Source organism: Theropithecus gelada, chromosome 19 (assembly GCF_003255815.1).
Source record: "Theropithecus gelada isolate Dixy chromosome 19, Tgel_1.0, whole genome shotgun sequence".
In the NCBI taxonomy this organism is placed as follows: domain Eukaryota; kingdom Metazoa; phylum Chordata; class Mammalia; order Primates; family Cercopithecidae; genus Theropithecus; species Theropithecus gelada.
Window position 1 is genome coordinate 22,847,811 of NC_037687.1, and position 62,942 is coordinate 22,910,752.

General features: G+C 52.4%; 2 protein-coding genes and 1 long non-coding RNA gene across 12 annotated transcripts; 1 reads left to right on the forward strand and 2 right to left on the reverse strand.

Annotated features, from left to right (window-relative positions):
• Positions 1-839: 839 nt before the first annotated feature.
• On the reverse strand, positions 840-12,856 carry GPR4 (G protein-coupled receptor 4). Of its 2 annotated transcripts, none has more exons than XM_025366810.1 (2): positions 12,743-12,856; positions 840-2,888 (listed from the first exon to the last, which is right to left on the reverse strand). In XM_025366810.1, exon 2 carries the CDS (start codon positions 2,058-2,060, stop codon positions 972-974), a length of 1,089 nt encoding a protein of 362 aa, XP_025222595.1. In that variant the 5' UTR covers positions 2,061-2,888; positions 12,743-12,856; the 3' UTR covers positions 840-971. The 2 variants fall into 2 exon arrangements, with proteins under 2 accessions (XP_025222595.1, XP_025222596.1); XM_025366811.1 differs by lacking the exon at positions 12,743-12,856 and adding an exon at positions 10,301-10,397.
• Positions 12,857-20,003: 7,147 nt separating this feature from the next.
• On the reverse strand, positions 20,004-58,460 carry EML2 (echinoderm microtubule associated protein like 2). 9 transcript variants are annotated; one of them, XM_025368232.1, is made up of 22 exons: positions 58,106-58,460; positions 54,986-55,204; positions 54,777-54,900; positions 54,500-54,604; positions 51,406-51,434; positions 51,074-51,203; positions 46,885-47,034; positions 45,013-45,082; positions 44,804-44,914; positions 41,830-41,925; positions 40,142-40,276; positions 38,287-38,386; positions 32,814-32,968; positions 32,538-32,663; positions 30,401-30,532; positions 28,962-29,029; positions 28,111-28,199; positions 27,807-27,904; positions 27,164-27,251; positions 25,670-25,765; positions 24,604-24,734; positions 20,004-20,386 (listed from the first exon to the last, which is right to left on the reverse strand). In XM_025368232.1, exons 1-22 carry the CDS (start codon positions 58,275-58,277, stop codon positions 20,261-20,263), a joined length of 2,550 nt encoding a protein of 849 aa, XP_025224017.1. In that variant the 5' UTR covers positions 58,278-58,460; the 3' UTR covers positions 20,004-20,260. The 9 variants fall into 9 exon arrangements, 8 of the variants coding, with proteins under 8 accessions (XP_025224017.1, XP_025224016.1, XP_025224018.1 ...); XM_025368231.1 differs by having other exon boundaries at positions 54,500-54,607; XM_025368233.1 differs by lacking the exon at positions 58,106-58,460 and adding an exon at positions 56,412-56,566 and having other exon boundaries at positions 54,500-54,607.
• On the forward strand, positions 54,744-55,682 carry LOC112613067. The gene is made up of 2 exons (XR_003116912.1): positions 54,744-54,924; positions 55,077-55,682. It is a non-coding gene; the product is annotated as an uncharacterized LOC112613067 (long non-coding RNA).
• Positions 58,461-62,942: the final 4,482 nt, after the last annotated feature.

Sequence of the window (62,942 nt, forward strand, 5' to 3'; positions counted from 1 at the left end):
GGCAGGAGAATGGTGTGAACCTGGGAGGCAGTGCTTGCAGTAAGCTGAGATCGCACCACTGCACTCCAGCCTGGGCGACAGAGCGAGACTCCGTCTCAAAAAATAAAATAAAATAAATACCCTTTCCTCTTGTCCCAAACCTTCTTCCCAAACCTTCCTGCATCACTCCTCCAGGCAGTCTGCCCTGATTGCCCTTCACTTGAGTTCTGACATTCTCCCTCTTCATCCCCAGTCCTGACTTGGAGATCGCTGTTTATCCAGAAACTTAGAATTGCTGTCTTACGTTCTCTCCCCTGTATGACCAGGGGCTTTACAAACATAATGACTCTATATCCTCTGTATTTCTCCTTCCACTTTCTCCCTGAGTCACAGACTTTAATCCACTTGTTGGAAAAAAAAAATCTAACTTTCTCTATTTGTCTTTATTTTCTGGAAACCAAATGTTTGACTTAATTTATCTGGCCAGACATGGTGGCTCACATCTCTAATCCAAGCACTTTGGGAGGCAGAGGCAGGAGGATCTCTTGAGCCCAGGAGTTCAAGATCAGCCTGGGAAACATAGTGAGACTCTGTCTCTACAAAAGGTACAAAAATTAGCCAGGCATGGTGGCGCACATTTGTGGTCCCAGCTACTCGGGAGGCTGATGTGGATCTCTGGAGCCCAGGAGGTGGAAGCTGCAGTGAGCCACGATTGCACTACTGCACTCCAGCCTGGGTGACACAGCGAGACCCTGTCTCTAAAAATAATATTTACTCATCTCCTCCTCCAGGAGGCCTTCCACAACTGCCAAACTGTGATGGCATCTGGGAGCACAAAAGTTGACCAGCGACACACCAACCTCACTCTTCCTAAGTTCTTGTATTCTTATATTAACATAGCCCTTTTTCCATACAATTTGCATACACCAGACCAGGAGAGAAGGGACTGTGGGATGAGACGGGAAAACTGGGGATTCTGTGCCACACGGGGTTCACTGTGCTGGTGGCAGCATCTTCAGCTGCACCTGGTCCCCCTGGGAGGGCGGAGTGGCCGCCCAGCCGCCAGTCATGGCCTTGACTGTGCTGTTCCTCTTGGAGGTGAGTGGGGTCTCCAGGGTGAGTGAGGCGTTGGCCATCTCCTGGGGCTTGTCGCTGGCCAGAAAGCGGAGCAGGTTGTGCAGAGCCTTGGCCACGTCGCTGCGGGCACCCTCGTTGACCAGGCAGTAGAGGATGGGGTCCGCCACACAGTTGAGGCTGGTGAAAGCCAGTGAGCTGTGGTATGCAGAAAAGACGCGCTCCTCGAAGCCGCAGTCCCAGGGACGGCCCAGGTAGATGGCGCTGCGGGACAGCAAGAGCACGTGATAGGGCGCAAAGCAGACCAGCACGATGGCGATGAGGCTGAGGGCCAGCCGCTTGATCTTGGCCTTCTCCTGGCGCTCGGTGGACACGCTGCCTCGTACGGCACGCAGGATGCCCCGGTACGACAGCAGCATGAGCGCCCACGGGAAGAGGAAACCCACGAAGACCCGATAGAGGTTCATCCAGGCCACCCAGCCTTCCATGGGGAACTTCTCAAAGCAGAAGGTGTGATTGTAGCGGTCTCGGAAGAGCTCGTCATGGAACAGGGGCGCCGAGTTGGCGCCCAGCTCGGTGGCCCAGACCACGGAGCTCACGGCCACGGCGGTCTTGACGCGGCGCAGGCGGGCGAAGCGGAGTGGGTGGGCCACGGCCAGGTAACGGTCCACCGAGATGCAGCACAGGAAGGCGATGCTGATGTAGATGTTGGTGTAGAAGATGAACCCGAAGAGCTTGCAGGACCCGGGGCCGTGGATCCAGTTGTCATGGTGCAGGAAGTAGTCCACCCACAGCGGCAGGGTGCAGATGTACAGCAGGTCGGCGATGCTGAGGTTCATCAGGTAGACGCCCAGCTCGTTGCGCTGTTGCACCTGGCGGTAGGCCGCCCACAGAGCCAGGCAGTTGGTGGGCAGCCCCACGCCGATGACGAAGATGTAGAGGGATGGCGGAAAGAGGTGGTCCACAAGTGAGTCCACGTGGCAGCCCTCCCACGTGTGGTTGCCCATGGTGGGCACTTCGGCTTCTGGGACGCTTCCCCTGGCCCACGGGGGCTGTGGGGCCACGGGGAGCGGGAGGCCATGGGGCCCCCTGAGCCCCTTCCTTGGAGGCTCAGGGGAACATGGTGGGATGTAGTCTACAGGGAAGAGTTGAGGTCGGGTAGGCTGGGCTGGGCTGGGAAGGGCAGAGCTTGAGAGGGAAAAGTTGGAGGAGGGATGGAGTTATGACAGGAAGTCTGGAGGATGATGAGATTAATAAAGAGGTTTGTCAAGGAGGTTATGTATAGAGTTAATCAGGGTGTCAATGAGGGAGTATAGGGGTGATACAAAAATTGGTCTCGGGGAGTGTTTATGGAGGGGACGAAAGCATCACTGGGCAACCGTGAGAAGGAGATGTTTGCAGGGCAGTTAGGAAGTATGTGTAGCCATACTGAAGTAATAATGGCTGGGGGATGTTCTAGAAGATACAGGAAATACATGAGACAGTGTTGAGATAGGACACAGGGCAGTTAGGGAGTGTCGGAAAGTCCAGGCAATGCGGATGGGAGTGCTGGCATTTCCTAGGACCCCAGAAAGAAACAGAGATAAGGTCACTAGTAAGGAGAACGTTCTAGAAAAGGAGGTGTCTGGCACAGGTTGGACAAAGACAAAAGGCTCAGTCTGGGGACTGCAGGAAGGAGTCTTAGGAAACAGGAAGCAGGTGAGTAAGGTCTAGATCAGAGATGAGTTTGGGGACAGAAGGGAAATTTGAATGGGGGCAGGGGAGGGACTCCAGATTGGTCCTGGTGGGGGCTGAGAGACTGGGATGAAGTCAGTTCACCGCTGACTTTGCAGTGCCTGTTGGGAGAGAGGACAACAGTGAGGGAGTCACGGACACTCTGACCTTCTTCTCCCCACACTCCTCACCATAATTGCTGTGGACTGCAGAGAGTGGACACCCCAACAATGCCTACTTGAGCCCCACCCTAAGCAACCACTCTCTGAGAACACAGATTTGAGGTTTCAGGCATATTTTTCCCCTGATAGATGTTAGAATAAAGACTCAACTCAGGCCAGGCACAGTGGCTCACGCCTGTAATCTCAACACTTTGAGAGGCTGAGGTGGGAGGATCGCTTGAGCCTAGGAGTTCAAGACCAGCCTGGGCAACGCAGTGAGACCCAGTCTCTACAAAAAGGAAAAATAAAAATATTAGCCAGGTGTAGTGGTGCATACCTGTAGTCCCAGCTATTGAGGACGCTGAGGTAGGAGGATCACTTGATCCCAGGGGATTCAGGCTACGTGAGCTATAATTGCACCACTGCACTCCAGCTTGGGCAACAGAATGAGACCCTTTCTCAAAAAAAAAACAAAAAACAAACAAACAAAAGGCTGGGTGCAGTGGCTCACACCTGTAATCCCAGCACTTTGGGAGTCCGAGGCGGGTGGATCATGAGGTCAGGAGTTCAAGACCAGCCAGGCCAACATGGTGAAACCCTGTCTCCACTAAAAATACAAAAGTTAGCCACGTGTGGTTGTGTGTGCCTGTAATCCCAGCTACTGAGGAGGCTGAGGCAGAAGAACTGCTTGAAACCAAAAGGCGGAGGTTGCAGTGAGCCGAGATCACGCCACTGTACTCCAGCCTGGGCAAAAGAGTGAAACTCTGTCAAACAAAGAAAAGAAAAAAAGAAAAAGAAAAAAGACAGAGAAAAAAGGGAAAAAAGTCCCAACTCAGATTTTAGCACTTTCTTGCAGAAGCCCTGTAAAACTGGCACAGGTATCACATCATGCTTCAGGAAATGCCAGACTAGTCTAACTCTATCATGTCACAGACAGAGAGAAGGGGCCCAGAGAGGCTGAGTCACCTCCCTAAGGATGCACAGCATGGAAGCAATAGGACCAGGGCTGGGGCCAGCCTCCCTCTCCTTACCCAGGAATCCCATTCTTGTCAACAAGGATAATAACAGCAAACGTCAATCGAGCCCTACTACATAGCAGATCCCATTCCAGGCATTTTTACACATATTATTTCTTTGTATTTATTTATTTTTTGAGACAGGGTCTTGCTCTTTCATCCAGACTAGAATGCAATAGCATGATCACAGCCCACGGCAGCCTCGACCTCCTGGGCTCCTAGTGATCCTCCTGCCTCAGCCTCCCAAGTAGCTGGGAACACAGGCATGCACCACCATAGTATAGATGGAGGTCTTCCTGTGTTGCCCAGGCAGGCCTCGAACTCCTGAGCTCAAGAGATCCTCCCCTGTAATCCCAGCACTTTGGGAGGCCGAGGCGGGTGGATCATGAGGTCAAGAGATCGAAACCATCCTGGCCAAAATAGTGAAACCCTGTCTCTACTAAAAATACAAAAATTAGCTAAACGTGGTGACACGCACCTGTAGTCCCAGCTACTCGGTAGGCTGAGGCAGAAGAATCGCTTGAACCTGGGAGGTGGAGGTTGCAGTGAGCCGAGATCACACCATTGCACTCCAGCCTGGGTGATAGAGTCAGACTCCGTCTCAAAAAAAAAAAAAAAAAAAAAGAAAAGAGAGATCCTCCCACCTTGGCCTCCCAAAGTGCTAGGATTACAGCAGTGAGCCACCATGCCTGGCCGATTTATGGATATTATTTCACTGAAATTTTCAAGACTCCTATGAGAAAAGTAGTTGTTCTTCCTCTTTGACAAACTGAGGCACAGAGCTGTTCCGAGACCTGTCCAAGGTCCTGATGTCTAGAGTGCGGCCATCGCCGCTCTCAGTCCTCGTCTCCAGCCTGTGCTTCATTTTCCACCCCAGAATAACTGGACTAGCCAGATACAGTGGCTTATGCCTGTAATCCCAGCACTTTGGGAAGCCAAGGCAGGAGGATCGTCTGAGGTCAGGAGTCCGAGACCAGCCTGGCCAACGTGGTGAAACCCTGTCTCTACTAAAAATACAAAAATTAGCTGGGCATGGTGGCACGTGCCTGTAATCCCAGCTACTCGGGATGCTGAGGCAAGAGGATTGCTTGAGCCCAGGAGGTAGAGGTTGCAGTGAGCTGAGATAGCACCACTGCACTCCAGCCTGGGAGACAAGAGACTCCGTCTCAAAAAAAAAAAAAAAAAAAAAAAAAGGCCGGGCGCGGTGGCTCAAGCCTGTAATCCCAGCACTTTGGGAGGCCGAGACGGGCGGATCACGAGGTCAGGCGATTGAGACCATCCTGGCTAACACGATGAAACCCCGTCTCTACTAAAAGATACAAAAAACTAGCCGGGCGTGGTGGCGGGCGCCTGTAGTCCCAGCTACTCCGGAGGCTGAGGCAGGAGAATGGCGTGAACCCGGGAGGCGGAGCTTGCAGTGAGCCGAGATTGGGCCACTGTACTCCAGCCTGGGCGACAGAGCGAGACTCCATCTCAAAAAAAAAAAAAAAAAAAGAAGGACTGGCACGGTGGCTCACGCCTGTAATCCCAGCCCTTTGGGAGGCCAAGGCAGGTGGATCACCTGAGGTCGGGAGTTCAGGACCAGCCTGAGCAACATGGAAACATGGAGAAGCCCTGTCTCTACTAAAAATACAAAATTAGCCCGGTGTGGTGGCGCATGCCTGTAATCCCAGCTACTTGGGAGGCTGAGGTGGGAGAATTGCTTGAACCCCGGAGGCAGAGGTTGCAGTGTGCTGAGGTGGCGCCATTGCACTGCAGCCTGGGCAACAAGAGCGAACTCCATCTCACAAAAAAAAAAAAAAAAAAAAGAATAACTGGACAGAAAAGGGTCCTGGGCTGCCAGTGGGGACTGGGAACCAAAGCTGCAGAGGAGTAAGGGAAAGGGGAGAGTCAGGAGTTGCTGGGAACAGTCAAGGTCAGGGTCAAGGTCAGGGAGCATGGGGAAGCCCTGGGGTTAGCACCAGCAGTCTCCTCCCTCGGGGACCACTCCCTTCACTGTCTCTGCCCTTCCCCCACCCAACTTTCCTGAGTGAGAACCTTGAGCCTGCCACCCATTTTGTTCTGGGAAGATCTGCACACACAGGGTAAAGGATATTCATGGACCAAGCCCGTGTCATCAACCCCAGAGAGAAGCGGAGCCAAGTCCAGAGTCACAGGCAGCCTCAGGAGCCATTCCATCTAGGAGTCTTTTGGTTTAGTTATTTTGGATGTGAAGCCGGTTTTTTTTTTTTTCCCAACAAGATCTTAACCAGAAACCAATCTAAAACAGTGAAAAGGGTGAGCTGCTAGCTGCTCTGGTGAAACGAGGTGGGGGTGGAGTGGCCACCTCTGAAGAATCCCCAGGATGCATTTTTAAAACATTTTTTTTTTTTTTTTGAGATGGAGTCTCGCTCAGTCACCCAGGCTGGAGTGCAGTGGTGCGATCTCGGCTCACTGAAAGCTCCGCCTCCCGGGTTCACGCCATTCTCCTGCCTCAGCCTCCTGAGTAGCTGGGACTACAGGCGCCCGCCACCACGCTCGGCTAATTTTTTGTATTTTTAGTAGAGACGGGATTTCACCTTGTTAGCCAGGATAGTCTCGATCTCCTGACCTCGTGATCCGCCCGCCTCGGCCTCCCAAAGTGCTGGGATTACAGGCGTGAGCCACCGCGCCCGGCCTTAAAACATTTTTAAAATGGAGTTTAAGGTGAAGTCTATTGACAGATGAGGAAACCGAGCCCCAGAGAGGGGAAGGAAGGAGGTCCATGGGAGCCTCCCAGATGCCAGAGCATCTTTCCATGGGAAAGTCCTCTCGGCTCCATCTCCCCAGTGCTTCCTGAATCTGTGTGCGTCTCTCTCAAACACCTGCCACTGTCCACTCTGCGTCAGTGTCAGCATCATCGCTCGCTGGGATCATTGCAGTAGCATTACCATTGCTTTTCTGGGCTGCTACTCTGACTTCCTTCAAATCACTTCCCATATGGCAGCCAGAAAGATCTTTTCTTTTTTTTTTTTTTTGAGACGAAGTTTCGCTCTTGTCACCCGGGCTGGAGTGCAATGGCCTGATCTTGGCTCACCGCAACCTCTGCCTCCCGGGTTCAAGTGATTCTCCTGCCCCTTCCTCCAGACTAGCTGGGATTACAGGCATGAGCCACCATGCTGAGCTAATTTTGTATTTTTAGTACAGACAGGGTTTCTCCATGTTGGTCAGGCTGGTCTCCAACTCCCAACTCAGGTAATCCGCCCGTGTTGGCCTCCCAAAGTGCTGGGATTACAGGCGTGAGCCACCGCACCCAGCCAAGATCTTTCTAACATGAAAATCAGTTCTTTTTTTTTTTTTTTTGAGACAGGGTCTCACTCTGTCATACAGTGTTGCAATCTTCACTCATTGCAGTCTTGACCTCATGGGCTCAAGCGGTCCTCCCACCTCAGGCTCCTAAGTAGCTGGGACTACAGGTGTGTGCCACCACACCTGGCTAATTTTTCTATTTTTTGTAGAGATGGGGTTTCCCCATGTTGCCCAAGCCAGTCTACAACTCCTGGGCTCAAATGATCTTCCTGCCTTGGCCTTCCGAAGTGCTGGGATTACAGGCATGAGCACCTGGCCTAGTTCTTGTTACTTCCCTGCTTGAAACCCTCCAGTGGCTTCTAAATGGACTTGCGGTAAAATCTAGCCTCCTCATCTGGAGTCACAAGGCTCTGTCTGACCTGCTGGGGCAGCCTAGCCAATCTCACCCACCTCTCCTTCCTGCCTCACCAGGCTCAAGGCCACTGACCTTCTTTCCAGCCTCAAACCTTTGCACATTTACCATACTCTCCATCTGGAATGCTTTTTTTTTGGAGACAGAGTCTTCCTCTGTTGCCCAGGCTGGAGTGCAGTGGCACAATCTCGGCTCACTGCAACCTCTGCCACCTGGGTTCAAGTGATTCTCCTGCCTTGGCCTCCCGAGTAGCTGGGATTACAGGTGTGCACCATCATGCCCAGCTAATTTTTGTATTTTTAGTAGAGATGGAGTTTTACCATGTTAGCCAGGCTGGTCTCGAACTCCTGGCCTCGAGTGATCCACCCACCTTGGCCTCTCAAAGTGCTGGGATTATAGATGTGAGCCACTCCTCTTCCTTCAGATAGTCTGAGTAGCTCCGTTCCCTCCTTCACTTCCTCAGGAGTCCCTCTCCACTCAGTCCCCGAATCTCCCCTGCCCCAGGACCCTCTCCTCACATCACCTTGTGTCTTGTTTGTGTCTGACTGTCTAGAATATGTATTCCAGGAGGGCAGAGACTCTGTGTGTCTTGTTGACTGTTGCATCCCTAGCACCCAGGACAGGCCCAGCATACAGTAGGTGCTCAATAAATTACCAAGGTCATGGTCAGGGAGCACGGAGCCATTTGCCAATGGCAGAAACCATTCCAGAAGCTTTGTAGAGGCCAGAGGCATAGAGTAAAAACATATTCTCTGCCCACGAGGCTGCCCCACCCCACCCCAGGCTCAAACAAGGGCATGGGGAGGAGGGGGAAGGGAGGGAGAGGAGTCGGTTCCCAGGGGAAGAGGTGGACAGGGGAGAGCTGGAAAGGGCAGGATCTATCCGCTTCTTAATTGACTTTGAAAGGTCAGGGCTGAGTCCTGCTCAGTAAGTCCTGCCCCCTGTGGGGTCCTCAGCGGCCGAGCTGCCTCCCTCGCCTCAGACTCCTGGGCAGAAGCTTGTGGGTCCTGTGGAGATGGAATGGGTGGGGGCGTACTCTGGGCTGGAACAGTGCGATCCAGTCCCTCCCTTTCATTAGACACCTCCCACCCAGGCCAAGTCACTCAAAATATCTCCCTCCCCTCTCCTCTGCCCTCTCTCTCCCCATCTCTCTGCCCCTAGTCTCTCCCTTCCTCCTGTGACATTTAAAGAATTACGTCTCCAGGAGCCTCAGTTTCCCCTTCTGTAAAAGGGGGCACAGCCTTTATACTCATCACATCACAGACTGGAACGTCCTTGCAAGAATGCGATATCAGCTCCAAAACGTGCAGGATTTGAACAACTATTATTATTCCACCGGGACTCGGGGGCTGAGACAAGAAATGAACCAGTTCTTCACGGCAGGAGGCACCCACCAAGGGCTAGAAGTCTCCTTTGCCCCACTTTCTGTGACCCTCAGCGCTCTGCTGACCCGGGCAGGAAACATTTCCGGCAGCCAGAGGAGGAAATACACTTCCCATTGCTAATTTCCTCGAGGGGGAACCGGTCTATTCTCACCACTCCTTCCTCCCACCCCTCCTCCCCAACCTGCTGGCATCTTGGGGATGGTGGACATGGGGGGAGGGGTGCCCAGACAGCCCTCTCTTCTTCCCCACGTGAGATGTGCCCAACGTGGAAACCCCAAAAGTCAGCATGGAACGTCAGACTCTTAGAATGCCACAGTGCAGCCGACGTATATGTGACAGCTGTGGGTGCAAGGCTATTTTTGACCCCTTCCTGGTACAGATGGGGAAATCGAGGCCCACAGTAGCAAGGCAGTTGTCTAACTCACTTGATGTGTCAAGACTGGGCAAACCTCCTGTCGCTCTTAACTAAACAGCTTCCCTTCCCCTGAGGTTTTTCTCTTCACTCTCTGAACTTCTGTAATTTTTCTCAAGTCTTTCTGAGCATCTCTGGCCCCTCTGAGAACCTACTGGAAGGTATGACCTTCTCCCCACAAAGAAAGCAAGCGACCTTCCATCACCTGCTCCCCATAACCCCGTTCCCCTTCCAGGACCCTCTCTGGTTCTAAGTTCTGCCCCTTACTTAGGCTCTGTTGAGGGGGTGAACCCCCAAATCTCACAGTCCACAAGAAGCTCCCCTTGTCTGTCCCACAGGCCCCCACTCCTTGGGTCCCTGCTGGCCCCTTCCAGAGGGTTGGGGGGAAGAGAAATATATCCAAGATTGGAGCGATAGTGGGATGGGAAAGACTAGGAAGACCCAGCCCCCCACCCTACTTTAGCAGCCTCGGCTGCTGCATCCTGCCAGCCACCCCAAAACCCAGCAAAGCTGAAAAACTTGGAGGATTTCGAGGACAAGAGGGTGAAGTGCTACAGCCCCCCGCATCCCCCAGCACCCCTCAGCTCACTCACCGGCCTTGTCCCCGATGCCACCAGGCTATCTCACCTCCCCCTTTTCCTCCTCTGTGGGCTCCTGCTCCCCCGCCTTCCCCCAGCAGCCCCAGGGGACCGGCCAGCTCCGGTCTGCTCATTAGGGACGAAATGTGATCACCGGTCCTCGCTCCCCACCTGGTGCCCTGGCGGCCGGCGGAAACCAGGGGGCAATCGGGCCACCCTAACCGCCCCACTGCACCTCAGTATCCCCGTTTCAACCTAGGGGGTCTCTGTGTCCCCCACGCCCACACTGCCCATTAGGGATACCAGTCCTTAGACTGCCTCTCTGACGTTCTAGGTCCCTACGGTTCTGCAATCTTCAGGTTCTATCCTTAGTTCACTTCGCAGTTGAATGTTCTATTATAACATTCTAGAGCATTACTCTTCTTTCATTCTATTTATTACATCGTGGCTTTGTAAGTACCTACCCTAAGTTTCCAATATTCTAGGAGTGTCACATTCCAAGATTCGAAAGTTCTATTGTTAGAACATGCTATGATTTTTTTAAGCATTCTATGACTTTCATAATCTATTATTAAACCGTCAGTGATTTTTATCTTTCCCCAGCAAACAGGAATACGTATTTCCCTTTTCTCTTTTACAGAAATGGGAACGTACACTAAATACGGTGAGCCCCACTTCCTTTTCTTTCCCCCCTTCTCTCGCCTGCTTTTGAACATTCCAGCAGCCTGATTTCTAAGATTGTGCAGAATTCTAAGAAACTATGGATTCACAGAGGGAAGAGAGGGGCATGTTAGTCACCACCTCCACCTGGCTCCTAAATTCTCACCACCTGGGGGTGACATGAGATATCCAGGCCGCCTCTCTACCCTTTCCCTAGTGGGCCTAGCCTCAGCCCTCCCCGCTCACACCAGCTGAGTTATTATTTGTCTAGACACAAACCAAATTATAGGCCCTGTCCCCGAGGGAACGGTGGGCTCCAGGCGGAGGGTCAGGAGACTGAAGCTGGAGTTAATCCCGGTTCCCCTCCACCTCCCTCCTTCTCTTCCCGAAACTCCACCCCTTCCACCCAAACCAACTCTTGCCCCTCTCCCTCCCCACCACCATGGTTTTGGAAATATTTTCTCTCCTCTGCTTCTAAAACCCTCTCTTCTGGATTCCAGCCATTTCTACTCACCCTGGCATCTCTCCCTCCTCATTGAGAAGACCTCTTTCCCCAAATTAATCTGGCTTAGTGGTAGAAGAAGAAGCCAGCTCTCTGGATTTGGGCTTCGGTTGAAAACTGGGGTCCCAACCCTCCAGCCTGGCACTGACTCACTGTGGGGACTTCTGCTCTTGGGCCTCAGTTTCTCCATCTATAAAATGGGGGTGGGGGGAGTTGGCCTAGGTGGCTCTGCAAACCCTTTCCAACTCTCAGCTGCCATCACTGAAATGTGCCAAGATTTCAACACTCCTCTTTTTGGATTGAAGGACTCCAGTATCCCCAGGACCTTTCATTGGAAGGATCTGGAATTTCCAGGCCTCCCCTCTGATCCTTCTTCCATCTGGGCCCTTCCATTAAAAGATATTCACGTTCAAGGTTCTTGATCATATGATTCCCAGGGTTCCAGGGACCCCCATGGGTCTCTTATCCTCTTCAGCTGGGATTCCCCCAGAAAAGAAAACCTCCTCATCCTCACCCCAAACCTGAAGTCAAGTTCATCTACAGAGACAGATCTGGGGGCGGGTGCCCCCTTGGTGGGTTCAGGAGGAGGGGTGCTGATGATGGGCTCTGGAGGGGGCACTGGGGGGTGTGGCCCCATCTTCTCCACTTCTGCCCCAAACAAATTCCCCAATGCACATCCAGCCCGAGTGCGCACACCCACATCCCACAACCGATGCCTCCCAGACATTCTGGGGCTGTTCCTCAGCCTAGTTTGGGAGGAGGGGTTGTCCAGTTCCCCGGGGGGAGAGTGAGGCGGAAGCAGGAAAGAGTTAACGGTGACCCAGCCAAATCCTGGAAGAGAGGAAGTAGGCGAGGAAGTTCACCCCCCAGCCAGGAATTCCTGAAATTGGCGGGCGGGGTGGGTGCGACTTCTGGGGCAGTGGGGTGGCTCTGGGAAGAGGGCGCTGGGGTCAGGGTGTCACTTAGAGTCCTCCTGCCCCAGGTCACAAGCCTCCTGCCCTCTACTCCCAAGCAGCTTCCCAGCCCAGAGAAAAGTTCCGGGATGCGGAGGCTTTGGAAGGAGAGAAGACAGAGCAGAAGGTGCCAAAACAGGGTTATAAGAGACGGAGAGACAGAGACAGGGCAATAGAGAGAGACGGAGAGACATGAAAGGAGAGAGCAAAGAGATACACAGAGACAGGGAGAGATGGAGATAGAGGCAGAGACATCCACAGAGGTCCCACAACAGATGGGGGAGAGGCAGAGGCAGGGACAGAGGAAGGTGGGACCCAGAGACAGAGAGACAGAGACAGACGGAGACAGACGGAGACCGGAGAGGCAGAGATCAAGAAACTGACAGAGACATCCAGAGACACAGAAAGAAAGACAGGTCCAGAGGCAGAGGGACCACAGACACAGATACATCAGGCGGGAGTTGGAGACAGACGCAGAGCCAGGGAGAGCAACAGAGGGGGCGGGCACCGAGACGGCGCGGGAGACTGAGGCAGCCCCAGAAGGGGCGGGGAGGAGCGGTCCCGCCAAGAGCAGGGCGACCTAGTGAGACCTCGCAGCATCGCGGGGGCCGGGGAGGGCCCGGCACTCACCTGCGCGCGGCGACTGGACGGGGCGGGCGGCGGCACCTCTCTCGGCTGCCTCCGGGTCTCCGGTCTGAACGACGGCGCGAGGACCCAGCGGATGCCCCCGCAGGGCAGAACAGCGGCTACTCCTCCCGGCCCCCGGGCCTGAGCCGTCAGCTGAGGCCCCGCCCCGGCCAGGCCCGCCCCCATTAACCCCACCACTGCCGCTGCCCCTTAACCCCTTTCAGACTTCACCCCATTCAACACCTCCAGCCCCCGGTGAGGCTCATCTGCTGCTGGAACACCCCCTAGTCCTTCCAAGTCCCCAGCTGGAAGGTCCCCTCTCTCGAACCACACACCCCTAACTTTATCAGGCCCTCAGCTATGGGAAGAGGAGGCCACCCCCGCTACTGACCTTCCCTGAGTTGAGCCATTTCCTCCCGTAGAGACCCCAGGCCTCAGTCATTCATCTTCTGGCCCTTAACCTTCTGCATCTTCCGCCGGTAGGAGGGGGAGAACAAAGGGTTCTGTTAGGTCCCCAACTCCAAAGTCAGGGCCACCCCTAGAAGGAGCTCTGGGGTTGCACTTCCAGCCTGCCTCTTGGTCAGACCTTAGGCTAGTGACATCTCCGTGCCCCAGTTTCCTCTTTGAAACAAGGTGGTCACTCATGGTGCCTGCTTGCTTCCTTCCTTCTTTGCTTTGCTTTTTTCTTTCTTTTCTTTCTTTTGAGAGGGAGTCATGCTCTGTTGCCCAGACTGGAGTGCAGTGGCACAATCTTGTCTCACTGCAATCTCCACCTCCCAGGTTCAAGCAGTTCTCCTGCCTTGGCCTCCCAAGTAGCTGGGATTACGGGTGTGCACCACCATGCCCGGCTAATTTTTGTTTTTTGTTTTTTGTTTTTTTTTTGAGACGGAGTCTCGCTGTGCTCCCAGGCTGGAGTGCAGTGGCGTGATCTCGGCTCACTGCAAGCTCCGCCTCCCGGGTTCACGCCATTCTCCCGCCTCAGCCTCCCAAGTAGCTGAGACTACAGGCGCCCGCCACCACGCCCGGCTAGTTTTTTGTATTTTTAGTAGAGACGGGGTTTCACCATGTTAGCCAGGATAGTCTCGATCTCCTGACCTCGTGATCCACCCGCCTCGGCCTCCCAAAGTGCTGGGATTACAGGCTTGAGCCACCGCGCCCGGCCTAATTTTTGTATTTTTAATAGAGATGGGGTTTCACCATGTTGGCCAGGCTGGTCTCGAACTCCTAAGCTCAAGCTATCTGCCCACCTCAGCCTCCAAAAAGTGTTGGGATTACAGGTGTGAGCCACCGTGCCCGACGTCTTTTTTTCTTTTGCCCAGTCTGGAATGCAATGGCACTATCATGGTTCCCTGCAGCCTCAACCTTCCAGGCTCAAGTGATCCTCCCACCTCAGCCTCCTGAGTTGCTGGGACCACAGGCATGCGCCACCACAGCTGGCCAATTTTTAAACAATTTTTTTCTACAGACAGGGGTCTCACTATGTCTAGGCTGGTCTCAAACTCCTGGACTCAAGCCATCCTCCTGCTTTGGCCTCCCAAAGTGCTGGGATTATAAGACTGAGCCACCGAGCCCGGTCATCATGGTCCTTTTCTCTTGGGGGTTTTGTTTCATTGTGTCAATGCTATCAAGTCTGTAAAATACGCCAACCAAACCTCAACACTCCCCATCTTTCTCTGCCTCACTTTCCCCCTACCCTTTGGGGAAGGTGACATTCTCCGTTTCCCTTATTTTTTTCTAGTTGTCTGCCTTCCTACTAGGAGTGTCATTTTTGTGTCTGGCTTGTTTACTGTTGCATGTCTGTTGCCTACAAGACAGCTGGGCAGGTGATAGGTGTGAAATACATTGTTTTCGGGCTGGGCACGGTGGCTCACGCCTGTAATCCCAGCACTTTGGGAGGCCAAGGCAGGCAAATCACGAGGTCAGGAGATCGAGACCATCCTGGCTAACACAGTGAAACCCCGTCTCTACTAAAAATACAAAAAAATTATCTGGGTGTGGTGGCGGGCGCCTGTAGTCCCAGCTACTCCGGAGGCCGAGGCAGGAGAATGGCAAGAACCCGGGAGGTGGAGCTTGCAGTGAGCTGAAATCGCGCCACTGCACTCCAGCCTGGGCAACAGAGCAAGACTCCATCTCAAAGAAAAAAAAGAAAAAAATACACTGTTTTCAGGGAGTGAACAAATGAATGATAAGTGCTCCTAAAACATTAGCTTATTTTTATTTTTGACTTTACATCTTTCATAAACTAATCATGAGAATTCATTATTGGTTAAGGGACCTCAGATAGACGTGGCATACAACACTAAAAAATGATAGCTGTCGGCCGGGCACGGTGGCTCAAGCCTGTAATCCCACCACTTTGGGAGGCCGAGACGGGCGGATCACGAGGTCAGGAGATCGAGACCATCCTGGCTAACATGGTGAAACCCCGTCTCTACTAAAAAATACAAAAAACTAGCCGGGCGAGGTGGTGGGTGCCTGTAGTCCCAGCTACTCAGGAGGCTGAGGCAGGAGAATGGCGTAAACCCGGGAGGCGGAGCTTGTAGTGAGCTGAGATCTGGCCACTGCATCCCAGCCTAGGTGACAGAGCCAGACTCCGTCTCAACAACAACAACAACAACAAAATGATAGCTGTCAGGTTTGATTTTTTTTTTTTTTTTTTTTTTTTTTTGAGACAGAGTCTTGCTGTGCCCAGGCTGGAGTGCAAGGACATGATCTCAGCTCACTGCAACCTCCTCCTCCCGGGTACAGGTGATTCTCCTGTCTCAGCCTCTTGTAGCTGGGAATATCAGCATGAACCACCACACCCAGCTTTTTTTTTTTTTTTTTTAGTAGAGACAGGGTTTCACCATGTTGACCAGGCTGGTCTCGAACTCCTGACCTCAGGTGATCTGCCCACCTCGGCCTCCCAAAGTGCTGGAATTACAGGCATGAGCCATGGTGCCCAGCTTGTTTTTTGCTTTTTTGAGACAGAGTCTTGCTCTGTCCCCCAGGCTGGAGTGCCATTGTACCATCACAGCTCACTGCAACCTCCACCTCCCAGGTTCAAGTGATTATCCTGCCTCAGCCTCCCGAGTAGCTGAGACTACAGGTGCGTACCACCACACTTGGCTAATTTTTGTGTTTTTAGTAGAGACAGGTTTTCACCATGTTGGCCAGGTTGGTCTCGAACTCCTGACCTCAAGTGATCAGCATGCCTTGGCCTCCCAAAGTGCTGGGATTACAGGCGTGAGCCATCGTGCCTGGCTCTTTTTTGTTTATTTTTAAATTAAAATTAAAATGTAGGCCAGGTATGGTGGTTCATGCCTGTAATCCCATCACTTTAGGAGGCCAAGGCAGGGGGATCATTTGAAGCCAGGAGTTTGAGATCAACCTGGGCAACATAGCAAGACTCTGTCTCTACAGAAAAAAAATTTATTTTAACTAGCCAGCTGGGTGGTGGTGCGTGCCTGTGGTCCCAGCTACTGCGAAGGCCAAGGTGGGAGGATCACCTGAGCCCAGGAGGCAGAGATTGCAGTAAGCCAAGATCACACCACTGCACTACAGCCTGGGAAACAGAGAGGGAAAAAGGGGCAGTCAAGCTCTGTGGCTCATGCTTGTAATCCCAGCACTTTGGGAGGCGAGGTGGGAGGATCACTTGATCCCAGGAGTTTGAGACCAGCCTGGACAACAAAGTGAGACCCCCATCTCTACAAAAAAAAAAAAAAAATTAAAAATTAACCGTGATTAAAAAATAAATGTAATTAAAAATTACATTTAATTAACAATTAGTCTCAAAAAATTTAATTAAAATGTTCAGATCTTAAGGGAACAGTATAAGGAATCCTGAAAATTGAATATACCATGTAATTAAACACCCAAATCAAGACTCAGGATATTGGCCAGGTGCGGTGGCTCACATCTGTAATCCCAGCACTTTGGGAGGCTGAGGTGGGCAGATCACTTGAGTTGAGGAGTTCAAACCAGACTGGCCAACATGGCAAAACCCCATCTCTAGTAGAAATACAAAAATTAGTTGGGTGTGGTGGCGGATGCCGGTAATCCCAGGTACTTGGGAGGCTGAGGCAGGAGAATTGCTTGAACCCAGGAGGTGGAGGTTGCAGTGAGCTGAGATCGTGCCATTGCACTCTAGCCTGAGTGACAGAGCAAGACTCCATCTCAATAAATAAATAAATAGTCTGGGTGCAGTGGATCATGCCTGTAATCCCAACACTTTGGGAGGCCAAGGCAGGTGGATCACCTGAGGTCAGGAGTTCGAGACTAGTCTGACCAACATGAAGAAACCCCATCTCTACTAAAAATACAAAATTAGCCCAGCATGGTGGCACATGCCTGTAATCCCAGCTACTCGGCAGGCTGAGACAGGAGAATCACTTGAACCTGGGAGGTGGAGGTTGCAGTGAGCCAAGATCGTGCCATTGCACTTCAGCCTGGGCAACAGAGTGAGAATGACTCAAAAAAATAATAATAATAAAAAGATAAATTCTGAATGCTCATTGGTGGGCTTAGGGTCCCCTTCTCTCTCTGGCTTACCCTAAATTTATGCTGAGACTTGATCAGGGTCCTGGAGGGAAGCAAGTGGCCAGTCCCGAGTTTAACTGGGAGCGTTTATGGGCAGTTTATGGAGGGATGGGCAGAGTGGAGAAAGCCACAAAGGATGGGGCGGCACCAGGGGACCAGCCGAAGTGGGCACGAAGCCATCGCCAGCCTAGGGCAGAAGGGACAGGGAGGGAGTCTATTACCGTCTCCAGGGACTGCTCGAGTTCCCAGAGGAGCTGCGGCTCAGAGGAGGGGAACCACAGCCGCTGTGAGTGCAGGATGCAGGGAGGGGCCCAGGAAGCAAATATCCTGACCTCTCTCCACCGACCCTGCGGATAGAGTTTGCACACTCTCCCAGGGCCCCGAGCTAGGGAAGGAAGGCTGAGAGTGACCCTGGGGTGGAGGAGGGTCACGTGGAGAATCACCAGCACTTTTCCAGCAGAACTTTCTTGGTGCATTTTTCCATGTAGGTCCAAGTCTGGCCACCAGGGGTCGAAAGAGCAACCGGATTCCCAATAAAAGGGCCGCTTTCGCAGCGCTGGGTCACTTTCCCAGAACCTGGGCAATGAAAGGTAGGTAGTGAAGGGATGAAAGGTAGGGAGTGAAGGAAGGAGGAGAAGAGGCTTTGACCCAAGAGCAGCAGAAAACTGTCTTCTAGACCTAAGGGTGATAGGATAAGGCTAGTGCAAACTCCATCCACGGGGTCGGTGGAGAGAGGTCAGGGTACATTCACTTCCTGGGCCCCTTACTGCTTCCCTTAGTCCCACAGTGGCCGTGGCCCCCTCCTCTGAACCACAGCTCCTCTGGGAACTCTGCCTGTCCCTGGAGATGGGTAACAAATTCCCTCCCTGTCCCTTCTGCCCTAAGGGCTGTGATGGCTTGGGTCTCACTGGGGCTGGTATCCTATCTCCAGCATAGGTCTGGTCACTGCTGGCTGAATGGGAGTTCCGCAGTGGACAAGTTCAGAAAGGGAGGGTTCAAATGGCTGGTGCATAGACAATGTGACTGTAGAGGGTGCTGGCTTTTAAAAAAGTGAAGGATCAGCCTGGGTATGGTGGCTCATACCTGTATTCCCAGCACTCTGGGAGGCTAAGGCAGGCAGATCACCTGAGGTCAGTTCGAGACCGACCTGGCCAACATGGTGAAAACTCTTTATTAAAAAATACAGGCTGGGCACGGTGGCTTGCGCTTGTAATCCCAGCATTTTGGGAGACCGAGGTGGGCAGATCACGAGGTCAGGAGATTGAGACCATCTTGACTAACACAGTGAAACCTCGTCTAAAAATACAAAAAGAAAAATTAGCTGGGCATGGTGGCAGGCGCCTGTAGTCTCAACTACTTGGGAGGTTGAGGCAGGAGAATGGCATGAACCCAGGAAGCGGACCTTGCAGAGAGCCGAGATCGCGCCACTGCACTCCAGCCTGGGTGACAGAGTGAGACTCCGTCTAAAAAAAAAAAAAAAAAGAAAAAAATACAAAAATTTGCCAGGTGTTGTGGCAAGCACCTGTGTTCCCAGCTACTCAGGAGGCTGAGGCAGGAGAATCGCTTGAACCTGAGAGGCAGAGGTTGCAGTGAACCGAGATCATGGCACTGCACCCCAGCCTGGGAGACGAGCAAGACACCATCTAAAAAAAAAAAAGTTTTATTTTATGTTATTTTAATTTTCTTGAGACAGAGTCTCAGTTACTCACTCTGTTACCCAGACTGGAGTGCAGTGGCGCGATCTCGGCTCACGGCAACCTCTGCCTCCCAGGTTCAAGCAATTCTCCTGCCTCAGCCTCCGAGTAGCTGGGACTACAAGTGCCCGCCACCACACCTGGATAATTGTTTTGTATTTTTTAATAGAGATAGGGTTTCACCATGTTGGCCAGGCTGGTCTGGAACTCCTAAATTCAGGTGATCCACCTGCCTCAGCTTCCCAGAGTGCTGAGATTACAGGTGTGGACCACCGCACCGGGCCAGAAAGTTTTATTTTAATCCAAGTTAGAGCAAGATGGTTTCTATTGCTTGCTTCCAATGAAGACCTAAATAACAACGGTCCCTCATCACAAGCACTGTAACACACTGATATGGTTTGGCGGGGTCCCCACCCAAATCTCATCTTGAATTCCCAGGTGTTGTGGGAGGGAACTGGTGGGAGGTAATTAAATCTTGGGGCAGGTCTTTCACATGCTGTTCTTGTGATAGTGAATGAGTCTCACAAGATCTGATGGTTTTAAAAAGTGGCATTTTGGCCGGGCACAGTGGCTTATGCCTGTAATCCCAGCACTCTGGGAGGCCGAGGTGGGCGGATCATGAAGTCAAGAGACCGAGACCATCCTGGCTAACATGGTGAAACCCCGTCTCTACTAAAAATACAAAAAATTAGCTGGGCATGGTGGTGGGCACCTATAGTCCCAGCCACTCAGGAGGCTGAGGCAGGAGAATGGCGTGAACCCGGGAGGCGGAGCTTGCAGTGAGCCGAGATGGCACTACTGCACTCCAGCCTGGGTGACAGAGCGAAACTCCGTCTCAAAAAAAAAAAAAAAAAAAAAAGAGTGGCATTTCTCTGCACAAAGTCTCTTCTCTTCTCTGCCGTCATGTGAGATGTGCCTTTCATCGTCCAGTCTCAGGTATGTCTTTATCAGCAGCATGAAAACGGGCTAATACACTAATACACACACACATCCATACACATACACAACTGTGTAGGTACACACCATACAAATACACAGACCCGGACACACCATAGTGCACGTGTCTTTATTTCTGGATGATATAAAAGAAAAAACTTAAAAAACACCCCAAACCAAACACCAGTGGATCCCCAAAGCAATGTGATTCCCTCATCCCACCCAGATAAATAGAGACTTCTGTCAGTCTACCCTCCCGCCCCATAAACCCCTCTGCTATAGACATACTCTGGGTATATATTACTCTACTCGGCAATAGACATCTCCCGAAAATAGAATTCCTGCCCTGACACCTGACTCTTCCCTGGCCTCATCAGACCACCCGCCACTGTAGCACACTGGTGTCCTTGCCCCCCGTGGTCAGGGCCATGCTGTCATCCCACAAGAAGGCCACATTTGTCACGTGGCTGCTGTGTCCACCGTACTTGTGGCTGAGGGCCTGTTATAAGGAAAGAAGTAAGTGAAGAAAGGTCAGTGGGGACAATGCCACTCCATCATGGTCCTCTTGTCTTGACCCAGTTCTTCTCTGCTCTTCCTCTATTTTTTTTTTTTTTTTAATCACTTAGGTTAGAGTGAAGTCACTGAGGCGTGAGCACAGCTTCAATGTAGCCTCGACCTCCTGGGCTCAAGGGATCCTCCCACCTCAGTCTCCCGAGTAGCTGGGATCACAGACAAGCGCCACCACACCTGGCTAATTTTTTTTACTTTCATAGCGATGGGGTGTCCCAATGTTGCCAGGGCTAATAAACTCTTGAAGAACCAACGGAGGCCAGGTGCGGTGGCTCACGCCTGTAATCCCAGCACTTTGGGAGGCCAAGGCAGGCGGATCACAAGGTCAGGAGATCAAGACCATCCTGGCCAACGTGATGAAACCCCGTCTCCACTAAAAATATAAAAATTAGCTGGGCGTGGTGGAGCATGCCTGTAATCTGAGCTACTTTGGAGGCTGAGGCAGGAGAATCGCTTGAACCAGGGAGTCGGAGGTTGCAGCGAGCTGAGATTGTGACACTGCACTCTAGCCTGGCGACAGAGTGAGACTCCATCTCAAAAAAAAAAAAAAAAAAAAAAAGAACCAACAGAACAGCTGCGTGTGGTGGCTCACGCCTGTAATTCCAGCACTTTGGGAGGCCGAGGTGGAGGTGGATTACTTGAGGTCAGGAGTTCGAGACCAGCCTGGCCAATGTGGTGAAACCCCGTCTCTACTAAAAATACAAAAAATTAGCTGGGTGTGGTGGCACATGCCTGTAGCCCCAGCTATTTGGGAGGCTGAGGCATGAGAATCACTTGAACCCAGGCGGCGGAGGTCGCAGTGAGCCGAGAGCATGCCACTGCACTTCAGCCTGGGCGACAGAGGGAGACTGTCAAAAAAACAAAAACAAACCAACAAAAAACCCAGCAGGGCAACTGAATTGGTTTATTCGACAAGTTAATGGCATAAATAGAAGAAACAGCATGCACATGGGGAAGGCTGTTCTACATGCTGAGATTTGAGACATACGCAAATGCAGTTTGGACCCTGATTCAAACAAACCAACCGTAGAAGGCCAGTCTGGGGCACATCAGGGAAATGTGAATATGTACTGGCTATGAGATCATATTTAGGAATTGATGTTTTGTTTTTGCCTCCCTAGGGATGAGGCATATAAGAAATTAATGTTGCCGGGCGCGGTGGCTCACGCCTGTAATCCCAGCACTTTGGGAGGCCGAGACAGGCGGATCGCCTGAGGTTGGGAGTTCAAGACCAGCCTGACCAACATGGAGAAACCCTGTCTCTATTTAAAAAATACAAAATTAGCCAGGCATGGTGGCGCAAGCCTGTAATCCCGGCTACTTGGCAGGCTGAGGCAGGAGAATCGCTTGAACCCAGGAGGCGGAGGTTGCAGCAAGCTGAGATCGCGCCATTGCACTCCAGCCTGGGCAACAAGAGCAAAATTCTGTCTCAAAAAAAAAAAGAAGAAGAAGAAATTAATGTTAATGAGTAGGAGTGGTCAGAGGCTTGTGGATATGTAAGAATTCTTCTTTTTATTATTATTATTATTTTGAGACAGAATCTCACTCTTTTGCCCAGGTTGGAGTGTAGTGGTGCAATCTCAGCTCACTGCAACCTCCGCCTCCCAAGTTCAAGTGATTTCTCATGCCTCAGCCTCCTGTGTAGCTGGGATCACAGGCGCCCACTACCACCCACGACTCCTTTTTTTGCATTTTTAGTAGAGACGGGGTTTCACCATGTTGACCAGGCTAGTCTTGAACTCTTGACCTCAGGTGATCCGCCTGCCTCGGCCTCCCAAAGTGCTGGGATTACAGGCGTGAGCCACCATGCCCGGCCAGAATTATCCTTGTTTTTTTAAACATGAATGCTCAATTTAGAGGGCTAAAAGATAACCTATGTGTTTTTGTGTGTGTGGTGTTTTTTTTTTTTTTTTTTAAGACAGAGCCTTGCTGTCACTCAGGCTGGAGTAAAGTGGCATGATCTTGGCTCACTACAGCCTCTGCCTCCCGGGTCCAGGCAATTCTCCTGCCTCACCCTCCCCAGTAGCTGGGATTACAGGCGTGCACCACCAGGCTTGACTAATTTTTGTATTTTTTTTTTCTTTTTTTGAGACAAAGTCTCACTCTGTCACTCAGTGCGGTATCGCTCAGTGGAGTGCAGTGGCATGATCCTGGCTCACCGCAACCTCCGCTTCCCAGGTTCAAACGATTCTCCTGCCTCAGCCTCCTGAGTAGCTGGGATTACAGGCACCTGCCACCACGCCCAGCTAATTATTGTATTTTTAGTAGAGACGGGGTTTCACCATGTTGGTCAGGCTGGTCTCAAAATCCTGACCTCAGGTGGTCCATCACCTTGGCATCCCAAAATGCTGGGATTATAGGCATGAGCCACCACACCCGGCTACATATGCAGTTTCTTAAAACTATAGACCAGGACAGGTGCTGTGGCTCATGCCTGTAATCCCAGCACTTTGGGAAACTAAGGTGGGGAGGATTGCTCAAGTCCAGGAGATCAAGACCAGCCTGGGCAACAGGGACATTATCTCTATCAAAAATACAAAAGTTGGCCAGGTGTGGTCATGCACGCCTGTAATCCTAACTACTCAGAAGGCTGAGGTGGGAGGACCGCTTGAGTCCAGGAGGTCAAGGTGCAGTGAGCCGAGATTGTGCCATGCCACTGCACTCCAGCCTAGGCAACAGAGTGAGACCCTGTCTCAAAAATAAAAAAAGAAGAGAAAGGAGAAGGAAGAAACAAATGAAATAAATATACCAAATCTGGTAATAGTTGAACATGGGTAACAAGTACAGGAGGGGTCACTGTACTAGTCTTTCTGCTTTTATGCATGAAAATTTCCTAGGAAAATGCTGAAACAACCCCTCTTCTGTTAGAACCAGAGAATGGTAAAAGTAACGTCCAGCTTTTTTGTTTGTTTGTTTTCGTCTTTGTTTTGAGACAAAGTCTTGCTCTGTCGCCCAGGCTAGAGTACAGTGGTGCAATCATGGCTCACTGCAGCCTCAACCTCCTGGGCTAGCAATCCTCCCACCTCAGACTTTCTTGTAGCTGGGACTACAGGTGTGCACCACCATGCCCAGCTAATTTTGTGTGTTTTGTAGAGATGGGGTCTCACTTTGTTGCCCAGGCTGGTCTTGAACTCCTGGCCTCAAGCGATCCTCCTGCCTCAGTCTTGCAAAATGTTGCGATTACAGGTGTGAGCCACTGCACCTGACCTTGGCCTCCCTTAAAAACTTGTAAGATCTGCCGGGCGCGGTGGCTCACGCCTGTAATCCCAGCACTTTGGGAGGCCGAGGCGGGCGGATCACAAGGTCAGGAGATCGAGACCACAGTGAAACCCCGTCTCTACTAAAAATACAAAAAATTAGCCGGGCGCGGTGGTGGGCGCCTGTAGTCCCAGCTACTCAGGAGGCTGAGGCAGGAGAATGGCGTGAACCCGGGAGGCGGAGCTTGCAGTGAGCCGAGATCGCGCCACTGCACTCCAGCCTGGGCGACAGCGCGAGACTCCGTCTCAAAAAAAAAAAAAAAAAAAACTTGTAAGATCTGGTTGCATATCCTGTGCCCAGGTACATAGTAGGTGCTCAATAAATATTTACTGAGTTAACAAGGATAAAAGAACCAAAGAGCTCAGAATTGCAGTTGCTCAGAATTTTAGAGAACCACGTCTTCGGCTGGGCACCGTGGCTCACGCCTGTAGTCCCAGCACTTTGGGAGGCCAAGGCGGGTGGATCACGAAGTCAGGAGATCGAGACCATGGTGAAACCCTGTCTCTACTAAAAATACAAAAAATTAGCCAGGCATGGTGGCGGGCGCCTGTAGTCCCAGCTACTCAGGAGGCTGAGGCAGGAGAATGGCGTGAACACGGGAGACGGAGCTTGCAGGGAGCCGAGATCACACCACTGCACTCCAGCCTGGGCGACAGCGCGAGACTCCGTCTCAAAAAAAAAAGAGAACCATGTCTTCAGCATGGCACACTCTGAAATTCATCCACCTTTGGATTAAGAAAGGCCCTTGGGATCAAGACCACTGTCTTCCTTGTACAGATGGGGAAACTGAGGCTTAGAGAAGGGGTGGGGTTGGACCAGAGCTGCCTGAATCTTGTCCCCACCCCTGCTTGCTACCCCCGTCCACCCCCATCTCCCCAAGGGACTCACTCGAGGCTGACAGCACGGGTAACTAAACAGGTGAACTTTGCCAAAGTCATCAGCTGAAGCCAGCAACTTCCCATCATGGGAGCGGGCCACAGCATTGATATCAGTGCCATCCGCCCCCTCGGACCAGATCCCTGTGGGCAAGATGGAGGTAAGTTGTAAGATGTCAGCTGGAGCCAGGGACTGCCAAGAGAAGCAGACTGCCACACCAGCCACCCTAATTTGTTCCGACCTAGCCTGTATCTATCCAAGGATACGACCCAGAATGACCTTCTTAAAATGTGAATCCGAGCCTGCCCCTGCTCTGCTCAAAACCCTTCCATGGCTCCCTGGTGATCTTAGAAGAAGGTCTATGGTTCTAAGCCTCAGCGGGCCCCATGCACTGCTCCAGCCTCATCCCTCATCAGTGCTCCCGTTAAACTCTGTAATGATTTGGCCACCCTGCCTCCCTGCATTTCTCCGAATGCCAAGCTCTGTGTCACGCCTGGGCTTTTGTATGTGCTATTCCCTTTGCCTAGAGACTGCTTTCCTTCTTCACTGCCCTGGAAAGTGACTCCTTATCCTCCAGGTCCTAGCTCAGATGTCTCTTCCTCCAGGAAGCCCTCCCTGATTCCCTCCAAGACTAGGCCAGATGCCCCACCCTGGGTTTCCCTGTCCCAGCCCTGCTCACTCTGGGTCATCACTGTCTGGGGACAAGTCTGCCTCCCCAACTGGACTGAGAGCCCCAGGAGAGCAGGGCCCTCAGTCATGGTCACTGCCAAGCCCATAGCGGGCACACAACTGCTCAGGGAATACGTGTTCGCTGATTTCGTGCCTGAATGAATGGGTGGCTAGGGCACCGGCAGTGTGGTCTCTCCTGGCCAGTCACCACGCCCATTTGGTTTCATTTTATTACAGCTCTAATCAGTCATCTCACCCTACCCTTTCCTCTTACACAAACACAGCCCACATGCAGTAAAGGAGTGAGCTTCCTACACTGGAGGTAAACAGTAAGACTCTGGAAACCACCAGCAGGGATGTCTCTCAGAACTCCTGTCCTCGTTGAGACCTCTCTCATTCCAGAACTCACCAAACACCCCAAACCCCAGGACACAAGTAGCTGTGGCCCATTCCATGTCCCTCACAGCATCTGCACTGGTGATCTGCTTACAGGTAGCCGGGTCCCCTGGGGCAGAAAATGGGAGGAGACATTCAGAGTTGGAAGAACTACGCAGTAAACCCGTCCCTTTCTTAGACAATGGGAGCTGAGGTCCAAGACAGAGGAGGCTAAGGTCCCAGGGCTCATTCCACCTGTCAGGACTGGCTGAGAAGGCTGCATGCTGGGTCTTCACAGCCAGCTGCATAAGCGGGAGCATCTGCTTTGAAACCTGCATCTGGAAGGGCGTGGTGGCTCATGTCTGTAATCCCAGGAGGCGGCATGAGCCACCGCGTCAGGTTGGATCACCTGAGGTCAGGAGTTCGAGACCAGCCTGGCCAAGATGCGGAAACCCCATCTCTACTAAAAATACAAAAATTAGGCCGGGCGTGGTGGCTCATGCCTGTAATCCCAGCACTCTGGGAAGCCGAGGCAGGCGGATCACCTGAGGTCAGGGTTTAAGATCATCCTGGCCAACATGGCGAAACCCCATCTCTACTAAAAATACAAAAAAAAAAAAAAATAGATGGGCGTGGTGGCAGACACCTGTAATCCCAGCTACTCAGGAGGCTGAGGCAGGAGAATCACTTGAACCTGGGAGGTGGAGGCTGCAGTGAGCCAAGATCACACCACTGCATTCCAGCCTGGGAGACAAGAGGGAAACTCCATTTCAAAAAAAAATACAAACAGAAATATTAGCTGGGCATGGTGGTGTGCTCCTGTAATCCCGGCTACTTGGGATGCTGAGGCAGGAGAATGGCTTGAACCCAGGAGGTGGAGGTTGCAGTGAGCCAAAATCGTGCCACTGCCCTCCAGCCTGGGTAACACAGTGAGACTCCATCTCAAAAAATAAAAATTAAACAGCTGGGCGCGGTGGCTCACACCTGTAATTCCAGCACTTTGGAGGCCGAGCGGGCGGATCACGAGGTCAGGAGATTGACACCATCCTGGCTAACACGGTGAAACCCCGTCTCTACTAAAAATATTAAAAAATTAGACGGGTGTGGTGGCAGGCGCCTATAATCTCAGCTACTCGGGAGGCTGAAGCAGGAGAATCACTTGAACCCGGGAGGCGGAGCTTGCAGTGAGCCAAGATCGCACCACTGCATTCCAGCCTGGGGGACAGAGCAAGACTCCGTCTCAAAGAATATATAACAATAATAATAATAAATAAAAATTAAAAATTTAAAAATGTAAAAAAGAAACCTGCATCCCTGCATCCTACTCATCCAACCAGAAAGGGGAGGAACTGACTAAAAGTGGGGTACACCAGGGGGAAAATAAGCCAGCAGTCCCTGAATTCCAAATCAGAACCAGCCTTGAATGCTAAGGGAGCGAGACCTGAAGCCCCTGCCTCCTGTCCCAGAACTCAGGGAAGTCTGCAAATGAGACGGAGGAAGAAATGTCTCTGGGTCCCGGAGAACTCACAGTACAGAATCTCATAGTCCCCGGAGTTGGTGACAAAGCAGCTGCTGTCCTGGGCCCAATCCAGGTGGGTGATAAAACTGGAATGGCCCTGCGGGGGAGGGAAGGGATGGTGTTAGAGCTGCAGAGGGCGGAACCAAGGAGAGGGGGACAGGATTAAATCAGGAAAGTGGAAGGTCAAATACAGAGGTAGGGCAAGAACACAATGGGACTAAAGGAAGGATACACAGGCCTTTGGAGTGTGGGGGCAGGGCCAGACTACTGTGGGCGGGGCCAGACTGTGATGGGCAGGGCTAGACAAAAAGCACTTAGAACACAATGGGAGTTTAGAACAGGTGGGCAGAGCTGGACACGGAGGAGCTGGCTTTGAATGTGAGGGGCGGGGCTACACAGAGGGGCGGTCTCGGAACGTGAGGGGCGGGGCTACACAGATGGTGAGCTTAGCACGTGGGGGCGGGGCTACACAAAGGGGCGGGCTTAGAACACACGAGGTGGTGAATGTGTGGGCGGGGCCAAGACTCCTTGCTCTGATCAGGGCACAGTCAGTTGAGTGTTGAAAGCTGCGCTCCCTTGAGGTAGAAAATTGGTTAATTCTGCACCCCCTGGGCGGGGTGGCGGCGCGGGCTGGGGGCCACTGCCCACTCACCGAGCACTTGCCCAGGCGGCTGACCTTGCGGCCGCCCTGGTCCACCGTGTACACGTACACCAAGTTGTCGTGGGAGCCCACGGCCAGGTACGCCCCGTCTGGGGGAGGGGGAGGGGGGCTATGAGGAGGCACCCAGGCTCCGCCCCCTCCTTGCCCAGACTCAGCCCCCTCAACAGTCCCCAGCTCCATCCCCACTGCGTCCCTCATAGGCCTCCCTTCGAAGGCTCCACCCCTCCCCCTGCCAAGAACTCTGAGCCTCTGTCCCCTGGCCCTGCCGCTTGGGTGTCCCAGGCCTGCCGCTTACCTGGGGAGAATTTGACCACTGAGATCTGTTCATTGCCGTCTGTGTGGATAGCCACCAGGTCATGGGTCTCCGTGTCCAGCAGCAGCCATCTTGAAGGAGAGGGCGTGGTGGGGGGGAGGAGGGGTGAGATGATCTGACAGAGAGGGGCGGCAATTTGTGGGGTCTGAGGGAGGGATCAGAAGGACCCCAGAAAAGATCTGGGCTGGGCACGGTGGCTCAGGCCTATAATCCCAGCACTTTGGGAGGCCGAGGTGGGTGGATCACTTGAGGTCAAGAGTTCAAAATCAGCCTGGCCAACATAGCGAAACCCCGCCTCTACTAAAAATACAAAAATTAGCCGGGCGTGGTGGCGCATGTGCCTGTAATCCCAGCTACTCGGGGGGGCTGAGGCACGAGAATTGCTTGAACCTGGGAGGCAGAGGTTGGAGTGAGCTGGGATCATGCCACAGGACTCCAGCCTGGGCAACAGAGCAAGACTCTATCCCAAACAAAACAAGGCCAGGTGCGGTGGCTCATGCCTGTAATCCCAGCACTTTGGGAGGCTGAGGCAGGCGGATCACTTGAGGTCAGGAGTTCAAGACCAGCCTGGCCAACATGGTAAAACCCCATCCCTATTAAAAATCAAAAAAATTAGCCAGGCATAGTGGTGGCCACCTGTAATCCCAGCTACTCGGGAAGCTGAGGCAGGAGAATCACTTGAACCTGGGAGGCGGAGGCTGCAGTGAGCCAGAGGAATATTGAGGGATCGGGGCTTGCTAAATAGTGGGATTTGGGCAAGTAGGAGAGAGGGAAGAAGGGCCAGTTACCCAGGGAGCAGAGAAGCCCTCCCGAAATGCCCTCCTCAGCTTTACCTGCCAGTCACTGTACCCACAGCCAGGACAGAGCCACTGGGGTGGAAGCCGGCTGAGCGGGCAGGGTCCTGAAAAGGGAGAGAGAAGAGGCAGGGCTCAGAGCTGGGGCCCCATGTCCATCTGGCCATTCTCCTGCCTCAGGGCCAAGTCTAATCTTGGGATGAGGGCTCTCCCCTCCCTCTGCTGCCCTTTGGGACACCACCACCCCAGACACCATGGCAGCCATTCCTCTTTCCATTCCTGTAACATGTTAGCCTGAACAGAAGACATTCCTCCTGTCACCGCTGTCCCGGGATCCTTCCTTACTCCTCTTCTAAATTCCCACAGCTTTATTCATCCAAGACAACTTCTTTAGATAATTTCCTAGATGTGGGAATGCTGGGACAAAGGGCATCCAGAATTTTAAGACTCTTTTTACTGTTATTTTTAATTCTTTTAATTTTTATTTATTTTTTTGAGATGGAGTTTTGCTCTGTCGCCCAGGCTGGAGTGCAGTGGCACGGTCTCAGCTCACTACAACCTCTGCCTCCCAAGTTCAAGCAATTCTCCTGCCTCAGTTTCCCAAGTAGCTGACATTACAGGCACCCACCACCACGCCCAGCTGATTTTTGTTTTGTTTTGTTTTTTGTAGAGATGGGGTTTTGCCATGTTGCCCAGGTTGGTCTCAAACTCCTGGATTCACACAATCTACCTGCCTTGGCCTCCTAAAGTGCTGGGATTACAGGTGTGAGCCACCACACCCAGCTGAAATTTTTATTCTCTTTACATTTTAATTAATTGTGAATAGCCATGTGTGGCCAGTGGTTACCCTATGGGACAGTGTAGCTCTACACTTGACTGTTGCAGCAGTCACACCTTCCTTGAACTCAGCGGCTCCTGACTCCCCGCTCCTCATGGCAGCTCCCGACAGGATGGTTCTGTGTCGTCCTGGGCTCCCTTCCAGTCAGGAACCTACTCCTCCACCCCTTCTGAGAGAGCTTCTAAGCACCCAGTTCCCTGGACAAAACCCCCACCCTGCTTAAAAAGACCTTGTTTGGGCCAGGCTTGGTGGCTCATGTCTGTAATCCCAGCACTTTGGGAGGCCAAGGTGGGCGGATCATGAGGTCAGTTCGAGACCAGCCTCACCAACATGGTGAAACCCTGTCTCTACTAAAAATACAAAAATTAGCTGGGCGTGGTGGTGTGTGCCTGGAATCCCAGCTACTCGAGTGGGAGGCTGAGGCAGAAGAATCGCTTGAACCCGGGAGGCGGAGGTTGCAGTGAGCCGAAATCATGCCATTGCCCTCCAGCCTGGGTGACAGAATGAGACTCCATCTCAAAGAGGGGAAAAAAAAAAAAAAAAAGACCTTGTTTGGTTTCAGTCTAATGTGCTGAGCTCTGACACATGGAGAAAGGTAGTTCTGTTAGAACGGTGCGTTTCCAGTCCCCGGGCCCCTCACCTCAATGATCCTGCTCCACAGGGGCTGGTGGGACTCTGAGCTCCACAGATGCACCAGCTTATCCTGCCCGCAGGTCACAAACTGGGCCTGACTGGGGTGTGTGGCCAGGCCCCACAGCTCTTCCACATGGCCCTGGTGGAAAAGGAGGACAGCAGGATGGAGACAGCAGCCCTGGCCTTTTCCCACCCAACCCTAATGCCAGACAAGTGCTGGATAACTCACCCTGCCCCAGCGGGACCCAGGGAAGACCTTTCCCGGTGTGTCTGAAGGGGGCCTCGATTGGGCATCTGAACCCAAGTTCTAGTGTGTGACTCAAGGCAAACCCTGCCCCTTCTCCAGGGACCTCTGCTTTCTTCTTTGCACAATGGGAGGCAGGAGGGCATGGTGGCTCAGAGCTTGATCTCAGGGGTCAAACAGGCTGCACTCTGGCCACACGCCTCCCAGGTCTCCAGCTCCAAGGATCTGGGAAGGCCCTCGTGGAGTCTGCCTGCAGCCAGACAGAGCCCAGAAGTCTGAGGGACCTCATGGAGGGCACTACACCTGCTGGCTCTGACCCTCGGCCTTCTATTACTGACCGAGGGCAGTCACCTAGGCAGGTGACATCTCCTTGGAACCTCAGCTTGATCGTCTGTAAAATGGAGCCAGTTGGTGTGGGTGCCTCATAGCATTCTTGTGCTCACTCAAATCGTGGATGGAAAATGCTGGCCGGGTGCGGTGGCTCAGGCCGGTAATCCCAGCACTCTGGGAGGCTGAGGCAGGAAGATTGTTTGAGCTCAGGAGTTCGAGACCAGCCTGGGCAACATGGCAAAACCCCATCTCTACATAAAATACAAAAATTTGTCAGGTGTGATGGTGCACACCTGTAGTCCCAGCTACTTGGGAAGCTGAGGCAGGAGGATCCCTTGAGCGCCGGAGATGGAGGTTGCAGTGAGCCAAAATGGCACCACTACATTCCAGGCTGTGTGATATAATAAATAAATAAAATGTTAAACATAAGGATAATTCAGAGAATGTGGTCACAAAATGGAAATGTCTAACTATTATTATTTATAACAAGTTTTTTTTTGAGACGGGATCTCACTCTGTTACCCAGACTGGAGTGCAGTGGTAGGATCTCAGCTCATTGCAACCTCCACCTCCCAGGTTCAAGCAATTCTTCTGCCTCAGCCTCTTGAGTAACTGGGATTACAGGCACACGCCACCATGCCCAGCTAATGTTTTGTATTTTTAGTACAGATGGTGTTTCACCATGTTGCCCAGGCTGGTCTCGACTTCTGATGTCAAGTGATCTGCCTGCCTCGGTGTTCCAAAGTAATAGTAATATTACAATTAATAATTATTATAGCCAATATAATAGTATGGGCTGGGCGCAGTGGTTCATGCCTGTCATCCCAGCTCTTTGGGAGGCTGAGGTGGGTGGATCACCTGAGGTCAGGCGTCTGAGACCAGCCTGACCAACATGGCGAAAACCTGTTTCTAATACAAAAATTAGCTGGGTGTGGTGGTACATGCCTGTCATTCCAGCTACTCGGGAGGTTAAGGCAGGAGAAGCGCTTGAACCTTGGAGGCAGAGGTTGCAATGTGCCAAGATTGTACCACTGCGCTCCAGCCTGAGTGACAGAGTAAGACTCTGTCTCAAAAATTAAAAAAAAAAAAAAAAAAGTATAAATAGAGTGCTTCCCGGTAGGTGAGTTATTTAACTGGGTCAGGGACAAGGGAGGGAGGGAGGAGGCCAGGAAGGGAGGAGCAGGCATTTGAGCTTCGAGAAGAAATGCAAGCAGACTCCAGCAGAGCCTTCCCCAGTCTGTGGAGCTGGAGACCGAGAGGTGTGTGGCCAGGGTGTCTGCAGCCATGGGACAACCTGTAGGGACACTCACCAACCTAAAGGATGCCACCCCCAATCAGAGTGGCAGGAGGCAGCACAGTTGGAGCAGGGGCCTGGGGCCCCTCTGCTGTGCTTGGAGTTAAACTCTTGGTTGCTGGATCCTGGGAAGGGGTCCTGGGTCAGGGCCAGGTCAGAGAAGGGACACAGCAGGGAGGTGAGGAGAACTAGGAGTGGAGAGGGGAAGTGGATAATGCAGGGAAGACAAGCGGAAGAGTTGGGAAGAGGGGAGGGGTGAAGTGGAGGGAGGCGCACCTGGACCAGCAGCGAGAAGCCCGTGTGCACGGAGCCGTGCAGGATGGAATTGCGGGTGGTCCCCACGTACAGTGTGTCTCTGTGGCCCTCTGCCACAGTGCGTACAGGGCCAAAGTCCTCAGGGACCTGGGTGGGCAGATAAGAGGGAAGATGAGTAGGATGCACACAGGGGTGGGCGTGGGGTGACATGCTGTGGGGAGGAGGGTCTGGTGTTGGCAGCCCTGGTGAGATAGGGGGGTCTCTCCACCCCCATCTGAGCCCACTGCCCCTCCTCACCTCCACTTCCTGCAGCTTGCTGTAGTCAGAACCCCAGAGGACCACCCGCCGATCACGGCCCCCTCCGGACACCAGCGTCCCGTCCCGCAGGGCGCAGAGCCCAAACACGCCACCGTCATGGGCGCCCAGCACCGCCTGTGTGATACGGTTCCCACCTGCAGGGTGGCCAGGGGCAGGGTCAACAGGGAGAAGCAACCCCTGTGCTGACCCCTGAAAGCATCTTGAACTCTCAAGCCTATGTCCATACGTTCTCACTCACCTTTCCACCTTTCTTTTTCTTTTCTTTTCCTTTTTTTTTTTTTTTTTTTTTTTTTTTTTTTGGGACAGAGTCTCTCTGTCGCCCAGGCTGGAGTGCAGTGGTGCTACCTCGGACCACTTCAACCTCTGCCTCCCAGGTTCAAGTGACTCTCCTGCCTCAGCCTCCCAAGTAGCTGGGATTACAGGTGCCCACGACCACACCTGGCTAATTTTTTGAGTTTCTAGTAGAGACGGGTTTCACCATGTTGGCCAGGCTGGTCTCAAACTCCTGACCTCAAATGATCCACCCTCCTCGGCCTCCCTAAGTGCTGGGATTACAGGCATGAGCCACCATGCCCGGCCCCACCTTTCCACCTTTCTCTCTGCTCTACCACCCACCCAACCACCCAAGCACCTGCCACATACCCACTCAAATACAATACCATATCATCCATTCATTAAACCATCTGAACTAACATCTACCCATCCATCCATCCACCCTTTGGCCCATACACCCACCCATCCATCCATCCACTCACTTATCTACTGGTCTGTTAGATGAACACTATCCACTCATCCATTCATCACCCATTCATCCACCAGACTATCCATCCATCACCCTACCCATTCATCCACCCATCTCTCTACTGATCCATCCAGTCAGCCACCCTGCCATCTATCCATCAACCTACCTCTCATCCAATCATTTGCCCTCTCTTGTTTTTTGTTTTGTTTTTTGAGACAAAGTCTTGCTCTGTTGACCAGGCTGGAGTGCAGTGGCACAATCTTGGCTCACTGCAACCTCTGCCTCCTGGGTTTAAGTGATTCTCATGTCTCAGCCTCTGGAGTAGCTGGGATTACAGGCATGTGCCACCACACCCAGCTAATTTTTATATTTTTAGTAGAGACAGAGTTTCACTCTGTTGGCCAGGCTGGTCTCAAACTCTTCGACTCAAGTGATCTGCCCGCTTTGGCCTCCCAAAGTGCCAAGATTACAGGCACGAACCATGGCACCCAACCTAATAAAGACAATTTTTTTTTTTTTTTTTTTTTTTTGAGACGGAGTCTCGCTGTGCTCCCAGGCTGGAATGCAGTGGCGTGATCTCGGCTCACTGCAAGCTCCGCCTCCCGGGTTCACACCATTCTCCCGCCTCAGCCTCCCAAGTAGCTGAGACTACAGGCGCCCGCCACCACGCCCGGCTAGTTTTTTGTATTTTTAGTAGAGACGGGGTTTCACCATGTTAGCCAGGATAGTCTCGATCTCCTGACCTCGTGATCCACCCGCCTCGGCCTCCCAAAGTGCTGGGATTACAGGCTTGAGCCACCGCGCCCGGCCAAGACAATTTTTTAAAAAGAGAGGGCAGGCTGGCTGAGCGCGGTGACTGATGCCGGTAATCGCAGCACTTTGGGAGGCAGAGGCGGGCAGATCACGAGGTCAGGAGATTGAGACCATCCTGGCTAACATGGTGAAACCCCGTCTCCACTAAAAATACAAAAAATTAGCTGAGTGTGGTGGCAGGTGCCTGTAGTCCCAGCTACTTGGGAGGCTGAGGCAGGAGAATGGCATGAACCCAGGAGGCGGAGCTTGCAGTGAGCCGAGATGATGCCACTGTACTCCAGCCTGGGCACAGAGCGAGACTCCGTCTCAAAAAGGAAAAAAAAAAGAGAGAGGGCAGGCTGAGGCGGGTGGATCGCTTGAGCTCAAGGGTTCGAGGCCAGCCTGGACCACATAGCGAAACCTCATCTCTATAACAAATACAAAAATTACCTGGGCCTGGTGGTGGGCACCTGTAGTCCCAGGTACTTGGGAGGCAGGAGGATCACTTGAGACTGGGAGGCAGAGGTTGCAGTGAGCTGTGATGGCACCACTGCACTCCAGCCTGGGCGCTAGAGTGAGACCCTGTCTTAAAAAAAAAAAAAAAATTCTTTATTAAAAAAATTTTGTTTTTGTTTGAGATGGAGTCTCACTCTGTCCCCTAGGCTGGAGTGCAATGGTGCCATCTCTGCTCACTGCAACCTCCGCCTCCTGGGTTCAAGCGATTCTCCCACCTCAGCCTCCTGACTAGCTGGGATTACAGGTGCTTGCCACCATGCCAGGCGAATTTTTGTATTTTTAGTAGAGATGGGGTTTTGCTATGTTGGCCGGGCTGGTCTTGAACTTCTGACCTCATGTGATCTGCCTGCTTCGGCTTCCCGAAGTGCTAGGATTACAGGTGTGAGCCACCGTGCCTGGCCTAAAAACTTTTAAAAGTAAAGATGAGGTCTCACTATGTTGCCCTGGCTGGTCTCAAACTCCTGGGCTCAACCAGTCCTCCTGCCTCAGCCCCTCAAAGCGCTAGGATTATAGGCGCTAGCCACCTCAACCAGCCCATCCTCTCTTTCAGTCAACTACCATTCACCAGTTAATGTGTCCTTCTATCTACCCATTTTAGGCAAGGCGCGGTGGCTCACGCCTGTAAGCCCAGAACTTTGGGAGGCCGAGGCGGGTGGATCACTTGAGGTCAGGAGTTCAAGACCAGCCTGAGCAACACGGTGAAATCCTGTCTCTACTAAAAATACAAAAATTAGTTGGGTGTGGTGGCGAGCGCCTGTAGTCCCAGCTACTCGGGAGGCCAAGGCAGGAGAATCGCTTGAATCCAGGAGGCGGAGATTACAGTGAGCCGAGATCGCGCCACTGCATTCCAGCCTGCACAACAGAGTAAGACTCCATCTCAAAAACAAGCAAACACACACAACAAAAACAAACAAACAAACAAAAAAACACAAAAACAAACATCCATCCATTTTCTATTTTCCCATCTATCTACCCATTCACCCCTCTATCTACCCATCTGGCAATCTGCCTATCCATTCTTTCATCCATTAACCCATTCAATCAATAATTCGTTAACCAGTATTTGCTTTGGGCCCAGGTTCATATGGGGACACAGTGGTGACCAAGGCAACCACACACCCTACCCTTGCAAGGCTCACTGTAAGTCAGCGCCAACCCCAGGTGTTCAGGCCCAGAAGACTCAGGTGCACACCCAGGAGACTGAGATCCCATAGAGGAGGGAGACTGAGATCCCATAGAGGGCTCCACCCAGCCAGGTGAGTCAGGGAGGGCTTCCTGGAGGAGGAGATAGCTGAGCAAGGATCTGGAGGTAGGGTAGGAGTCAGCTGGGACAAGAGAGGACGGGAAAATGTTCCAAGTGGAAGGAACAAGTTTCTGTTGCAAAAAGCAGAGAGTAGGCGAGAACATGGATAACTGAGGGAACTAATAGAGATTTGGTGTGATTAAGTGTAACATATAAGGGCATGTATGTCAAGGCAGGAGACGGCAGGGCCAGATCGGGCAGAGTCCTGGAGGCCTCAGTGAGGAGCATGGACTTGTCATAAGGGAACCTGGGAGCAATGGAAGGAGAGGGATTGGGTCAGATTTACATTTGCTTCTGGGAACAAACCTAATCGGAGGTGGCGAGGCTGAAGGCTGTGAGGTCAGGAAGGAGACTGAGAGAGGAGAGGAAGAAACAATAATTCTCTTTAATTCCCATCCTTCAAGACTCAAATGTGGTTTCACTTCCTCCAGGTGAGCGGGGCTCTCTTTTTTATTTTTTGAGACGGAGTCTTGCCCTGTTGCCCAGGCTGGAGTGCAGTGGCACTGTCTCAGCTCACTGCAGCCTCTGCCTCCAGGGTTCAAGCGATTCTCCTACTTCAACCCCCCCCTCACCCCCGTGTAGCTAGGATTACAGGCACCCACCACCATGTCCAGCTAATTTTTTTTTTTTTTAAACAGAGTCTTGCTCTGTAACCCAGGCTGGAGTGCAGTGGTGCAATCTCAGCTCACTACAACCTCCACTTCCCAGGTCCAAGCAATTCTCACGCCTCAGCCTCCCAACTAGCTGGGATTATAGGCACACGCCACCACACCTGGGTAATTCTTTTGTATTTTCAGTAGAGACAGGGTTTCTTTCTTTTTTTTTTTTTTTTTTTGAGACGGAGTCTTGCTCTGTCGCCCAGGCTGGAGTGCAGTGGCCGGATCTCAGCTCACTGCAAGCTCTGCCTCCCGGGTTTATGCCATTCTCCTGCCTCAGCCTCCTGAGTAGCTGGGACTACAGGCGCCCGCCACCTCACCCGGCTACTTTTTTGTATTTTTTAGTAGAGAGGGGTTTCACTGTGTTAGCCAGGATGGTCTCGATCTCCTGACCTCGCGATCCGCCCATCTCGGCCTCCCAAAGTGCTGAGATTACAGGCTTGAGCCACCGCGCCCGGCCAACAGGGTTTCACCATGTTGGCCAGGCTGGTCTCGAACTCCTGACCTCAGATGATCCACCTGCCTTGGCCTCCCAAAATGCTGGGATTACAGGCATGAGCCACTGCGCCCAGCATGTTATTATTATTTTTTAATTTTTTGTAGATATGGGGTCTCACTATGTTGCCTAGGCTGGTCTAGAACTCCTGGGCTCAAGCAATCTTCCTGCCTCGGCCTCCCAAAGTACTAGCATTACAGGCATGAGCCACTCTCCCAGCCTCAACCCATTAGTTCATTAATAAAGTCATCCATTGGTTGGAACAAGCATTTCTTCACTCAACCATTGGCTAAGACAATCAAGTCATTTATTCATCCAATCATTGATTAACTTCTTAGAACAATCTGTTCTTCATAACACATTAATCCATTGGCTGAAACAACCATCCATTCATTCACTCACTCATTCACTCATTCATTCATTGCTGTATAGATCCACTGCCTAAAACAAAACCTATTCACTAACATAGCTAGCCATTAGTGGTAACAACCCACTCATTTGTTCCTTTACCTAGTCACTCTTCCTTTAAGGAGGATGACACATTCATTTACTTATTCTTCCATCCATTTCCTAGGATCACACCTTCATTCATTCCTTCGTTCACTCATTCATTGATCCACACTCTGGGACAAAGCATGTCCATTCATCTGCCCATCCGTCCTTCCTTCCATCCGCCCATCCATCCATTCATCATCTAACCACAACTGAACTAACCCATTCATTGATAATCTGGACTTGATCCCTAACAGGGGATTTCCAGAGGTCAAGGCAGAGGGGAGTCAAAGATTTCCTGGAGATGAGGATATTTGAGCTGAGCCTTGACGGGGTGTTGGAATTGGACATCCGTTTACACTCATTCCACACAAGCAGCATTCGACGAAGGGAGGCAGAGCCAGGAGTGTTTGGGAAGACTGGATTGGGGACCAAACAAATAGGGTGACACTGACCTTTGCCCCAAACATAGAGGTTCCCCCCAGAGTCCCCCGTGACCACGTCGCCACCTTCCAAAAAGGTCACACACAGCACATACTTCGGTTTCTCATGTTTCTAAGGTGGGGGAGGAAAGGAAGGTTTCAGAGCGTCACTGAAGCAGGTAGCCTCCCAGAGGTCATCTGTCACCCAGGACCGGGGCCAGGGAATCCCCTGTATGCATTTGGGTGTAAGGCTCTTCGTGGAACATCAGTTCTCCCACCTGCCTCCATCCCGCCTGCAGTGCTCCGGTGGCCTAGAGGTTCTGACCACAACTGTCTCGCTTTCCTACCCCTGGGCCCACTTCCTGCCCTCTCTCTGGTCCCCCTGACTCTTTCTTTTGAGACATAGTCTCACCTGTCATCCAGGCTGGAGTGCAGTGGTACATATCAGCTCACAGCAACCTCCACCTCCTGGGTTCAAACGATTCTCCTGCTTCAGCCTCCCAAGTAGCTGGGATTACAGGCCTGCACCATCACGGCTGGCTAATTTTGTTTAGTTTTTGTTTTTGTTTTTGAGATGGAGTCTCACTCTGTCACCAGGCTGGAGTGCAGTGGCACAATCTCGGCTCACTGCAACCTCCGCCTCCTGGGTTCAAGCGATTCTCCTGCCGCAGCCTCCCAAGTAGCTGGGATTACAGGCGCACGCCACCACACCCGGCTAATTTTTGTACTTTTTTTAGTAGAGATGGGGTTTCACCACGTTGACCAGGCTGGTCTCAAACTCCTGACTTCGTGATCCACCTGCCTCCACCTCCCAAAGTGCTGGGATTACAGGCGTGAGTCACCGCGCCCGGCCTGGTCCCCCTGACTTCTCCACTCCTGTTGGCACCTCATTCGTCCTATCTCTCCTCCTCCCTCCTCATCTTCAGTCTGTCTCTCTACGTCCCCTTCCCTGCCTCACTCCACCTTCTCAGTGTCTCTGTTTCATCCCCATGCCCAGTGTTCTCTGGGCTTCCCTTTTTGGGGTGGAAGCCCCATCTCTCACCAAAGGCAATGAGCCCTATGGGAGGAAGCCCTGTGTCTTCCCACCCTCTGCTTCCCACTCAGTTTGTCTGCCTCAGCTTGTGGCTCTCTCAGCCAGGCAGCCTCCGAGTTCTCTGATTATCCCTCATACTGACAACAGCAGCACCCCAGTTTTTTTTGTTTGTTTGTTTGTTTGTTTGTTTTTTGGAGACAGGGTCTCACTTTGTCACCCAGGCTGGAGCACAGTGGCACCGTCATGGCTCACTGCAGTGTCAACCTCCCTGGCTCAAGCGATCCTCCCACCTCAGCCTCCCAGGTAGCTGGGATTACAGGTGCGCACCGCCATGCCGGTTAATTTTTGTATTTTTTGTAGATATGAGGTCTCACCATGTTTCCCAGGCTGGTCTCGAACTCCTGGACTCAAGGGATCCTCCCACCTCAGCCTCCCAAAATGCTGGGATTACAGGCGAGAGCCACCTCGCCACAGTACCCATTTATTGAGCATTTACTATCTGCTAGGAGCTGCTATACTCTTCATCCCTTTGAATCCTCACGACCTTTTTTTTTTTTTTTTTTTTTCTGAGACAGGGTCTCGTTCTATCACCCAGGCTGGAGTGATCACGGCTCACTGCAGCCGTAAACTCAGGCGATCCTTCCACCTCATGGCGCCCGGCCACCCTCTTAAATCCAGAGTTAAGGCGGATCATCACCATGGTATGGAGAAAGAAACTGAGGCCCCAGCAGGCAACATCTCAGCGTCCCTATAATCCCAAACCCCTGCCACCCTGTGGGGGATCTTGCTACCTCCCTGCCTGTCCCTGACTACCTCTCTCAGGGCCAGCCTGTCCCCCAAATCCCTGGCACTCACCTCAAAGAGGCCTTGCCGCTTGCTCAAGCTGCCCCCCTCCAAGGTCCAGAAGTAGATGTGAGATTTCCCGCAGGTGATAAGCACAGTGGGGTCCGTGGGGTGGAAGGTGGCCACCAATACAGCCTCGTTGGAGCACTTTGGGGGTGGGGGAGATTCTGAATGAAGATCTCAAAGTCCCCAAGGCTACTATACCCACCCCTCACAGGACTGCCCTGTACAGCTGTTCGGGTTGTATGCTGCACACCTGAACTTTTCCTTTTTTTTTTTCGAGAAGGAGTCTTGCTCTCTCACCCAGACTGGAGTGCAGTGGCATGATCTTGGCTCAGTGCAACCTCCGCCTCCTGAGTTCAAGCAATTCTCCTGCCTCAGCCTCCCGAGTAGCTGGGATTATAGGCACGTGCCACCACACCCAACTAATTTTTGTATTCTTAGTAGAGATGGGATTTCACCATGTTGGCCAGGCTGGTCTCGAACTCTTGACCTCGTGATCCACCTGCCTCAGCCTCCCAAAGTGTTGTGATTATAGGCGTGAGCCACCGCGCCTGGATTTTTTTTTTTTTTTTTTTTTTTGAGTAAATAAATAGAACAAAACCCAAGTTTCCTGCCCCCAGCCAGGATAGGTGTGCAACCTGAGGCAAGTATGTCTTCCCCTAACCATGCCTCATCCATAAAATAGGTCACCTTCCAGAGAGGCAAATCGAGACACCACAGGACTGCAGAGTCAGCAGCCACCTCAAACCCACCCTTCTGTTGGGCCTGGTCCACCACACCACATATCCCCACATCCTGACCAAGGCCCTATGAGGAAGATGCTACTCACCAAGGCCCTACGAGGAATATGCTACCATTATCCCCATTTTATTTTATCTATTTATTTATTTTTTTTGAGACAGGATCTCACGCTGTTGCCCAGGCTGGAGTGTAATGGTGCAATCATGGCTCACTGCAGCCTCAACCTACCAGGTTCAAGTGATCCTTCCACCTTAGCCTCCCAAGTAGCTGGGATTACAGGTGCACGCCACATCCAGCTAATTTTTTTTTAAGTGCCAGGAGTTTTTTTTGTTTTTTTGTTTTTTGTTTTTGAGACGGAGTTTAGCTCTTGTTGCCCAGGCTGGAGTGCAACGGTGCGATCTTGGCTCACTGCGACCTCCACCTCTGAGTTCAAGAGATTCTCCTGCCTCAGCCTCCCAAGTAGCTCGGATTACAGGCATGCGCCACCACGCCCAGCTAATTTTGTATTTTTAGTAGAGACAGGGTTTCTCCATGTTGGTCAGGCTGGTCTCGAACTCCCGACCTCAGGTGATCCGCATGCCTTGGCTCCCAAAGTGCTGGGATTACAGGCATGAGCCACCGCACCTGGCCTTTTTTTTTTTTTTAAGTAGAGATAGGTCTCCTTATGTTGCCCAGGCTGATCTCAAACTTCTGAGCTGAAGCAATCCTCTCATGTCGGCCTCCCAAAGTGCTAGGATTACAGGTGCGAGTCACCTTGCCCAGCCTATTATCCCCATATTATAGATGAGGCCACCGAGGCTCTGAGATGACAAGCAGCTTGCTCAAAGTCAAACAGCCAGCAAGGAGTAAAGCCAGGGCTTAAACACGGGTCTATCTCATTGCAGATTCCTAACCACTGAGCTTGGGCAAGTCCCACAGTGGCACCCAGGGGGAGAGGATGAGAAAAGTCACCTCACCTTAACATCCACCACCTTGGTCTCCTTGGCCCAGTCCCACACCGAGAGCATGTGATCATTGGATTCATCCACTGCGCACAGCAGGTTGCCCCCATTCTAAAGAGGAGGAGAGAGGAGGGGGACAGAGGCAAGGGGAGTCAGGACCCATCCTCCCCCATGCCCATCAAGGCATTCACCACACAGGCCTGTTTTAAAACCTTCAGGCTGGGCACAGTGGCTCATGCCTGTAATCATAGCACTTTGGGAGGTCTAGGTGGGAGGATCGCTTGAGCCCAGGAGTTTGAGGCCAGTCTGGGCAATATAGGGAGACCCTGTCTCTTAAACAAAACAAATTTAAATATTTAAAAAAAAAAAAAAAAAGCTGAGTGTGGTGGCTCACGCCTGTAATCCCAGCACTTTGGGAGGCCGAGGTGGGCGGATCACGAGGTCAGGAGATCAAGACCAGCCTAGCCAACATAGTAAAACCCCGTCTCTACTAAAAATACAAAAAATTAGCCAGGCATGGTGGCAGGTGCCCGTAATCCCAGCTACTTGGGAGGCTGAGGCAGGAGAATCACTTGAGCTGGGAAGCAGAGGATGCAGTGAGCCAAGATCATGCCATTGCACTCCAGCCTGGGCGACAGTGAGAGACTCGGTCTCAAAAAAAAAAAAAAAAAAAAAGACCTTCAAAGGCCCTGCCATTTTGCAGGAAACACATTAAAATACACCCTCCATTAGAAGCTGTGAAGACATCTGAAATGGTTTTCATACTATGCCTTGAAATGACTCATCCCTAAGAAACTCATCTCATTTGCCTTCAGCTATTGTTTCTCTGAAGCCAGCACCCCTAGCCAGGAATTCTTGCTGACATCATTTCATTTGCATTTACATATATATAGAATGACTGATGTAGGTGAAATTCAGCAATTAACCAAGTTGGTATTATTTTGGGTTTTTTATTTTAATTTAATTTAATTTATTTATTTATTTTTTTGAGACTGAGTCTCACTCTATTGCCCAGGCTGGAGTACAGTTGCACCATCTTGGTTCACTGCAAGCTCCGCCTCCCTGGTTCAAGCGATTCTCCTGTCTCAGCCTCTCAAGTAGCTGGCATATGCCACCACATGCCCTGCTAATTTTTGTATTTTTAGTGGAGACAGGGTTTCACCATGTTGGTCAGGCTGGTCTTGAACTCTTAACCTCTGGTGATACACCCACTTCCACCTCCCAAAGTGCTGGGATTGCAGTCATGAGCCACCTCGCCCGGCCAATGTTGGGTTTTTATGCCTTTCATTAAATACAGGTTAATTCTGATTTGGCAAGGTTTTATTTTTCCCACACCTTTGGTAACAATATAGCTTACCCCCACCCCAAGCTCTTAAACATTTCTTTAGGCCTCAGAAAACCTATGAGGCTCCAATCCAGTGCTTCTTAAGCTATCTGTGCAGAAGACTGGCTATTTTTTACTCCCTAATCCATTGAAGACCAATATTTTAATCAAATATGATACAAATGTAAAATATGATTTATATATATACATATATATTTTTAGATAGAGTCTCACTCTGTCCCCCAGGCTGGAGTGCAGTGGTGGGATCTGAGCTCACTGCAACCTCTGCCTCCCAGGTTCAAGTGATTCTCCTGCCTCTGCTTCCTGAGTAGCTGGGATTACAGGTGCCCATCACACATAGCTAATTTTTGTATATTTTTAGTAGAGATGGAGCTTCACCATGTTGACCAGGGCGGTCTCGAACTCCTGACCTCAAATGATCCACCCATCTTGGCCTCCCAAAGTGCTGGGATTACAGGCATGAACCGCATCTGACCAATTTTTATTCATTTTTTACTTTTTCAAGTCAGGGTCCTGCCATATTGCCCAGGTTGGAGTGTAGTGGTGTGATCACAGTTCACTGCAGCCTCGATCTCCTGGGCTCATTCAATCCTCCCACCTCAGCCTCCCAAGAAGCTGGGAGTACAGGCCCACACTAGTACACCCAGCTAATTAGAATTTTTTTTTTTTTTTTTTTTTTTTTTAAGATGGAGTCTCGCGCTGTCGCCCAGGCTGGAGTACAATGGCGCGATCTCGGCTCACTGCAATCTCCGCCTCCCGGGTTCAAGTGACTCTCTTGCCTCAGCCTCCCGAGTTGCTGGGATTATAGGCACCTGCCACTATGCCCAGCTAAGTTTTGTATTTTTAGTAGAGACGGGGTTTCACCATGTTGGCCAGGCTGGTCTCAAACTCCTGACCTTGTGATCCACCCGCCTCGGCCTCCCAAAGTGCTAGGATTACAGGCGTGAGCCACCATATCTGTCCTTTTTTTTTTTTTTTTGAGACGGAGTCTCGCTCTGTCGCCCAGGCTGGAGTTCAGTGGCGTGATCTCGGCTCACTGCAACCTCCCCCTCCCGGGTTCAAGCAATTCTCCTGCCTCAGCCTCCCAAGTAGCTGGGATTACAGGCGCCCGCCAACCACATCAGGCTAATTTTTGTATTTTTTTGGTAGAGACGGGTTTCACTATGTTGGCTAGGCTGGTCTCAAACTCCTGACTTCAAATGATCCTCCCACCTCAGCCTCCCAAAGTGCTGGGATTACAGGCATAAGCCACCATGCCCAGCCAAAATATGATTTTTTTACAAAAAAGCCCACAATCACACACTTGGATGTTGTGCTGCTGTCATTGCTCTCCAAATTCCTAAAGGCTTACTCTCGCTTTCTGTACTTATATCTCTGCCCGGACATGCCAAAACCCGCCTGCAAATGGGCAAGGAGCAGCTGGGCCCTAGGTACTGGGTTTAAAAATGCCTGCGAGAGCTGGCCAGGCACGGTAACTCACCCGCCCCTTGGAATGAGGCCACGCCCTCATTGTGACGTCACAGAGGCGGGCCACGCCTCTAGCAGAATTCCTAGCTCTTACCCCAAGGGACGGGTGAAAAGGTGCGGGCACTTGCCCTCCTTTTGGGGGCGAGGGGGCGGGGTTAGAGTGGGCGAAGGACTTACAGATTTGGAGAAGCCTACACAGCACACGGCTCTGTCAAACACCCCCAAGCCCAGCACGTGTAAGGTGGAGAGGGAAACTGAGTCCCAGATGCGCACGTGGGGTGGCAGCGGCTGCAGGGAAGAGAGGTTTGTTATCTTGAGGGGACCAGCTGCTTGTCCCCCACAACTGCGTCCTGCACTCTTTTCGGCTTTCCCCTCCCTTCCATTACCTTCCCTTCCTTAGTGGTGCCCGCCACTTGTCCCGTGGCGATGGTGACCATATCCGGGTGGATGGCCAAGCTGCAGAAAGGGACAGACAGACCAGGGCTCAGTGGGAAAGAGGAGGCCCAGGACATTCATTCCACAAATTGGCTGGTTCAGTTTAGTCAATAAACGTGTATTTAGTCCATTAATAGCCGTAAGCGGATGCCCTCCGGGTACGCTGGCTCAGCAGCAAGACTTAGGCCTGGGGTCTCTAACTCAAATGCCAGCAGGACGCAGGTCTGTACTTCAAATAGCGGCCAGGAGAGCACACTGATTTAAGGGGGATTACACCACCCAGCTCCAACCACGAGGAATTGTCTGGAATGCCTATTCAGTTTTTTTGTTTTTGTTTTTGTTTTCAAGAGACGGAGTCTCCCAGCACTTTGGGAGGCCAAGGCGGGCGGATCACCTGAGGTCAGGACTTCAAGATCTGCCTGGCCAACATGAGGAAACCCTGTCTCTACTAAAAGTACAAAAATTAGTGGGGCGTGGTGGCGGGCACCTGTAGTTCCAGCTACTCAGGAGACTGAGGCAGGAGAATCGCTTGAACCGAGAAGGCGGAGGTTGCAGTGAGTGGAGATAGTGCCACTAGACTCCAGCCTGGGAGACGGAGTGAGACTAGTTCTCAAAAAAAAAAAAAAGATGGAGTCTCGCTCTGTCTCCCAGGCTAGAGTGCAGTGGCAGGATCATAGCTGACTGCAGCCTCCAACCCCTGGGCTTCAGCGATCCTTCCGCCTTGGCCTCCCAAAGTGCTGGTTTTACAGGTGTGAGCCACCTCGCTGCCCAGATTTTCTTTTCTTTTTTTTTTGAGACAGAGTCTCGCTCTGTCACCCAGGCTGGAGTGCAGTGGCCAGATCTCTGCTCACTGCAAGCTCCGCCTCCTGGGTTTATGCCATTCTCCTGCCTCAGCCTCCCGAATAGCTGGGACTACAGGCGCCCATCACCACGTCCGGCTAGTTTTTTGTATTTTTTTAGTAGAGACGGGGTTTCACCATGTTAGCCAGGATGGTCTCGATCTCCTGACCTCATGATCCGCCCGTCTCGGCCTCCCAAAGTGCTGGGATTACAGGCTTGAGCCACCACGCCCGGCCTCAGATTTTCTTTTCCATTTTTTTTCTTTTTTTTTTTTTTTTTGAGACGGAGTCTCGCTCTGTCGCCCAGGCTAGAGTGCAGTGGTGTGATCTCGGCTCACTGCAAGCTCTGCCTCCTGGGGTCACGCCATTGTCCTGCCTCAGTCTCCCAAGTAGCTGGGACTACAGGTGCCCGCCACCATGCCTGGCTAATTTTTTTGTGTGATTTTAGTAGAGACGGGGTTCCACCGTGTTAGCCAAGATGGTCCCGATCTCCTGACCTCGTGATCCACCCGCCTCGGCCTCCCAAAGTGCTAGGATTACAGGTGTGAGCCACTGGACCCAGCCCCAGATTTTCAAAAGAAGGGAAAGATCCAGGAATTGAGTGAATTCACTGTCTGAATTTTTTCTGAGATAAGGCTTGCTCTTTCACCCAGGCTGGAGTGCAGTGGCTCAATCACAGCTCACTGCAGCCTTGACCTCCTGAGTTCAAATGATCCTCTCGCTTCAGCCTCCCGAGTAGCTGGGACCACAGGGGCTCACCACCACACCCAACTAAAACATCTGAAATATTGAAATATTGATATTCAATCCACATTTTCCCACTGAATTCAGCCTGAGGGCAGCTGGTGGCTTTGGAGAGGGAGCAAAGTCTTGGCCTCGCCCCAAACCCCACAGGGCGGCAATGTGAAGAGGCCTAGAGAGGCAGGGGCTGGAGCTCCACCTCCGGCCACAGCTCCCTCCTGTCCCCTCCCTCCCACATCTCACCATTTGATGTCATCGTTGTGTCCCAGGTAGTGTCGCTGCCTCTGCTCCTCCACGCTGTATAGCACAGCCACGGAGGCCACAAAGTACACTATCTCCCCGGTGGGCAGCAAATAAAGATTGGCCCGGCAGTCTCGGCCACGGTAGCCATAGCTGGAGCCACCCAGGGGTCGGTTAAGGAATGTGTCTTTTTGTTCTTGTTGTTTGTTTTCTTTTTATTTATTTATTTTTTCTTTTTTTTTGAAAAGTGGCACAATCTCAGCTCATTGCAACCTCCGACTCCCTGGTTCAAGCGATTCTCCTGCCTCAGCCTCCTGAGTATCTGGGATTACAGACACACGCCACCAAGCGCAGCTAATTTTTTTTTTTTTTTTTTTGAGACGGAGTCTTGCTCTGTCGCCCAGGCTGGAGTGCAGTGGCGCAATCTCGGCTCACTGCAAGCTCCGCTTCCCGGGTTCACGCCATTCTCCTGCCTCAGCCTCCCGAGTAGCTGGGACTACAGGCGCCCGCCACTGCGCCCGGTTAATTTTTTGTATTTTTAGTAGAGACGGGGTTTCACCGTGGTCTCGATCTCCTGACCTTGTGATCCGCCCGCCTCGGCCTCCCAAAGTGCTGGGATTACAGGCGTGAGCCACTGCGCCCGGCCTTAATTTTTATATTTTTAGTAGAGACGGGGTTTCCCCATGTTGGCCAGGATGGTCTTGATCTCCTGACCTCATGATGTGCCCGCCTCAGCCTCCCAAAGTGCTGGGATTACAGGTGTGCGCCACCACACCCGGCCGGTTTTGATTTTTTAAGATGGAGTCTGTCGCCCAGGCTGGAGTGCAGTGGCATGATCCCAGCTCACTGCAACCTCCGCCTCCCGGGTTCAAGCAATTTTCCTGTCTCAGCCTCCCAAGTAGCTGGGACTACAGGCACATGCCACCATGCCAGGCTAATTTTTGTATTTTTAATAGAGATGGAGTTTCACCATATTGGTCAGGGTGGTCTCCAACTCCTGACCTCAGGTGATCCACCCACCTTGGTTTCCCAAAGTGCTGGAATTAGAGGCATGAGCCACTGGCGCCCGGCCAAGGAATGTATTTTGCATCACACACACTGGCTGAGGACCAGACTCAACAAGCTCATTGGAATGAGGTTTTTCCGTTTCCACTCTCACCCCTGTAGTGGGCCTCCCACTCCAAAAAAAACATGTCTGTTTCCTTTGTTTTTTGTTTTTTTGATATGGAGTTTCATTCTTGTTGCCCAGCCTGGAGTGCAATGGCATGGTCTCGGCTCACGGCAACCTCCGCCTTCTGGGTTCAAGAGATTCTCCTGCCTCAGCCTCCCAAGTAGCTGGGATTACAGGTATGCGCCACCATGACTGCCTAATTTTGTATTTTTAGTAGAGACAGTATTTCTCCATATTGGTCAGGCTGGTCTCGAACTCCTGACCTCAGGTGATCCGCCCGCCTCGGCCTCCCAAAGTGCTGGGATTCTAGGTGTGAGCCACTGAGCCCAGCCTGTGTCTGTTTCTTAATCCCCTCAACTTGCAAATGTGACCTTACAAGGAAAATGGTTCTTTGCAGATATAATTATAGATCTCAAGATGAGATCATCCTGGATTATCAGAGTGACCCCTAAATCCGATCACAAGTGTCCTTATAAACGACAGAAGAGGCAACCTCAATCTGCTGGGCTTAAGTGATCCTCCTGCCTCCGCTTCCCAAATAGCTGAGACTACAGGCATGCACCACCATGCCCAGCTAATTTTTTATATATTTTTTGTAAAGATGCAGTCTCGCCATGTTGCCCAGGCTGGTCTCAAACTCCTGGGCTCAAGCAATCCACTTGTCTTGGCCTCCTAAAGTGCTGGGATTATAGGCATGAGCCACTACACCCAGCCTGCATGGCTAATTTTTAAAAAAATTGTTGTAGAGATGGGATCTCGCTTTGCTGCCCAGGCTGATAGTTATCTGGTTTATTTGTTAAACTGCTCATATTCCCCGATAAGACTGTGAGTTCCATGGTGGCTGAGATTGGGCTGTTCTTTTCATTTCTGTATCTCCTCCTCCAGGAAGCCCTCCATGACCCCAGGCTGGGTCAGCCCCATCCCTTTGGATTCCCCATCCCAGCCTTGCACACTCTGGGTTGTCACTCTCAACGAGTCTGTTCCCATGCTAGACTGTATGCCCCAGGAGGGCAGGTGGATGCTGTCATGGTCAGCACTGGGTCCCCAGCCCTATGTCGCAGATGTTCAGAAAATATCTGAATGGGCCAAACACGGTGGCTCACGCCTGTAATCTCAGCACTTTGGGAGGCCGAGGCAGGTGGATCGCTTGAGGTCAGGAGTCCGAGACCAGCCTGGCCAACATGGCGAAACCCTGTCTTGACTAAAAAAAAAAAAAAACACACAAAAAAAATTAGCCAGGCATGGTGGCGCATGCCACCCAGCTGCTCGGGTGGCTGAGGCAGGAGAATGGCTTGAACCCAGGAGGTGGAGATTGTAGTGAGCCAAGATCGTGCCACTGCACTCCAGCCTGGCTGCCTCAAAAACAATAAAATATCCGAATGATTGTCAGTACACATATACCCTGACCCAGTGGAAACTGCTCTGCCCTGCAGTCACTGCAGAGGGGAGCAATCTGAGGTCCACGCTTTTGCAGTCTCAGCCACCTCTCATCAGATGCTTATCAAGCCCCACTGGCAGGACATTCGGGACAGACTCCAGGGGACGTTTCCAGCTGCCTCGAGAAGGCTCTGGGCTCCCAGAAGGCCAGGCCATTTCACCAACCACCCTGTCTCCTCCAAAGAGTAAACCAAGGCTCAGAGAGAAGCAGACACGGACCGGATTCCTGGGGTGTGGACTCCAAGCTCAGTAGGCTTTTAGGAAAAAGTTTGAGTCCCAGAATCAGGATTCTTGTCCCTATCTATAATCTCAGTTTCCGTATCTGGAAAGGGGGGTATAATAATTTCCAAACTGTAGGCCTCGGAGAGCTCTCGGAGGCCACTAGTTGTAAAAAAACAAATTCATACCTGGAATAACTTAGAACAGTGTCTGTCACATAGTAAGTGCTTGAGTTATTATTATTTTGAATTTTTTGTTTTGTTTTGTTTTGTTTTTGAGACAGGGTCTCACTCTGTTGTCCAGGCTGGAGTGCAATGGTACAATCATGGCTCACTGCAACCTCGACCTCCCAGGCTCAAGTGATCCTCCCACCTCAGCCTCCAGAGTAGCTGGGAATCACAGGAGCATGCCAGCATGTCTGCCTATTTTTTTTTTTTTTTTTTTTTGAGATGGAGTTTTGCTCTTGTGGCCCAGGCCAGAGAGCAATGGGGCAATCTCGGCTCACTGTAACCTCTGCCTCCTGGGTTCAAGCGATTCTCCTGTCTCAGTCTCCCGAGTAGCTGGGTTTACAGGCACATGCAACCACGCTCGGCTAATTTTTGTTTTTTTGTTTTTTTTTTTTTTTTTGAGACGGAGTCTCGCTCTGTCGCCCAGGCTGAAGTGCAGTGGCCGGATCTCAGCTCACTGCAAGCTCCGCCTCCTGGGTTCACACCATTCTCCTGCCTCAGCCTCCCGAGTAGCTGGGACTACAGGCGCCCGCCACCTCGCCCGGCTAGTTTTTTGTATTTTTTAGTAGAGACGGGGTTTCACTGTGTTAGCCAGGATGGTCTCGATCTCCTGACCTCGTGATCCATCCGTCTCGGCCTCCCAAAGTGCTGGGATTACAGGCTTGAGCCACCGCGCCCAGCCAATTTTTGTATTTTTAATAGAGACGGGATTTCATCATATTGGTCAGGCTGGTCTCAAACTCAACCTCAGGTGATCCTCCCGCCTCGGCCATGAAATTCATTTTTCAGAGAAGGCAATTAACACACAGAGTCAAGGCGACTTTTCCAGGGTCACGCAGCCAGCTACCGGCTGGACTGGGGTTTGATCCCATCTCTGTCAGACTCCAAAACCCGGGCTCCCAGCCATTCCCAACTCATTGTTGCTCAAATGCACCATTCCCACTCTGGTCACACAGCCCTTGAACGTGCTGTACCTTTTTTTGTGTGTTGCCCAGGCGGGTCCCAAACTCCTGGCCTCAAACGATCCTCCCATCTCAGCCTCCCAAAGTGCTGGGATTACAGGCCTAAGCTGCCTTGACCGCCTTTCTATTTCCTCTTGAAGAGATGGGAGCACTGAGGGGATTCCAGAAAAGGATACACCCAGTCCAGCTTGAGCCGGCAAGAAGGCAGCTCCGAGCGTGTGTCCAGGCTGTAGGTGGGTGCCAGCTCATCTGGGATCAGCATGGGCACAGGGCGGCCCCTCAGGAACATTTTCACGGAGCCATCCTCTGCCAGGACACCCCCAGAGGTCAGGCACTGACACCAGTCCCATCCCTATTCCCTCTCCTCTTCCAGCTTTTTTTTTTTAAAGGCAAGGAAACTGAGGCCAGAAAGGCAAAGACCCAGTAGCCAGGATTCCTGACCTCTGGCTCCAGCCTGTCACCCCAGCAAGCAAGCTTCCACCAAGCCCTTCCCCATCTCCCCACTCACCCACACTGAAGATAACTTCTTTGGTTTTGCTGTCAGGAAAGGACAAAGAAAAACAAAAGGTCTTAGCAGTCAGGTCAGAAAAGGGGAGAAACCATTCCTCCTCCCCACCGCTCCCCGGAGGTCTCCGATGAAAACGGGGCCGAGTAAGGGGCAGAGCGCTGCCTCTCTGCAGGCCGTGTGCTTTGCTCGGTTGATCTTGCAGAGCCTAAGACACAGGCCCAGAGAGGCAGTGATCGCCAAAGATCACACAGCACGAAGCGGCAGGGACGCGATCCTGAAAGAAGGGAGTCACCAAGGAACCTTCCCTCCTAATCAGCACGGTGCTCCCAACGCCCCCAACCCGCAGTCCCCCAGCACCCCAAACGTCAAGCAGCGGGAGAAACCTGGAGAGTTTAAGGGAAGGGGCGTGTCCCCACGCCGGCCTGGGCCCCAGGAGATGGGGGAGACCTGAGATCTAAGCCCCGGGAGCGCGGAGAGGAGATGGGGGGTCGTCTGCAAAAGGGTCTCACCCAGCTCCAAAGCTACTCATGGCGGCGGCTGGCGGAGCTTCAGGGCCGGGGGTGGAGCCGGGACCGGCTCTGCCGCTTCCGGCCCTGGGAGGCGCCCGGACCGCCGCGCCCCTGCCCCGCCCTCCACGGCCGCCCCTGGAGCCGGAGGGTCCCACCGGGTCACACATCCAGGATTGTGGACTCCCGATCCCAGGTTCTTTCAGGGTGGGTGAGGGAGAGTGGTTGAGAAGACGGACTCCGGAGCGCGCCTTCTTGAGTTAAAACCCCCGTTCTGCTAATTCCTAGTAGTGTACATGGGTCGTCCAACCTCTGCCTCGGTTTCCTCATTTTAAAAATGGGGATAATAACAGTACCCGGCCAGGCGCGGTGGCTCACGCCTGTAATCCCAGCACTTTAGGAGGCCGAGGCGGACGGATCATCTGAGGTCAGGAGTTCAAGACCAGCCTGGCCAATGTGGTGAAACCCCATCTCTACTAAAAATACAAAACTTAGCAGGGTGTGGTGGCTGGCGCCTGTAATCCCAGCTACTTGGAAGGCTGAAGCAGGAAAATCATTCGAACTAGGGAGGCGGAGGTTACAGTGAGCTAAGATTGTGCCATTGTGCTCCAGCCTGGGCAACAAGAGCAAGACTCTGTCTCTAAATAAATAAATAAATAAAGATAACCCACACCTCCAGGGGATAGTTGAGAGGATGAAATTGGTTAATTATTGGGAAGTGCCTGGAGTATACATGACGCTGTATTTGTGTTTGCTATGTTTGAGCAGAGTTGAAATGTGCAACTTTTGACCTTGGTCTTGCCCTTGCGTGGCCTCCTAGCTCTGACCACGCCCACTACACCATAACTCCAGGTTTAGGGTGATTTTTATTTTGTTTTGTTTTTGATACAGTGTGTTGCTCTGTCGACCAGGCTGGAGTACAATGGCGTGATCATGGCTCACTGAAACCTTGAATTTCCTAGGCTCAAGTGATCCTCCCGCTGCAGCCTCCCAAGTAGCTGGGTCGACAAGCTCAGGCCAGCACGTACGGCTATTTTCTCTCTCTCTCTCTCTCTCTCTTTTGTTTTTGTTTTTTGTTTTTTATTTGTTTGTTTTAACTGAGTCTCGCTCTGTTGCCGGGCTGGAGTGCAGTGGCGCGATCTCGGCTCACTGCAACCTCCGCCTTCCGGGTTGAAGTGATTCTCCTGCCTCAGCCTCCCGAGTAACTGGGACTACAGGCACGCGCCACCACGCCCAGCTAATTTTTGTATTTTTAATAGAGAAGGGGTTTCACCATGTTGGCCAGGATGGAGATCTTGTGAAACACCCGCGTAGGCCTCCCAAAGTGCTGGTATTACATGCGTGAGCCACCACGCCAGGCCTAATTTATTTTCATTTTTAGTAAAGACGAGGGCTCGCTATGTTGCCCAGCCTGGTCTCGAACTCCTGAGCTCAAACGATGATCCCGCCTCCGCCTCCCAAACTGCTAGAATTATAACCTCAGGTTTTTACTCGGTCCAGATCTTCAGTATGGCCCCGCCTCTGGAGTTGACCACGCCTGTCATTCTGATCTCAACCACCTGCTCCCTTCTAACCCTGTCCCTGAGTTGACTCAGTCGCTTGAGAATTGACTGCTACCTCCCCGCAAAGCTCCTTCTCCGGCCCGCCAGGCATTCTGACTACGTCCATTTTCTTTTTTTTTTTTTTTTTTTTGAGATGGAGTCTCGCTCTGTCGCCCAGGCTGGAGTGCAGTGGCCGGATCTCAGCTCACTGCAAGCTCCGCCTCCCGGGTTTATGCCATTCTCCTGCCTCAGCCTCCCGAGTAGCTGGGACTACAGGCGCCCGCCTCCAGGCCCGGCTAGTTTTTTGTATTTTTTAGTAGAGACGGGGTTTCACTGTGCTAGCCAGGATGGTCTGGATCTCCTGACCTCGTGATCCGCCTCGTGATTACAGGCTTGAGCCACCGCGCCCGGCCTTCGTCCATTTTCACGTACTCCTTAGTTGAGTACCTTCGAGGCCTCCAAGTTGGCTCCACCTCTTGCATTTGACCACGCCCCTACGGCCCCGCATAACCTTTAAACCACGCCCTTTTCCACCAGGCAGTGTCCCCTGATTTTGATGTCAAGGCTTCTGGAATCTGGCATGCCTCCACCTGGTCTCAGCCTCTGTTACCCCGTACCCTAGGTTTTAATTTCTCCCAGGCGAACACTCTGGCCGCACCCTTAAATTTCTCAGACTCCCTCTTTCCTTGCAGAAACTCAGTGGCTGCTCCCTTGACTTCATCCCTGAAACTCAACGGGACCTCTCCTTTACTTTAATAACCACGTCCATAAGCCAAGCTCCTCCCTGACTTCCTCGCCCTGTAGACCTGACTGTCCAGCTCCTAAAAACTCTCGCCACGCCCCTCAAATATTGACTCCGCCCTCCCAGACCTTCCTCTGTTACCGTGCCACCTCAAGATTGGTCCTTCCAAGGCTCTGGCACTGTCCCCGCATTTGAACCAGCTGGCCCCACTCTAGGTTACGACCTCGTGGCCTGGGGCATGACTACATTTCTCGACCACTTCCTCCTTATCTCTTTCTGCTGCTTGACGCCGTCCCAGTCCTTACCCTTCCTTTTTGGCGCTACAGTTGCTGCTGGAGGATGTGGTCCGGCTGCGGGGGTCCTCGCGGCGCACCGAGGCCAGGCGCTCTGGTGACAAGTAGCGGCGGACACTGCTAAAAGAGAGCACACAGTTGGGGGCAGAGCCTTCGAGGCCAGCAGGCAAGTGCCGTGAGCGGGCGACATCCTCCCTGCACCTTCTGCTGCTGAAGCTCAGGCAAACAAACCACCTCTGTCTCCCACGAGGTCTTGGAAGAGGCTGGGGGTCCCGGCCTTGTGCCTTACCTGCGCCCGGAGGTCGCCTCCTTCTTGGGAGAGGATGGGGACGTGGCATAGCCACCCACGCGCCGCGGGGGTCCCGAGCCATTAAGGGGCGTCCTGGTGGGAAGGCCTTTCAAGAGCTGACACACTGGAGGGACGGGGACAGAAGAGGGTGAGTATGAGGACCAGGCCCCGGTCCTCCCCATCCCACCCCTCCAGTCTAACGGGGATACCCGAGGCAGTGGTGCCTAAGCGCGGAGGCGCCCGGCCCTTGGGGGTGCCCCGCGCGCGGAGCGCAGCTCCCTGTTCTTCGCACGCCCGCAGGCGACGCAGAGCATCCGCCAGCGCCGCCTTTAGGACCGCCAGCTCGTCTTCCTGTAACTGCAGCCGCTGCTCCAGCGCCGACACGCGGTCGTCCACTTCCATACCGCTCGTGCCCGACAAATTGTCATCTGGAAGACGGGGGAGTGCCGGCTGCAGGGCCACCCAGGAGCTCCAGTACCCAACGGGTCCCTCCCGCCTTCCTGGGTCTAAGCGAGGGGGCCAGCCACGCCCCTTTCCTGTCCCGCTACCTGGGGCTGGGACACTTGGAGATGGGCCAAGGAAGAGGACTCTGAAGGGGGAAGGAAATCCCCACCGCTCTCCAACCCATCCCCACACTCCTCTCTGCTGCAGCGCGCTGGCCCTGTGACCTTGGGGAAGTCCCTTCCCTCTTATTTTCTAAGATTCTGTGAACCCAGGAGCCTCTCGCTCTGGCTTTAAGATTCTATGACTAAGATGTGGCCAGGCACGGTGGCTCACGCATGTAACCCTAGCACTTTGGGAGGCCGAGGCGGGCGGATCACGAGGTCAGGAGATCGAGACCATCCTGGCCAACACGGTGAAACCCTGTCTCTACTAAAATACAAAAAGAAAAAGAAAAAAAAAATTAGCCGGGCGTGGTGGCGTGTGGCTGTAGGCCCAGCTGCTCTGGAGGCTGAGACAGGGAAATCACTTGAACCCGGGGGGTCAGAGGTTGCCATGAGTCAAGATCACGCCACTGCACTCCCACTCCAGCCTGGCGACAGAGCGAGACTCCGTCTCAAAAAAAAAAAAAAAAAAAAAAAAAGATTCTATGACTAAGACTTTAAGTATCTATGAGTGATAAGAGCATTTGCAAAATGACACACTAACCTACTCCTAATGACACTAAAGTTCTAGAATTGATCCCCAACATCCTCCGACGAAGATGATGTTATGAATTCCAACGTCTCTTCACTGTTTCTAAGACTTTCCCAGTCAAAAGGTCATGCCTAGCCTCCCCATGTTCCCTCCTCTCCTCACCCTGGGGTTCGACCCTAGAGCCAGCTGCAAGGACAGAGCTTCGGCGGCCCCTGGCGGCGGATTTGGGGGTTGCAGGCAGCGCATCGCAGACCCAGAAGACCCAAGGGAGAATGCAGACGGGGATGACACCTAAACTCTTCCCCAGCAGGCATTCCTCTTTTCTGTTTTCCTTCTTTATTTCGCCTCTACCCCGAGCCCCAGATTTGGCTCTCCAGCCTATGGATGCAACCAAAATGACTCCCCGAGTGGCCCCCCCAACCCCGCTCATTTTCCCAAAGTGGGAGGGGCGGAGACCCAAGGGGTCCCTCTCCCTCTTTTCCCCCAGAATACTCATACCCAGACTCATTGCTGACCACAACCAAGGAAGCCCTGGTTCCCAACCTGGTGGAAGTAAAGGTGGTAGCTTAGACAGGGACAGGGCGTGGAGCTCGCACCTGCCATCCCGCGTCCATAGGCCGCCCAACTGGCCCTCTGGGCTCCGCAGTGCAGCCGCCGCTCCTCCCTCCTCCCCGCCGTAGCCCAATCGCCTGCCGAGGCTTGTCCGCCCTGCCCCCAACTCAGCGCCTCCCAGGTCCGGTGCCTGGACCTGCAGTGGGAGGTGGGAGCCTCCTGAGGTCAGAAGGAGTGAGCCGTCAGCACTTAGAACTCATAACAGTGGGAAACCTCTAGGGGTCTTGTTGGCATCAAGTTTTGCAAACGGGAAACTAAGGAAGGAGGCTAGCAGGAGTGTGCAGAGACACGCCAAAGATCACCCAGCCAGTAGGTGGGGGCGGGGGACCCAGTCACCTCCTTTGCTCAGCCTGGTCCTACCTACCATTAATAATACGACCAGAAAAAAATGGCATCTGATACCGTGAGCTTACATGTGCCAGGCGCTGCTCACACAAAACACTTAGCGCGTTCCTGGCTCATGTTGATGCTCGATAAATCCAGAATAGGATTAACTATTTTTATGATACCTAATGCTTTTGGCAACTCTAGTAGTCGTAGTGGCATAATCCATTTTAGGAGGAGAGGAGGAGGAAGGGTACTGAAGCCCAGAAAGGTGACGTTACTTGTTACATGCACACACAGCCGATCAATGGAAGAACCCATACTCAACCCAGGAATGGCCACCCTGTCATTCTGGCTCTTAGAGGGACAGAGGAGGACAAAATAAGCATTCTGGGTCCCCTGCTAATTCCAGTGGTCCCTGGCACTAGGGTGTGTGCCCAGAGGGCTGAACCTCCAAACTGAGTTAAATAGAGGTGCTTTCATCTTGACACTTGTGCCCCACCCAGAGCGGCCAGTTGCACTGTCAGGCCTTGGCCAGCCCATCCTGCCAACCCCCACACCTCCACCATCCCCATCCCTGTGACTCAAGCCCTCTGCTCCCTCCTGACCATCCCCCCATCCTCAGCCCTTTTTCCCAGAGACCAGGCCTCACTTCCCACTTTTCCCTCCCAACTCCCCTCTTCTCCTATCTCCCTTCACCTGAGCCTGACACCCACAGTGGCCCTTCTGGTATCACACGCATTTGTCTAGGGAGAAGGGATGGTCCTAATGCACGGGAGGGCCAGAGCCAGAGGATTTCGGAGGTATCCTAAAGGCAAAGTCCTCTGACTGTCCCTTTCCAGTCCCACACTCTGCCCTCAACTCAACACCAAATCCATCCCCACCCCCTCTGTCTGTCCCCCTGCTAGGGAGATAGAGGAGCGTTCCAGAAGCTTGAAGGGAGAAAGGGCAGAGTTCCAGGCCCAGTCGACTCCCAGGTCCTTCCCCCTTCCAATCCCTGGTTCTTTGGTGTTCTGCCCTTCTCTCCTCTCCGTCTAGCCACCTCTGGAGTAGCGGAGGATCCAAGTGGATGGGGGGCTGGGATCTGGGTTTTGGGAGCCAGGGACCTTCTCTTGGGTCAGGGTGCTGCTGAGGGAGAGGAAAGGGGGATCTTCAGCAAGGGAGGGGGATGGGGACTTGGAAGGAGGAGGTTGGGGCAAGAAGAGATGGGTCCAGCCTTGGGCGGGGCCAAGGTCGGAACTGAGGAGGGGTCTCACCGTTGCAGTATTGCAGCAGCGAGGACGTGTCGTACAGGCCGCAGAAGGCCGGGCCGCGCTCCGCCATCGTCCCACCACAGCCACCGCCGGCCCCCCCGGTCCCAGCTCGGGCCCGGTCCCCCCCACCAGGCCCTGCCTCCCGTTGCCATAGCAACGCCCTTCGTTCCAGCATCCCCAGCTCAGCTTGCCTGGCATCAGGCGGCCGGCGCCGGGCCTGGCGCTGGGGTCATCCCCCAGGATGCCCAGAAAGGGGGGTAGGACACCCCCTGCCAAGCCCCCCAACACAATCCTCGGGCCAGGATTGGCTGCGCCCAGATCCCCCTAGGTACCGTCTGGTCCCGCCCACAACCAGAGTGTTTTCTCTCTAGACCCCCCTCCTCGCCGTTTCAGAACCAATGAGAGACTGTCGCGCAGGGCCTTCCACCAATAGGGATGCAGAGGGATTGGAAGGGGCAAGGCCTCTCCTGCTTTCAGCCTGAAGCGCAGCCCCGAGCTCCGGGAGGAGGATGGGTTGGAGGTAGTCACTCCCCTATCCCCAAAACCTTCTCTTCAGATTTTCATTGGATTTTCCAAAAGCTCCCTCCTTAAGACCAGGGCCCGAACTTACAGCCCCAAACCCGCTCAGGGAGCTCTTGTTTATTACATCTAGGCCCACCCCCAGGCTCTTAGCCCCACCCCCGGAATCTTGCGGGTGCTAAAGTTTTATTCTTGCCCACAGAATCATTAGCACCGCCCCCTGAACCTCCAAGGGTTTATAGTATAGTACTTCTCCAGAGCTCTGGACAGGACCTTCTTATAGGATTAGTTCCGCCCTCGGAATTTAAACCCCTCCCCCCGCGGTCTGTTAGTCCCTCCCCAACCTTCCCCACCACTCTGTCTGCGGCCCCAGGCCCTTAACTCCGCCCTTAGAGCCGTGGCCTCCCACAACCGTATTATCCACTCCGGGCTTTGGCACAGGCCCAGTTGTGAGGCTTGGACTAGCCCGCGTGTCAGGCAGAGATGGCTCGAAAGTTGTGGGGGAAGAGGGGAGGGTAGAAAACCCGACAATGGATTTCAAGAATATTGGACCGCCTTCCGCAAGTCTCCAACGAGGGTAAACACCTAGAGTATAGTCAGGAGAAGTGAAGTCGAGAGTCGAAAAAGAATTCCCTCTGGACACAGAGACAAACAGTAGAAACTTTGGAACCAGATTGACCTGGGTTTGAATCCTGACTCCTCCACTGTCTGGTTTCGTGACCCAAAAGCTCCACTTCCGCATCTGGAAAGTGGGGTCTCATAATCGTGCCTGCCTCATTCTTTCATTCAAAAATGTTTACTGAGTGCCTAACGGGCCAGGCTCTGTTCTAGGTGCTGAAGTTTCAGGAGTGATTAAGTGAACCTGTTTCCTCTCATGAATCGTTCATTCAATGCAAGAGGTAAACAATCATACACAAAATAAATAACAATACCTAACGTTTAATCAGCAGTCACTATGGGCAAAACACTGAGTTATCCTCACCAAAAGCCCTATTTTGTTGTTGTTTGTTTGTTTTTGAGACTGATTCTCGCTCTGTCGCCCCGGCAGGAGTGCAGTGGTGCAATCGCAGCCCACCGCAACCTCCGCCTCCCGGGTTTAAGCAATTCTCCTGCCTCAGCCTTCGGAGTAGCTGGGACTACAGGCGCGTGCCACCACGCCCAGCTAATTTTTGTATTTTTAGTAGAGACAGGGTTTCACCATGTTGGCCAGGATGGTCTCGATCTCTTGACTTTGTGATCTGCCCACCTCATCATCCCAAAGTGCTGGGATTACAGGTGCGAGCCACCGCGCCCGGCCTATTTTTTTATATTTTAAAAATATTTTGTAGAGAGGAGCTCTTGCTATATTGCCAAAGCTGGTCTCGTACTCCTGGCCTCAAGTGATCCTTTGGCCTGGGCCTGCCAAAGTGCTGGAATAATAGATGTGTCTCACTCAGTCTTGCCATGCCTGTAATGCAGTGGCATGATCTTGGCTCACTGCAACCTTCACCTCCCAGATTCAAGTGATTTTCGTGCCTCAGCCTCCCCAGCAGCTGGGATTACAAGTGTGCACCACCATGCCTGGCTAATTTTTGTATTTTTAGTAGACACAGGGTTTCACCATATTGGCCAAGCTGGTCTGTAACTCCTGACCTCAAGTGATCCTCCCGCCTCAGCCTCCCAAAGTGTTGAGATTATAGTCGTGAGCCACTGCGCCCAGCAAAGGCCCTATTTTAATCACCATTTTCGAGATGATGATACAGAAACAGTGTGGCAGTGGCTTACCACCTGTTAATTCCCAGCACTTTTGAAGGCCAAAGAAGGGGGATTATAGGGGCGCGAGATCAGCCTGGGCAACAAAGCAAGACCGTGCCGCTACAAAACAAAATTTCTTCCTTTTTTTTTTTTCTTTTGAGATAGAGTCTTGCTCTTGTGGCCCAGGCTGGAGTGCAATGGCACAATCTTGGCTCACTGCCACCTCTGTTTCCCAGGTTCAAGCAATTCTCCAGACTTAGCCTCCCGAGTAGCTGCGATTACAGGCACCCGCCACCACGCCCGGCTAATTTTTTTGTATTTTATTTATTTATTTATTTATTTATTTTGAGATGAAGTCTCGCTCTGTTGCCCAGGCTGGAGTGCAGTGGTGCGATCTTGACTCACCACAACCTGCACCTCCCTGGTTCAAGCGATTCTCCTGCCTCAGCCTTCCAAGTAGCTGGGACTACAGGCTCAGGCCACAATGCCTAGCTAATTTTTGTATTTTTAGTAGAGACAAAGTTTCACTATGCTGGCCAGGCTCGTCTGGAACTCCTGACCTCATGATCTGCCCACCCTGGCTTCCCAAAGTGCTGGGATTATAGGTGTGAGCCATCGCACCCGGTGAAAACAAAATGTTTTGTCAGCCTGGCATGGTGGTGCACGCCTGTAGTTCCAGCTACTTGGAAGGCTGAGATGGATCACTGGAGCCCAGGAGGTCGAGACTGCAGCAAGCTATGATCATGCCACTGCACTCCGGCTTGGGCAACAGAGCAAGAAGGTTTACAGACAGGATAATATAATCAAAAAGGGAGCAGGAGGCTCATTTAGAGACCATAAAGCCAGGCAGTTACCTCTGAGGAAGTGATATTTGAGCTGACATGTGTAAAACAAGAAGGGTTGGGCGCGGTGGCTTACACCTGTAATCCCAGCACTTTGGGAGGCCGAGGCAGGCAGATCACCTGAGGTCAGGAGTTCAAGACCAGCCTGGCCAACACGGTGAAACCTTGTCTCTACTAAAAATATAAAACTTAGCTAGGCATGGTGGTGTACACCTGTAATCCCAGCTACTCGGGAGGCTGAGGCAGAATTGCTTGAACCAGGGAGGTGAAGGTTTCAGTGGGCAGAGACCAAGCCATTGCACTCCAGCCTGGGTGATAGAGTGAAACTCCAGCTCAAAAGAAAAGAAAAGAAAGGAAGAAAGAAAGAGAAAAACAAGAAGGAAGCAGTTATGCCAGGAGTTGGGAGGCAGGGGATTTCTAGGCAGAGGAAAGAGCAAGTGCAAAGGTCCTGAGGTTGGTTTGAGTTTAGCATATTCCTGGGGAACCAGAAGGTTGATGAGGATGAAGCTATGGAAAGAGATGGGAAGGCGAGGATGCGAGATAAGGGAGGCTATGGGCCTTCCATATCTTACAGGGCCTCAAAGGCTGGGGGAAGACTTTGGCAGTTTGTCACTGTATCCTCCACAAGCCACAGTGAGTCACAGATATAAATTATATATGAGTGGCCAGGCCATGCATGTAATCCCAGCATTTTGGGAGGCCAAGGTGGGTGGATCACTTGAGGTCAGGAGTTTGAGACCAGCTTGGCCAATATGGCGAAACCCCGTCTCTATTAAAAATACAAAAATTAGCCAGGCGTGGTGGTGCATTGCCTGTGATTCCAGGTACTCAGGAGGCTGAGACAGGAGAATGGCTTGAACCCTGGAGGCGGAGGTTGCAATGAGCCAAGATGGTGCCACTGGACTCCAGCCTGGGCAACAGAGCAAGACTCTGTCTCAAAAAAGAAAAAAAAATTATACATTGAGTACAGTGCCTAGCACACAATGAGGCATCAATGATGGGCTGGGCACAGTGGCACGTGTTTGTAGTCCCAGCTACTCGAGAGGCTGAGGTGGGAGCATCCGTTGAGCTCACGAGTTCTGGGTTGTAGTCCACGATGGCAATTGGGTGTCTGCACTCAGTTCAACATCAGTTCGACTACCTCTTGGAGTGGGGGACCACCAGGTTGCTTAAGGAGGGGTGAACTGGCCCAGGTCAGAAAGGGAATAGGGCAAAACTCCCATGCTAGGCAGTAGTGGTTTCCAGCCTGTGAATAGCCACTGCACTCCAGTCTGGGCAACATGGGGAGAACCTATCTCTGAAAAAGTAAAAAACAGAGGCTGGGCACAGTGGCTCACGCCTGTAATCCCAACACTTTGGGAGGCTGAGGCGGGTGGATCACGAGGTCAGGAGTTCGAGACCAGCCTGGCTAGCATAGTGAAACCCCGTCCTAAAAATACAAAAAATTAGCCGGGCGTGGTGGTGTGTGCCTGTAATCCCAGCTACTCAGGAGGCAAAGGCAGGAGAATCACTTGAATTGGGGAGGCAGAGGTTGCAGTAAGTGGAGATTGTGCCATTGTACTCCAGCCTGGGTGACAGAGCAAGACACCATCCAAAAAAAAAAAAAAAAGTAGCTCATGCCTGTAATCCCAGCACTTTGGGAGGCCAAGGCAGGCGGATCAGGAAGTCAGGAGATCCAGACCATCCTGGCTAACACAGTGAAACCCCGTCTCTACTAAAAATACAAAAAATTAGCTGGGCATGGT

Coding starts and splice junctions, on each gene's coding strand:
- GPR4 (XM_025366810.1), bottom strand. CDS start 2,060: ATGGGCAACCACACGTGGGAGGGCTGCCACGTGGACTCACTTGTGGAC.
- EML2 (XM_025368231.1), bottom strand. CDS start 58,277: ATGCTGGAACGAAGGGCGTTGCTATGGCAACGGGAGGCAGGGCCTGGT. Junction 44,915..45,012: donor GCACCACTAAGGAAGGGAAG/GTAATGGAAGGG, acceptor TCTTCCCTGCAG/CCGCTGCCACCCCACGTGCG. Junction 32,969..38,286: donor CCTCTATGTTTGGGGCAAAG/GTCAGTGTCACC, acceptor GCCACCCTGCAG/GTGGGAACCGTATCACACAG.